This window comes from Tachypleus tridentatus, chromosome 5 (genome assembly GCF_004210375.1).
Source record: "Tachypleus tridentatus isolate NWPU-2018 chromosome 5, ASM421037v1, whole genome shotgun sequence".
NCBI classification, from domain to species: domain Eukaryota; kingdom Metazoa; phylum Arthropoda; class Merostomata; order Xiphosura; family Limulidae; genus Tachypleus; species Tachypleus tridentatus.
In genome coordinates this window covers 49,632,413-49,704,501 of record NC_134829.1, presented here as the reverse complement: position 1 = coordinate 49,704,501, position 72,089 = coordinate 49,632,413, and the positions used below count along the sequence as shown (strand labels likewise).

Below are 72,089 nucleotides of genomic sequence, written 5' to 3'. Positions count from 1 at the left end.
ACGCCCCCACGGCTGAACGGGCAAGCATGTTTGGCGCGACGGGGATGCGAACCCGCGACCCTCAGATTACGAGTCGCACGCCTTAACGCGCTTGGCCATGCCGGGCCCTTGGAGATGCTTTTTAAAATTCGAGAAAATATATAACGCACGTACGCACGTAACATTTCATCTCATTGCAAAAATATATACTATAGTCAAGTGTTGATTTGTTAGTAATACGTTAATCGAATATGTTAAAATATTATTATATTTCAGCACAAATGAAGACTTAAAATATATATATGTACATAATCATATGACCATGCGATGATGAATAATCACACCAAACATGTACATATATATATAATTTTTAATAAAACTAGAGATAAATCTAATAATCTATTAGATAGTTAGGAAGTTTTCTTTCACATTGTTGTTGATGTCACCAACCTAAATGTTTAAAGCAGGGGTGTGCAACAGGCGGCCCGCGGGCCACAACCCGGCCCGCCAAGCCATTTAGTGTGGCCCTAGTTGTTGTAATCTAACCATGTGGCCTGATCTGTAATCCAACGCAAATGGAATATTTTTAAAAGCATCGATCCTACGGGATTCCCAGGCTTCGACTCGACAAACTTCTAAAATTATCTTTGCTAGAGAGGAGCAGGCCGAATTCGATTGGTCGGCCTCCTTAGGGCATGAATAGGTGACGTGCACTAGCACTATTGTCTACGACTCAACGTCATGTCCTGAACCTCGCCTTCGCCCGCTGGCGACAATTTTCCCTAACCTCTGCTGTCCGTCATTCATTATTGGTGAAAATTTTATTACCTTTACAGTTACTACAAGAGATTGAAGGTAAATTGATTATTATTTAGCATATTGTTGTGACTTTACTGAATTTATTAAAATTTTTGCTTTCAGATGCATCTGATTCTATGTACAGTGTGACCTCGTTATTCGCGGGGGTTACGTTCTTTACCCTCCCGCGAATAGCGAAAAACCGCGAATATTGGATGCAGTTTTAAAACGTATATGTATGCGATTATATACTATATGAAATGCTTCCCAAACACTAATGATACTTATACTCATTGATGCAGTAATAATGTAGCAATATTGCATACTGTTATGTATTTCACTAAATTGTACCGTGCGTTACCGGGCTGTGCTTTGCCGTTTGCGTTGTTGGGGAAGCTGAGGCAGTCAGCCAATAGCAGTCCAATCTTGTTTGGTGAAGACGACAATTGATAAAAACGGCTTGATTGAGTAATTACAACAGAAATCTCCTCGAAAAGCCCTTTCAGTCTCTGTGACCTACAAAAACGCAGTTCGCGCATAACCCGCGAATATGCGGGGCCGCGAATGGCGAACCGCGAATAGGCGAGGTCACACTGTATTTTGCTATTCTCAAGTAATTTAAGTACCGGAAGGCTATGATCGGGATGCCAATTTAGAAACGTGTTTCTGTCCATGAGAGGTTCCATGTGTAAATAAGTTCTATGTTTTTTTCTACTTTGCTATTTTCGTGAGAATAATTTTTGTTTTGATTTCAGGGCTAGTAAAATGTCAGCAGTTAAGAAACGAAAAATTGATGATGAGGGAAGGTTATTCAACAGTGAATGGTGCACAAAATATCTTGTTGTCCCACATAATCAAGGTGTTGTCTGCCTCGTCTGTCAAACTACAATTGCAGTCATGAAAGAGTACAATATTAAGCGACATTACGCAACTAAGCACTCCTCCCAGTTTGATGAAATTGTTGGTCAGGCACGAAAGGACAAAATTGAACATTTAAAAACATCCATTGAAAAGCAACAAGGTGTTTTTACCACTTTCAAGAAAAATTCAGAACTGGTGACAAAACTGAGTTTTAAGCTTTGTGAATGTATGGCAGAAAAGGGAAAGCCTTTCAGTGATGGAGAATTTATTAAAATTGTTTAACAATATTCACAGAATATGCATGTCCAGAGAAAAAATATTTGGTGGAGCAAACTAGCCTTTCCCGCTTTACTGTCTCACGCAGGACAAAAGATCTTTCAGAGGACATCAAAGAAACTTTGAAAGAGAGATTGAATTCGTGTGAAGCTTTCAGTCTGGCTTTTGATGAAAGCACTGATATCAATGACACATCCCAACTTGTCATTTTCATCAGAGCTGTTACTGCAGGCTTTGATGTTTTCGAAGAGTTTTTAGATATGGCAAGCCTTTCCTCCACAACCACAGGACAGGATATTTGTGAACAAGTGCTTAAGGTTGTAGAAAAGTTTGAACTGAATCCTTATAAATTATGTGGTATTACAACAGATGGTGCTCCTTCCATGACAGGTAGGACAAATGGATTCACCAAGAAATTTCTAACTGCAATTGGAGCACAAGACGTAGTTGTAAGCCATTGCATTATTCACCAAGAGAGCTTGTGCACCAAAGTTCTGGATTTTGCAGAAGTCATGAAAAATGTCGTCCAATGCGTAAATTATATTCGAACACGAGGATTAAATCATCGACAATTTAAAACTTTTTAGATGAGCTGGACAGTGAGTATTCAGATGTTTTGTACTTCTCTGCTGTACGTTGGCTTAGTAGAGCTGCTACTTTGAAGAGATTCTGGAATCTGCGAGAGGAGATTAAGTTCTTCATGGAGAGCAAACGTCAGAATGTGGACTTCTTGAGCAATGAGAACTGGCTGAATGACTTAGCATTCCTCACAGACATTACACAGCATCTGTCTGATTTAAACTTAAAACTACAAGGGAAAAGTCAACTTGTGAATAAGTTGTTTGAGCATATTTGTGCTTTTGAGAAGAAATTGGAACTTTTCCAGGTTCAGTTGAGAAGAGCCATATTGACCCATTTTACATGTCTTGCAACCAGGAAACTGGAATTTCCTAATCTGGATTGCACCAAATATGGAACCAGTGTACAGAAGCTGCGTGATGAGTTTGCAAACAGATTTCCAGATTTCAGACAAACTGAAATTAGATTGAAATTGTTCGCTCAACCTTTTGATTTGGCAGTGGAAGACAGTCCTGATGATTGCCAAATGGAACTCATTGAACTGCAGGCTGACATGGACACTAAAAGGATATTCTCTGAAAACAGTTTGCTAGACTTTTACAAACTCTGTGTACGTGAAAAGTTTCCCAATTTGTCCCGTCATGCACAAAGAATTGCCTCCCTTTTTGGTAGCACCTACTGCTGTGAGCAATTTTTCTCCAAAATGAAGCTCATCAAAACCAAATGTAGAAGTCAGCTGACTGATGAACATTTGACCAGTCAGTTAAGAGTGGCAACCACTTCTGTCAAAGCTGATATTGACAAGCTCTGCAAGGACTCTAAATTTCAAGTGTCGCACTAAAATGATCACTCATGCAAAAATATAAAATATTATTGCTTGCATTTTGAGAATTTTTTTTAATTTATTGTGCATGTACACGAATAAGCTTGCTTTTTAAGTGGCCCCGCTTGATTGATGAAGTTGGTTATATGGCCCACCGACGAAAAATGTTGCACACCCCTGGTTTAAAGCATGTGCTATAAATATCATTTTATATTATTGTATTGGTTTCCATTGTTGGTCAGATAATATGAAGAATAAGAAATCCAGTCTATTTGTACAGCTAGCGTTCACTGATAGGCCTGATGTCACACATAAACTAAATCTAACAAAAATTCTAGTTACTTACTAATTTCATGTCCTTTTGTTTTGGAACCCACACTGTGTGCTAAGTACCTGTCTACCAATAACAGACAAGTTGACCAAATCAAACACTAATACTCATTAACCAAATAACAAATTCAATCAATTAGTAATTCACTCTAGCACTTAATAACTCAAGTTACATAATCTTTGTTTGTGTATAGCACTCATATTGTTTCCTAATCTTTCTAAAAGGCTTCAGACGTTAAGTCCACGCCCGTCACATTACGTATAAACCTTCTTTAAGCTAAACAACCATGGAAATTTCTAAAAAGACCTGGAATACAAACACAGGTTATAACCATGCGATTGTTCATTTCATTAAACTCGGTAAATAAATTAAAATATTAGTAAGTAAACTTTATTTCGGAATATTGGTCATTTCTTCCACCTAACTATAAACAGTCGTTGAACTTCAGAGTGCTTTGTTTATTTTATAAATTTATAGCGAAGCCACAATGAGCTATGTGACGTGTTCACCGTAAGGAATCGAAACCCAGATGTGAGGGATGTAGGTCCGTATGGTTATCACTATTTCATCATGGAACCATCAGAATAATAATGTAACTGTTATGTTTCATAAACTACAAAGAAAATAACAACTATTGAAAGATACTCGAAAGAACCGTTTTGAAGCAGTGACTATATATTACTCGCTTGTGTGTTCTACACAATTACCAAGAACTGCTATTATTGTTAACAATGAAAAATATAGGTTCGAATATAATACATTTATGTGTGTGTTTTTCTTATAGCAAAGCCACAAAGGGCTATCTGCTCAGCCCACCGAGGGGAATCGAACCCCTGATTTTAGCGTTGTAAATCCGGAGACATACCGCTGTACAAGCGGGGGGCTAATACATTTATATCTAGTGGTACTTTTAACTCGAAGACTGCCACAGAGAATACCGGCGTAAAATAAAAAATATTTCACATACAATACAATAAAACTAAAATCATGTAATACTAACTACACGTGAGAGTAACAAGTTAAGATAAATGCTTTTATATCCTCATAACTGATAACACACTCAACCGATCTAGAATAGGCAGTGAACGAAACCAGGATACTATCTTGAAAAAATTTAAATAAGCTACTTGACCGAAACTGACAGGGAGAGACGGTCACATGACCAAGAAATGAAACCCGGTCTTAACAATCATACCTACAGTGCTTCTCGTGAGTGGGAAACATGGTATGTCTAAGGATTTACAACTCTCGAATCTGGATTTCGATTCCACCTATGTTCACAGCAAATAGTTCAATGTGGCTATCCTCTAAAATATAACCAACCAGCAAACTTCTTTAGGGTTTATCTGAAAATGTCAGGCGGAACGAAAGATTTAAATATATTAGTATCTAATAATATTAACGAAAAATATTTGTAAATGATGTGGTTTACGCTGTGATTATAAACTACCGTATTTGACATCCAATCGCTATAAATTTATTAAAAGTTTTTTATTTTCTAATGTTGCTTATGGAACATAAATAAAACAAGCAACAAAATATGTAAATTAATATTTCTTTAAACAAAAATAATAACAAACAAACGGAAAGTAATTAAATTATTCCTTATATTAGTAGAAATAATTAAAATTGCTCATAACTGTTTAATAATGTAATTTTATATAATTAATCATATCTTTTTATGAAATGATTTATAAATCAAACTGACACGTAGTGAACCTGCAAATTAGGCCTTTTCTTAACTTTTATTAACACTGATATAAAACTAAATACCTGATGATCGTCGCTAGTGGAAGACGTCACTGAAAATGTTATCATTCGAGGCGTAAGATCGGCCATGTTGAGACAAGTTTTCTTCTTTCCTATGTAACCAGTACTTGGAAAGAGTGACTGGCTGTACCAACCTGTAGTTCAGTGTTAAGTGTGCTTAACCAACGAGGAAGTTTCTTACATTAAAGATATCGTCACTAGCGATGATTGGTTTCAGAAAACGTCAGGTACGGAAACAAGCGAATCACACACGAAGACACTTTGTAATACCTATTGTTAAGATAGTAGTAACGTTTGTTATGCTTCTTATAACAAGTGCGTTGTTTTATCCTAACAGCTGTACCAAACCTGGGGTTTTTGAGTTATTTTTAGTCTATCATTCAGTAACTTAAATTAATTTAGAAATGACTTATATCTCTAACTCACAGGGTATATTTTCAATCATCCCATTGGTGAAAATATAAACCTATAATATATATATAAAATCACTATATAATTGACCCGCTAAATAATATCTAATAATGAATTAGGCATAATGTCACGACAGAGTTAATATATCTAAATCAATTCAGGTTATGGTATGGTGAATAAAAAAGTACTAAAAAAATCCTCAGATTATAGAAATACTTCACCATTATAATAGGCTTAGCTGTTTATTGACCCAAGTTGTGCTGACGAGTTTTGTATAGGTGAAACTGCATGCCAAACAAATAATACGTTAAAACCTCTACGTCAGAGATTACGTTTTCAATTTCACCTTCAGTGAAAAATAAAAAAAAATCTTTCATATATATGTGTGTGTGTGTGTATCCAGCAATATTATTTTTAGAGAATAACGATGTTAACCATTCTATGCAAAGCATTTATTCAAATAAATAGTTTATAAATAGTTCTTAAGTTTGCTATGATCATATCTTCAATGTTTTATCTGCACCAACTGTACAAATTCTATCCTTCATTTTTCAAAGTACACTATAAGTACTGTTAACATTTATTTTAAAATAAACTTTGAAATTGTAGAGATTTAAAGGAAACTAACCTGCTATCTTGAACTTTATCTGAAATATAAAATGAAATGTGGAAACACAGCGTTATAAACACTGCGGTGGACATTCGAGGTGTCTGCCATTCCCTCACAATATACGAGGGCTATACGAGGGCTATATGATCTAGTTTTCCTTAATTTAGCAGAGAAAGACTAGAGGGAAGGCAGCTAGTCACCACCACTCACTGCCAACTCGTGGGCTACTCTTTTACCAACGAATAGTAAAATTGACCATCACATCATAACGCCGCCACTGCTAAAAGGGCGAGCGTGTTTGGTGGAAGATGGAATTAAGCCCGTGACCATCTGGCCACGTCATGCCTTTTACGTTAAAAACATATCAAATAAGCATATTTTTGTCTTTATAAAATATACTGTTCATTCGTCGAGTTACGTTTAATAAATATGAGCTTGTTGTACGTCAGATATTAGTGTGTATAAACTGAAAACTTTGGATGCACTAATATCGCGCTTCATTTCTTTCTTTCACATATTACAATTTCAGATGTCATTCTGCATCAGAAATAAAAGTATGTAGTTTTCATTTTGGTCGCTAGGGTACTGTAATATTCCCGTTACATCGTTATTTTCATAAATAAATTTTGGGTATTTGTATGTGAACAAATAATTTAAACATTAGTTCAAGCTATTGATATCATTTTTTTGTTTTTTACAACGTCATCTACTTCATCTTAGTATAAAATATATCCGTCCAGTAGGTGGAGCTATGAACGAAACTGCAATGTGTTGTTTTTTTCGCTAATCATCACTTTCGTTTTACAACTTTCAACATTTTTTACACGTAATGAGCTGTTTGACAGCTGATACCTAGGTAGTAGAGTTCTTTGTTTTATATTTAATCACGTATTCTGCTATAACAGCTGAGAACTGAAAAGTAAAAACGAATTCTCAGATAGTAGTTCAGAGTTGTATAGCAAACACAAATCTCACATACTTAAATCATTAGCTCCTTTTCTTAAATTTTATACAAAGCTGTTCAAGAACTTTCAAGTCGTCCCTAACTTTGGAGTGAAGACAGGTGTTACCACCACCCAATTCCTGGGCTACTCTTAATCAAACAAATGGTGAATTTGATCATCACATTATAACGCCCCGATGGCTGAAAAGGTGAGAATGTTCGGTAACTGAACCTGCAAGTTCCATCTAGAGCACCTTAATCACAAGGCTATGTTAGGCCTAACAGATATAGGGCTATAGTCGTATAGTAAGTATTCTAACAAGTTATGTTAGTGTAGTAAATGTAGATTTTGAGATAGTGAGTTACAAATCCCTAGCAACTACAGTACCAGAGAAATTAAGTGTTAGAGTACTAACCGTATAGAAGTACAGTTGTCGAAATAAAAATTAAATCTTATAAACCATCAGTTTTCGTTCCTGTCGATATACAAGATTGTAATTTTGATTTATCTACAACAACATTTTAGACTAACTGTAATGATTATCATAGAAATAATTAAATCATTTTAAAACATTTACTTACAGAATGGTTGAAACAGTTGTTATAAGTAATTACTCACACTATAGAAATAATTACTAAAGTTAAATAAGAATTGAAGTTGCTTTAATTTGCTTGGAATTTCGCGCAAAGCTACACGGAGACTATTGGTCATTGTCTGTTTGTTTTAGAATTTCGCGCAAAGCTAATCGAGGGCTATCTGCGCTAGTCGTCCCTAATTTAGCAGTGTAAGACTAGAGGGAAGGCAGCTACTCATCACTACTTACCGCCAACTGTTGGGATACTCTCTTACCAACGAATAGTAGGATTGACCGTCACATTATAACGCCCTCACGGCTGAAAAGGCGAGAACGTTTGGTGCGACGGGGATGCGAACCCGCGACCCTCAGATTACGAATCGCAAGCCTTAATCCACCTGGCAATGCCGAGCCGCTACTATCGGTCATAAATTAGCACTGAAAGCGAGATGGAAAGCAGTTAGTCATCACCATTCACCCCAAGTCTTGGAATACTCTGTTAACAACGAATAGTTGGATTGACCGTCACATTATAATACCCTCACGACTGAAACGGCAAGCATGTTTGATGGGACGGGAATTTGAACGTGTGACACACAGATTGCGAGTAAAGCGCTCTGACCACCTGTTCATGCAAGGGTCATAGTTGACGCTGGAAAGAGTAAATTGAAAGTTTGCATTTAACTGTCTCTACATGAAGAACTGACCACAGGAAATGCGTTTAGCCATGTTGGATCTTTTCGTACATTGAACTGTTTGATCGTTCTGTACTGTGGTTTGGGTCACTTGGAGTGACCAGAAGAGGCTATACTGAATGTAGCTGCTTCTCTCCACTTTGCCCCCCGCTAGTACAGCGGTATGTCTCCGGATTTACAACGCTAAAATCAGGGGTTCGATTCCCCTCGGAGGGCTGAGCAGATAGCCCTTTCTGGCTTTGCTATAAGAAAAACACACACTCACACATACATTCTCCACACTATGATACAGGTTGTGAATAAGGCTTAATGTTTAGTGGATCTATGCAGACATTTATGAGTCGCGAAATACAAAACAAAAGTATCCAGAAGTAATCGACTCCATGAAAGCGCTTGTCACTGATGTCTTTGATCACCACAACACAAATATAGTCTTGATAAATATCATGCTAATATTTCTTTATTACAATAGGCTGCGCTTAGGTGTTATCTAGCAGTAGGTGGTCTTAGAATGGATGTTGTTGTCTACTTAATTAAAACCTACACCTTAGCTATAGAGAGAAATCGTACCACAAATGTAAGCGTTGTGCGCCCGCAAAATCAGCGCTGATCCGTTCGGGAACCTGAGAATGAAAACTTTGATAGAAGAGTTAACTGGTGAGAGGAACTCAGATTTATGGATCATTCTTATTTTACTCAAATCTATGGATCATTCTTATTTTGATGTTTTATTGTTTGTTTTTTGAATTTCGCGCAAAGCTACTCGAGGGCTATCTGCGCTAACCGTCCCTAATTTAGCAGTGTAAGACTAGAGGGAAGGTAGCTAGTCATAACCACCTACCGCCAACTCTTGGGCTACTCTTTTACCCACAAATAGTGGGATTGACGTCACATTATAAAGCCTCTACGGCTGAAATAGCGAGCATGTTTGGTGCGACGGGGATTCGAACCTGAGACCCTCGGATTACGAGTCGAACGCCTTAACCCGCCCAGCCATGTCGGGCCTTAATATTTTATCAAATACTTTAATAAACGCTGAAGAAATATATCCGACATTTTAGTAAGATTCGTATTATTAGGTAAAAATATTATAAATATCGTTATGAGTACTTTATGACTTGTAGATAATGTATAATTCTGTAATGTATTATTTGTAGTCTAGACCTGAAGAATTTGGCGACGTTAAGCAGATATGCGCATGCGTATTCAAAAATAGGTCTGATATATGAGTTTTAATTATTTTTAGAATACCTATCTATGCAATTGATAACAAACTTTCTTACGTTAGCTAGTCATAACCACCTACCGCCAACTCTTGGGCTACTCTTTTACCCACAAATAGTGGGATTGACGTCACATTATAAATGTCGTTATGAGTACTTTATGACTTGTAGATAATGTATAATTCTGTAATGTATTATTTGTAGTCTAGACCTGAAGAATTTGGCGACGTTAAGCAGATATGCGCATGCGTATTCAAAAATAGGTCTGATATATGAGTTTTAATTATTTTTAGAATACCTATCTATTCAATTGATAACAAACTTTCTTACGTTGTTACCTCTCTATGACTCATAGGGAAACCCGCAGACTTACCAAACTTTCTTACATTGTTACCTCTCTTTGACTCATAGGGAAATCCGCAGGCTTATCAAACGTTCTTACGTTGTTACCTCTCATTGACTCATAGGGAAATCCGCAGGCTTACCAAACTTTCTTATATTGTTACCTCTCATTGACTCATAGGGAAATTCGCAGACTTACAAAACTTTCTTACATTGTTACCTCTCTTTGACTCATAGGGAAATCCACAGGCTTACCAAACTTTCTTACATTGTTACCTCTCTTTGACTCATAGGGAAATCCGCAGACTTACCAAACTTTCTTACATTGTTACCTCTCTTTGACTCATAGGGAAATTTGCAGGCTTACAAAACTTTCTTACATTGTTACCTCTCTTTGACTCATAGGGAAATCCACAGGCTTACCAAACTTTCTTACATTGTTACCTCTCTTTGACTCATAGGGAAATCCGCAGACTTACCAAACTTTCTTACATTGTTACCTCTCTTTGACTCATAGGGAAATCCGCAGGCTTATCAAACGTTCTTACATTGTTACCTCTCTTTGACTCATAGGGAAATCCGCAGACTTACCAAACTTTCTTACATTGTTACCTCTCTTTGACTCATAGGGAAATCCGCAGACTTACCAAACTTTCTTACGTTGTTACCTCTCATTGACTCATAGGGAAATCCGCAGGCTTACCAAACTTTCTTATATTGTTACCTCTCATTGACTCATATGGAAATCCGCAAGCTTACCAAACGTGCTTTTGTTGTTACCTTTCATTGATTCAGAGGTAAACCTGCAGACTTATCACGCGAAGATTTTGGTTTTATTACCAAATGTAGACATAGCGGAGATACGCTGTTGTATATTTCTATGTTTAAATACTGCAAACCCAAACCAATCTGATGTGGTTTAATCTTTTCCTAAATTTCTAAATTTGTTTTAATGCTATCAATATGATTAGATCAAGTGAGACTCATATGATGTGTGAATTTCCCACTGTCCCTCCGGAGGGGTGACAAGAGAATATTAATAAAAACGACATTCCGAAAGTTGCATGTTGCTTACATGGCTAACCCCCCTCCCCCCGGGGTACTTGCTCAGAAGTAAGATACTTCTAGTTAATATTTTCCACGTTAATTCTAGCACTTTCATTATCTAAAAAGCTAGTGAGTCAGCGAATAATACCTCTCTTTAGTTCCATCAGTGACGTTTGAAACTTGGAGCTATTGTGTCCTGTATTATTGAAAGTTCCATCAGTGACGTTTAAAACTTGGAGCTGTTGTGTCTTGTGTTGTTGAAAGTTCCATCAGTGACGTTTGAAACTTGGAGCTATTGTGCCCTGTATAATTGAAAGTTCCATCAGTGACGTTTAAAACTTGGAGCTATTGTGTCCTGTATTATTGAAAGTTCCATCAGTGACGTTTAAAACTTGGAGCTGTTGTGTCTTGTGTTGTTGAAAGTTCCATCAGTGACGTTTGAAACTTGGAGCTATTGCGTCCTGTATTATTGAAAGTTCCATCAGTGACGTTTAAAACTTGGAACTATTGTGTCCTGTATTATTGAAAGTTCCATCAGTGACGTTTGAAACTTGGAGCTGTTGTGGCTTGTGTTGTTGAAAGTTCCATCAGTGACGTTTGAAACTTGGAGCTGTTGTGTCTTGTGTTGTTGAAAGTTCCATCAGTGACGTTTGAAACTTAGAGCTATTGCGTCCTGTATTATTGAAAGTTCCATCAGTGACGTTTAAAACTTGGAGCTATTGTGTCCTGTATTATTGAAAGTTCCATCAGTGACGTTTAAAACTTGGAGCTATTGTACCCTGTATAATTGAAATTTCCATCAGTGACGTTTGAAACTTGGAACTATTGCGTCCTGTATTATTGAAAGTTCCTTCAGTGACGTTTGAATACTAGAGATCATATTAACATGAAATAGTATTAGTTAATTATATTCATTTATTAGAAATTTGGTGCCCCTGTAGTAAAGCTAAGTACTAACAACAATAAAAATTGATACCCTCTGGGAGATACAAACTTTGTGTAACTTTACCCTTTACAAAATACAATTAATAAAATGTTTTATTAGTAGATTTACATCTACTCACATTGTTATATAAGAAATAAACTAAATAACATTTAAAGGCAGGTTTTGGTTTAAAAATAAGACTATTTATTATTTCTTACTGAAAAGTTTTATCTTTTAAAGTGCACGTTTATAATAATTAAAGGCGATGCGACAGTCACAGCAAATACGTCATCAAATAAATTCTATTTGTTTAGTGTGTAAATAATTTAACCTTACCATAAAACATATGGTTTTAAAGTAAAGGATATAAAGTCTTGCTGCTATCCGTATCAAATAAACCTTTTCTCCTATCCTTAACGAGAGACGCCACATTATTTTGTGGATAGGCCAAACTGAAGCAAGTTTGCCAATTAAATTCTTACAACTATCCTCTGTACAGGGCCCAGTGTCGTTATGTAGCAGGTTTATAAAATAAATTCTTACAACTATCCTCTGTACAGGGCCCAGTGTCGTTATGTAGCAGGTTTATAAAATAAATTCTTACAACTATCCTCTGTTCAGGGCCCAGTGTCGTAATGTAGCAGGTTTATAAAATTAAATTCTTACAACTATCCTCTGTACAGGGCCCAGTGTCGTTATGTAGCAGGTTTATAAAATAAATTCTTACAACTATCCTCTGTTCAGGGCCCAGTGTCGTAATGTAGCAGGTTTATAAAATTAAATTATTACAACTATCCTCTGTACAGGGCCCAGTGTCGTTATGTAGCAGGTTTATAAAATAAATTCTTACAACTATCCTCTGTACAGGGCCCAGTGTCGTTATGTAGCAGGTTTATAAAATAAATTCTTACAACTATCCTCTGTACAGGGCCCAGTGTCGTTATGTAGCAGGTTTATAAAATAAATTCTTACAACTATCCTCTGTTCAGGGCCCAGTGTCGTAATGTAGCAGGTTTATAAAATTAAATTCTTACAACTATCCTCTGTACAGGGCCCAGTGTCGTTATGTAGTAGGTTTATAAAATAAATTCTTACAACTATCCTCTGTACAGGGCCCAGTGTCGTTATGTAGTAGGTTTATAAAATAAATTCTTACAACTATCCTCTGTTCAGGGCCCAGTGTCGTAATGTAGCAGGTTTATAAAATAAATTCTTACAACTATCCTCTGTTCAGGGCCCAGTGTCGTTATGTAGCAGGTTTACAAAATAAATTCTTACAACTATCCTCTGTACAGGATAAAAAAAAAGTTAACACTTAACTTATATTAAATGACAAGATTATTCAGGTAAAACGTCACATTCTATCTCGAGGTAAGTGGTTACCATAACAACAATCCATTATCATTATGTAAACATAAATTGTGACAAATGTCACGAACGACATAAGTTCGTATCAACTAGATCAACTTAAACGCATGTATTTTTCTAGTTTCAACTATAATTGAGACACAGTTTGTAGCTTACCAGGTTTTACTGTCTTAGTATTTAAAATATTTACTTTTCAAATATATTTTATTAATAAAACACACTTATTTTTTTTAACAGTTAATAGGTCCGTCTAGCTTAAAATACACAAATACTGGTACAAAGATTAGTATTGGATAAAAAAGCCCGCTAGTATTGGATATATTTGATGTATTATAATATGTTATACTTTGTTTCTGCTCACAAATTCTTAGGATTATAACTAAAACATTGTTTATACAAGCTATATAAACTAACTGTAGATAGATCATATTGGCAAAAAACAAATTTTAGTCACACACGTCAGTGATCCTATAGAAAGTCATATCTTATTTCTAGATGAGTGGTTACCATAACAACAGTCCCTTATCATTAAATAAATGTATAATGTGGCACATGTAAGGGACAACAGCATATACAAACAACCTTAAACTTTGTAGACAAACGTCCACAAGGTCAGAACGATAGATATAGTTATGTAAATATTTACTAAAACAATTACACACATTTTGCTTCTGTAAAATAACTATCACTAGATATATGGATCTGTGTTCATGGACGGACTTCGTTTTTTTTTTCTTTCAAGAACAAATTAGTTTTCTTACTGGACTAGAACCTTGCATTGTTTTAGAGATTCAGTCAGATGTGGAAACAGAAGATATGAGTATATTTAATGATAGAAACAGAAGAGTTAGTTGGTTGTACTAAAGCACATATTTACTTAATGGACTATCTGTGCTCTGGCCACCACCGATATTAAAACAGTTTCTGAGTCGTAAGGCCGCAGACATGCCGCTGTGTCACTGGAGAGCAGGAAACAGAAGAGATGACAGTGTTTAATGACACATGTTCATGTTGTGGTAACATGAACAACTACGTTCGGGTTGTGGTTTATAGTAGAACAGTATAATTACATTATTTGTTTCACAACAAGCATGGCAGGAATATAATATAATAGTTTATACTGTATAACAAATGGATGTATTGTTGTTGATGAGAGGAAGGGAAGATAGAAAAATAATTATTACAAGAAGCAACAGAAACACAAGATAACTTACAGTTCAGTTGTCTTTCCTGATCAAACACCTGTAGGCTTAGTTTAAACAACATTAGTGCTTTAATACAGTAAAGAAGTGGATCAAGTTATGTTACGAGAATTGAAACACAAATAAAAAAGTCTTTATCATAGCTTGAACGTTTATAGTAGTCTAAATCTTGTTCATGACAGCAGACAATAATCCCTAGCGTGACTCAGGATATAGAAATAGGTCATAGCCAATATCAAGTTCCAGTAATAAGAATATTCATTATTAATTTACTGAGATTTTATTATCAAGTGGACAGAAAAATAATCTTTGAGAATGTTGTCCGATTATTTCTATTTAACCACTATGCTACACAATGAGCTATCTGCGCTAGGCTACCACTGGTATCAAAACTCATATTTTAGCGTTATAAAACTGTTGGGAAGTGTTTAAAATATATTCGTATCTCAGTTTTGTGTAAAAATTACTTTAATTGTATTCTTTTTCCTTATAATTTGATTTGGAATGCACCCGATGACATAAAATTCCATTTTTGTTCTACACAGCACCTTATTGGTTAAGAAAAAATATACGTAAAAAGTTTGAATTTCAAACTTTAAACACTTTGATCATGTCTCACCTCCATTCTTCTAAAACTACTCATGTAAGGGAAAATAAATATGTGGATGGAACCGGTCAGGTAGAGTCAGAAGTTTACACACGGTTTGTCTCTTCATGTTTGAGTTCGAAAAGAGACCTCCTGGTGATGAAAGATAACAACTTCTGTCAATTTTAAAGTGAATTTCACATATCCAAGCTGCAGGTGGCGGGATTAAAACTCGAAATCAAACGTGGCAGGAACGTCATAAAGTGTTGTCCAATACTATTATTTGTGGATAAACAGTACCCCAAGATGCCGATGGGTGGCGTTTCGTAGCTGCTCTTTTGTTTGGTCGTCATTACAAAATCATGGAATATTAGCAGAGATATCCCTAAAATAGCTGTTAGGAATTTTTAAGAAATTTATTTTGTAAATTCGAAAATAAGTACAATGTATGACGTAGATATGTGACGTAGAATATTGATGAGTGTCAAGGACATAGGTAAGTGACAGTGTTATAAGGTAAGCAACCATGATCTAACTTTAAAGTATTAATAAATGGTAAAGTAAAAACAAAACGTACTATAAAGTGCTGTACATCACTCTTAGAAACTTGGTCAACTTCTGACATGTAGAATATAAGCAAGAAATATGTGGTTTATAATCAAACAGAGAAATCTATAATATGAAACTGTAAAACAGTATGTTTTTCATGATTAATTATCATATATTTAGATCACAAAGTGAGTCACCAAGAGCGAATAAGAGATAGACTAAGACCCTGTATCCAAGCTGTAATATCATGACCATATGTCATCCAGTATTTACCTTTGTAACATTTTCATAAACTAACTAAACATAACATTTTAAGAGGAAGAAATGAGACTTAACCATCGAGGTGTCCAAGAACTGAGGAACAGTATCATCGACCCAACATTTTACTGAGGAATATTATGTTTGACTTAATATTTACTGAGAAATAATTTCTTTGACCCAACATTTTTTTTACTTCTTTTGTAAATGCACAACTACTGTTACTATTTTAGGAGACGTTTCCTATATCCGAAGGTATATAATTTTCAAAGAATTACATAGTTTTAATAAATTTAAAACTTGACAGGATCTAACGGAAAATGAACCACATGGTTAGTATTAGCAACTCCTACAACTAAACCAAACAACTTGAAGTATTCCATCGTTTGCAAAGAGAAACTAAGAGACAACTTTATGATGATCAAAAGTCCAATGAATCTAGTGGTGATCATATACTGCAGAACCTTTGCAACATGAGAGGACAAAGACATATGTCGTTATAACATAAGTAATGAAGTTGGATTTATCAGTTTAAGAATATATGCGACAATAACATGTTTCTAGGTATTGAACACTTGCCAAGAATCAAGTCTTTATTAATATCTATCAAAAACCGTTTATCCTAGAAATAAAAATCAGCCTTAACCAACAGAGGATATGTTATTTCATGAGATTCTGGAATAGAATTTTTAAGTTGAAATTTTGACTGTTTTTGACAACCTTACGGAGGTCCTTGAATATTTATATTTAGTGTTTGTTTGTTTTAAATATTGCGTAAAACTGCACGAGATGTATCTGCGCTAGCAGTCCCTGTTTAGTAGTGTAAGAATAGAGAAAAGGCTACCCACCCACCGTCAAGTCAAGGACTAGTTTATTATCAACGACTAGTTGGATTAAAGATTACATTATAACGCTTCTACGGCTGAAAGAGCGAGCATGTTTGGTATTATATTCAGTGAGTAAAGTAAAATGGTAGACAGCCAATAAGGATAAGCTACGGGAAGTGACATAGATAACAAAAGCATTGATTTCTTTAACAACGTGTGACAAGTATAGGTTCTTCATATTTGTAGCTAGTAAGGAAGTAAGGTAGTTATGGAAGTATCGAAATTTCTCAAAAACAAACGATACATACGAGTTTTTAATATAAACAAAACTGTTTTCAACAACCCTTCTTATCTTGTCCAGTATATTTCTTAGTTATGGCTTTTGTACGTTAATAACAATAAAATTCTTCATTTGAAAAGTGACAACTGATGTACCCTGTGTCTTAAAGCATTTAAAAGTTAATTCGGAATCTCACAAAGAAATTTTATGGTGAAAGGATTTGCGGCAAGATGAAGATCAGAAAGATTGAGTAACCTCTTTATAAACATGTTCTGAACTTCTAGTATTCGAGATAACAGAAGTTGAGAACTAAGAAGGAAATGAAAGTCCCACAACGATAATATCCTAAGAATTTCACCAGCAGTTGTAAATGTGACTAGAGTTGATAAAAATAACACAAATGTTTCATATAAGAAACAAACCAAGAACACTTTCAGCTAAGTTATAGATAAATAATGGACTTGTAAGACAATGGCAAGTATAAGGAAATTAATAAGAATTTCAACTGATAAACATTATAATGGATCAGCCGGTGAAGTTTCAATAAAGATGTAGTTAATACAATTTGGAATAAAAAATTAAATTCACAATAATCAGAAGAGACACGAGCAAGTTCGTGAATAGAGTGACTTAGAAAATAATAACAGATTGAAGTTTGAACCAGACACGATGAAGCTGGTGAATAGAGTGACTTAGAAAATAATAACAGATTGAAGCTTGAACCAGACACGATGAAGCTGGTGAATAGAGTGACATAGAAAATAATAACAAATTGAAGTTTTAACCAGACACGATGAAGCTGGTGAATAGAGTGACTTAGAAAATAATAACAGATTGAAGCTTGAACCAGACACGATGAAGCTGGTGAATAGAGTGACATAGAAAATAATAACAAATTGAAGTTTTAACCAGACACGATGAAGCTGGTGAATAGAGTGACTTAGAAAATGATAACAGATTGAAGTTTGAACCAAGTTTCACAAATGATAAAATCGTGAGGAAGAAATCTAAATACTGTTTAAGATTCCTCTCTCTAGCTCCTAGGTTCCGTAAATTCTTCTAAAAAAGCTAAAAGCGAAAAATCGTATTGAGGAGCATCAGGAAAGCAGTAGACATTATGTACAACCTACAACCACAGTAGACATTATGTACAACCTACAACCACAGTAGACATTATGTACAACCTACAACCACAGTAGACATTATGTACAACCTACAACCACAGTAGACATTATGTACAACCTACAACCACTGTAGACATTATGTACAACCTACAACCACAGTAGACATTATGTACAACCTACAACCACTGTAGACATTATGTACAACCTACAACCACTGTAGATATTATGTACAACCTACAACCACAGTAGACATTATGTACAACCTACAACCACTGGTTTCTGTATTTGTTTAATGAAGACAATTTTCATTTGGTTTTTTAACGATTCTAATTCATACAGAAAAGTGTTCCAAGCTTGTACAGCGGTCAGTCTACGGATTTAAAACGCTAAATTCAGGGGTTCGATTTCCCTTTGTGAACTCAGCAAATAGCCCGATGTGGCTTTGTTATAAGAAAACACACACACGTACAGAATTGGAAGTTACTTGGGAACAACCTTTTAATAATTATGTGTATGTAAGGAAATCCAACCTTTTAATAACTGCAGTTGTATGTAAGGAAATCCAACCCTTTAATAACTACAGTTGTATGTAAGAAAATCCAACCCTTTAATAACTACAGTTGTATGTAAGGAAATCCAACCTTTTAATAATTAAAGTTGTATGTAAGGAAATCCAACCCTTTAATAACTACAGTTGTATGTAAGAAAATCCAACCCTTTAATAACTACAGTTGTATGTAAGGAAATCCAACCCTTTAATAATTATAGTTGTATGTAAGGAAATCCAACCTTTTAATAATTAAAGTTGTATGTAAGGAAATCCAACCTTTTAATAATTAAAGTTGTATGTAAGGAAATCCAACCCTTTAATAACTACAGTTGTATGTAAGAAAATCCAACCCTTTAATAACTACAGTTGTATGTAAGGAAATCCAACCCTTTAATAATTATAGTTGTATGTAAGAAAATCCAACCCTTTAATAACTGCAGTTGTATGTTAGAAAATCCAACCCTTTAATAACTACAGTTGTATGTAAGGAAATCCAAACTTTAATAACTACAGTTGTATGTAATAAACTCCAGTTGATATTTATATTCCTATTCTTGTCTTTCAAACTTAATTTTTACTCTCGTTCTGATTTGCTTTCGTTTGTTGTTTTTTTTTGATAAACCATCGTGAGAAACCTGGGTCGTAGATATATAACCAAGGAACAAAGATTCGCTGTTAACGAGATTGAACAGCATAACTAATTCTTTTGTTATTAACTGCTGTAAATCTTTAAAAATATACAGTTGATTTAAAACCTCTGTAGTCAATGAACAAATTCAAGATACGTCACTCTAAACATTATTGAAATAATTACTTTTCTGTTTGTTTGGAATTTAGCACAAAGCTACACAAAGAGTTACCTTGCTCTGCCCACCACGGGTATTGAAACCTGGTTTCTGGCGGTGTGAGTCCACACATGTGGTACTGGAAAGACTGCTTTTCTGACCTCGAATTTCAGTAGACTAGAAAATGCTTTTTTCATGAAGAAACTTATACTTTTTGAAAAGTACACAGGGGGCGTAATTTTTAATTTATTTGTAAATTTTAATTATTATATATATCGAACAAATATTTGCCTTCAATGTATTAAGAACACTTCAAGGATAAGTTGACAAGAATTTCACAATTATTTCGATCTTTAGACAAAAAAAAAACCAACTCTCTGAGGTTTGTAGGCTTCTGTTCAGCAAATCGCACGTGAGCACGATGTCGAAACCTTAGCTTCCAAAGTTGTATTGAATTATGATAACATTTCTTTGTAGGTAAGCGCGTAAGGCGTGCGACTCGTAATCCGAGGGTCGCGGGTTCGAGCCCGCGTCGCGCTAAACGTGCTCGCCCTCCCAGCCGTGGGGGCGTATAATGTGTCGGTCAATCCCACTATTCGTTGGTAAAAGAGTAGCCCAAGAGTTGGCGGTGGGTGGTGATGACTAGCTGCCTTCCCTCTAGTCTTACACTGCTAAATTAGGGACGGCTAGCACAGATAGCCCTCGAGTAGCTTTGTGCGAAATTCCAAAACAATCTTTGTAGGTATACATAGATGACTGTTCATAGTCTATAGAGTAGTAATGGCGACAGCCTTGCTAACGACATGAAGACTAAAATAAATTATTACTTCCAGTTGTGTGTGTTACGAAGTAAGGGTCAACATAAATATCTCTTGCGAGCTGACACTCAGGGGACATGGGAGGTCTGAAAGAAAATGTTTTTTTTATAAAGAAACTCATACTTTTTAAAAGTACACAGGGGCTTAATTTTAATTTTTTATTTATATTTTAATTCTTTTATATGTCGAAGAAATTTTGCCTTCAGTCTACGTCAAGGATGAGTTGGCAAGAATCTCATAATTATTTCGATTTTGAGATTGTTTGTTTGTTTGCTTTAAATTTCGCGCAAAGCTACACGAAGACTATCTGCGCTAGCCGTCCCTAATTTAGCAGTGTAAGACTAGAGGTAAGGCAGCTAGTCATCACCACCTACCGCCGACGCTTGGGCTACTCTTTTACAAACAAATAGTGGCATTGACCATCACAATATAAAGCCTCCACGGCTGAAAGGAGAGCATGTTTGGTACAATGAGGATTCGAACACGTGGCCCTCGGATTACTAGTCGAACGCCTTAATCCACCTGACCATGCCAGGCCTCGATTTTTAGACAAAAAACATTTAAGTATTTTTAATTTTTTGTCAGAAAATGTCGAAGAGATTTTGCTTTGAGTGTATTAAAAATACTTCGAGGATGAGTTGACAAGAATCTCACAATATTTTAGATCTTTAGAGAAAAAAAATCTATTTTTTTTTTCAGTTTATTACAATATATCACCAATGATAACATGATTTTCCAGAGTTTCACCTTCAGTTCGTATGATTAAATAACCACAGTAAATCTAACGTAAAATCGCTGCAGCAGTAACAAGAAGAGCACTTTGCTGTTTTGTTTAACTTTAGTGTGACTAGTTATGCAAATGAATGTACAACATTTGAAATGTTTTAAATTTTAAACATTTGATTTTTAGAGTTTAAATAAGTCTTTTAGTCCTCATAGATCATAAAACAAACTAGTGATAGCCGTTTATATACATATATGTTCTCAACTATGCTATAAGTAATTGCTTACTGAGCTATCTAAAAATTGCCTTAGCGCTTGGCTTCTTCATAAAATAGGAAAATCGACTTACAGAAGAACCTGAACCTTAGAATTTTCTAGAAGTCCCAATAATAACCTGAAGACAACAACATCGTAACTTGGGAGATTAACGTGAGTCCCAACACCAGGAACACCACTGTCACTTGGGATATTCGTGTGAGTTCCGACACCAGGAACATCACTGTCACTTGGGATATTCGTGTGAGTCCCAACACCAGGAACACCACTGTCACTTGGGAGATTCCTGTGAGTTCCAACACCAGGAACACCACTGTCACTTGGGAGATTCATATGAGTTCCAACACCAGGAACACCACTGTCACTTGGGAGATTCCTGTGAGTCCCAACACCAGGAACACCACTGTCACTTGGGAGATTCATGTGAGTCCCAACACTAGGAACACCACTGTCACTTGGGAGATTCCTGTGAGTCCCAACACCAGGAACACCACTGTCACTTGGGAGATTCATGTGAGTTCCAACACCAGGAACACCACTGTCACTTGGGAGATTCCTGTGAGTCCCAACACCAGGAACACCACTGTCACTTGGGAGATTCATGTGAGTTCCAACACCATGAACACCACTGTCACTTGGGAGATTCATGTGAGTCCCAACACTAGGAACACCACTGTCACTTGGGAGATTCATGTGAGTCTCAACACCAGGAATACCACTGTCACTTGGGAAATTGATGTGAGTTCCAACACCAGGAACACCACTGTCACTTGGGAGATTTATGTAAGTACCAACACCAGGAACACCACTGTCACTTGGGAGATCCATGTGAGTCCCAACACCAAGAACAGCACTGTCTGCCACGTTAATGAAACCAAATCAGTAACAACGAATTTACTGAAGTTATTTATTGACAAATAATATCACCAATAAACCGATCAGAATAAAAGTGGGCAGCTGTGTATCATGAAAATTAATAAAAATATTATAGTTATCAACAATAGGCTCTCTGTCGTTTTCTTTTTTTTTAGTTAACACGCGTATACCTGTGCCGTTATATCACGAGTAACAGAGATCTTAAAGGAAGTTATCTGTTCTTATTTTCTGGAGAATATCATGATATAATTCTCCATATAATGTGTTATCTCATAATAACACATACTTCATATTTTGTCAATTTAATTAATGTGCGGACAGTGGACTACTCGTCATCAGCTAACTTTGTAATGTTCCTCACACCTTCTGTAAAAACCAAAATACTAGCCATTAATAACGTGAGGCTCACAACAAAGGAGTCACATGAAATGTGATATTGTCAAACTTTCATTTTCCTATTAACACAATGAGTGAAACCACAGAATACAGGGAGCAGTGAGTCAACTGACAGCTTTCTTCTGTTTGTAAAGAAGTCTTAACCTCAGATCCAGACACAGAAAATAGGAAGTTTATGAAAATGTTCACAGTAAGCTATTGACAAACACAACAACACAATCACTTACTGAAAATCCAGTGGAATAATTTTGTTAAACCTATAATCAGACCTTGGTAACAGTAAAAAAAGGTTGATTTAAACCATCAACAACAAGGATTAACTGGGATGGTTCAGAGTTGGGACAAAGATGACAGTAATATCCAGAAGTACAAGTAGTAAGTTAATGTTAAAAAACGAACTAAGCTATAAACTTTAATCTGGTTATACAGATGTGAATTACAAAATATTCGTATCTTGCTACGAAATAAATATCCATAGTTTATTATAAAACATGTCTTTCTTTTGTTTTTGTTTTGATTTGTGACAATGAACAAAAATGTTATTTTAACATAGATATTTTAAAAACAACTTGGAAGAACTTTCAAAGAACTCTAAATAACTCGATGAATGTTTTGTGTTTCCAAATAAAGTTTTATTATTTATAAGTTTAACCGTTTATTGTTTACATAATGTATAATCATTAATGATTATCAACTTTTTAGAATATTTTTGCATAATTTAGATCGGTGTATTTCATCTTCGTTAAACTTTATATGTGTCTCATATGTTATTTGTTATTCTTTCAGTTGGGTTGGCTAAATAACTGTCTTAAAGTTGGTAATGTGGTGCCAACGATAAACCATAATAAAATATAAACAAATGATAATTCACGACTATGTATGTAATTGTGAATAATACGATAAAAGTTTTAACATAACATTGTCTAATCTAAATTTATAATTATTAGTTTTTGATAGCTCTTCTGTTGATGGCGCCCTCCGGCTTAAATGTTTAAAATATTCATATCAGTAAGGACAATAAATTCCTCGCTTCTAAGTTTTCATGTTAAGGCTTTACACTATAACATTTTCAATGTCTCAATTCAACATAAAATTGATACAAAATATTTATTGTGGTAAAATAAAACTTTTGAAGTAATTCACAGCAAAATTTCTCAAACCTTTTTCTGTCTTAGAAACAACTAAGCCGAACGTAGCTATGAACTCTAAATTATTAATTTCTGTGATATTTCTAAATAAGAAACTTCTGCAAAGGAAAAGTTATTTAAAACACAAAACAAACATAAAATCACGTCTTTTGTGTGTACAGCACGCAAGTTTTAAATTATATATGTTTAAACCTAGATATGTAATTAACCAAGAAAATATATACGCTCATTTTATTCTCCTGTTATTTTTAACTGCGTGAAGTCTTAAGAAAAAAAAATAAGTATTTGAAACTCTCACGATTATTATACTTAAGCACAAAATATTGAAAATATTATTTTCCCATTGAGGTTTAGAAAACTGTATTTTAAAGAAATCTCTTAAATACTAGTCAGTTCCCCTATTCGTTGGTAAAAGAGTAGCCCAACAGTTGGCGGTGGGTGGTGATGACTAGCTGCCTTCTCTCTAGTCTTACACTGCTAAATTAGGGACGGCTAACACAGATATGCCTTGAGAAGCTTTGCGCAAAATTAAAAACAAAACAGTCCTTCAAATATTAAATAAATTATTATTAAACAAACTTTCAAGTTTCAAATCGAAACACTTTTTTCACTAATTCTTAGCTCACCAGAGGGATTACTATATTTGAGAATGTTCGATTTAGGTCACATTCGAAAAAATGTGTGTATAAAAAAGTTCCATAAACTACAAAAAGTTCAGATATAACATAAAAGTAACAAAGACTAGTGAGGTCATCAGTTCGGCCTGAGAACCGTGAGGACTTGGACTTGTTTTTCTTGTGATCTCTAAATTATGAAACTGAAAACAATCTCAATAAGTGTTACCAATTAGTTAAATATCAGTTGTCATGTGTTCACATATTTCTGGAATTTTTCCATCATAAGCTTGGTTCTTAATGTGCGTTATTCAGACTACTTCGATTTGTACAACAGATTGACATATTTAACACATTTTTTTTTATACAGACCCATAGATCAAGGACCAATTAAAGGCTGAGTTAGTTAACCTGTTCAATGCCGTAGACGAGATAACTCGACCAAGCCGATCGGTAACATAGTGCCACGGACGAGTTAATTCGTTCTCAATAATACCTAACTTCAACGCTAGATGTCAGCACCTTACATGCATTTGACCTACTTAAAATTGTTTCACTTTCGATCCAAAATGGCGTCACAAAAAAGTTACAAAATGAAAAACCCGGCATAGGCACTGCCGTAGCAGCTGAAATACTTGGCAGTCAACAGGTTAATCTCAGTGTTAGTCCTTTTTTTTACATTTCACTATGTGTACGTTTTCTCTAAATTACAGCTTAATGCATTAGTACAATCCAAGTCACTGTTGTCAGACATGGCAAATGAGAGAGTTAAATCAGGAAACGATACAGCAAATCAAGTACAATAACAATAAACCATTGTTAACGGAACTTTATTTAAACAATAATTAGCCTACGTGGATTTTCTGACCGAAAATACAATGTAAGCATAATTTTACCTTCTAACTACGTTTTCCTTACAGTATAATAATGCCATACATAATTCAAATATACTTTAATGTACCAAACTTTAATTAAAATCACAATACATAAACAAGTTCATAGAGCTTTTTATATATAAGACGATGATCACGTGGTCGTGAAGGGAAGAAATCATTCCTTTTTGGAAAACATTGTTTTCAATAGCAGCCCGTCCTAAGATCAAGTTATGTTTTTCCTTATATGTTTGATAAAGTCTTAACTCAAAAGAAAAATCATGTTTTAAAGACAAATTATTTTAGAAGATCTTTCTATTTCACTTTTACTGTAATTATTTTTTTACTGAGACAACAACTGGACTCTCACGTAAACCTTAAGCTTTAATATGTTCGTAAGCTTTTTCAATCTCTTCTTTCTCACGAGTAATTTCTTTGATCAATTCAGTTATACGATCTTGTAATTCACTTTTACTGTCTTCTTCAATATCCTGAGATGCAAAGATCTTGTTCGCCACATCAAGAGCTGTGGCCACAGTTTCAAGCTTGATACAAACAGGAGGTAAAGAGCTAGTTGTAATATTAGGGCCTGAGGATCGTAGCTTAGAAACCTCTCTACCTTCATCCAAATTTGGGGAGATCGGACTTGAAGGTGACTTAAGGTCAACCTGGTCACAAGCTGCTTTCGTTGGTGAACTCATAAAAGCCTTTCTTAAAACTTCGTCAGCACTCTCAAACGTTACTTCTTCAAGACTGGCTAAGTTCTGTAAAAATTCCACTGCTTTCCCTAACGGTCCTACAAGTGAGTTATCACCATTTAAACCATTCTCAACAATATCTATAAACTCTTCTGCTTCTTTCACCAGTTTCTCACGGTTTTCGTCACATCGTTCGTAGGTTTCCATGTTTTTTAAAAGCTGGTCTGTTTGTTGTTTGTCTTTTTCCAGAATCCTTTTGACTTCTTTACATTTTGTTTTATCGATGCCTGATCCTGCAGTGTTTGATCCTAGAGCAATGGGTTCGCCAGCAACTTTTAATATAGAGTCATCGTCACCTTCAGTTAAATCTAAGGAGACGTCATTAGTAACAGGGGCTGTGTTCCCTCCGACATTAGACACATGTCTACGTATTTTACGAATCTTACTAAGAGAAGCAGCAGTTTTTGAGATTTTCACATTAATCTTAATATCTAACTTTTTGAGAGACTTAAAAGATTCTTCTCGTGACGAAATCAAAACTGAAAAATTTTCGATGAGTTGCGCACGCGCTGTTTCATCTTCCACGATGTGCTTCCTCAGCTGATCGTGAAATGTTTTCATATCTTTAAGTATGTTTTGACAATCAGAACAGCTTTCTTGGAGGTTTTCATTTTTGAAATGTTCCTGTAAAAAGTCAGATTAAACGATTGTTACTTTACCTAGTTGATTCCAATACCATTAGCTACCTTATTTCAAGTTAATTATCTTAACTATAGCATAAAACAGAATTTAACGGTCTATACAGTTCTGTCATTGTGGCTAATACCATTGTAGTGAACTACGAATTGAGGTTTGGCGGTTCGTGTTCTTTGAAAACAAAATAAAATGAAAAATAAAACGGTAGATACTTTGAAGCCATTGAAGCGTTATAATTGTGACTGTCAAGTCTCACTGTTCTTTCTGACTAAAGTTTGCAACAAATGGCAAAAGGTATTGTTAACTAGTTCGCTACTCTATAGTCTATCACCTCAAACTTATAGATGGCTGGTGCAGAAAGCCTTCGAATAGAAATTCGTAAAATTTAACAACAGCAGACATGTATGTATTACCACATTAGCTGTAGGAACCTTTTCTAAACATAAAACAGATAACATCACGCTGTTAATGTGTGATGACTGTTCTTAACCGTATGAGTGTAATTAAACTGTCTCATTGTTCCAAAACGTACGTTGTATTGTGTAAAATGTTTGATATCCTTTTACCAGACTGTTTGACTCAATGTTACTTTCTAGGCCTACTTAAATAAAGACATGAATTTGTTTTAGGGAGATAAATAGAGTTGATTTTTTAAAATTCGATAAAATGAATCGTCTCACATTGCACATTTGTATTATATATTTGGTTGTAATTTTGCTCCTTATTGGAATAATTCAGTACAATCTCATATTGATTTTATAATAATAAATAAAATTAATGTCACCCATATAAATTATTATAATTAAAGTTTCATTATATTCATGTAATTACACGAGAACATATTATATGATCATTAATTATGTCAAGTAAAGACAAATTAACACACATATTACAAGTGTAAGTTTATCTAGTAATTTATCAAATCTTTAGATTATGTGCTACTTCATATTATTGTTGATGCTATCAACTTAACCTTAATGTTGTAGGTCCTGTCCTTATAAACGTTATTTTATTGTTTTTATTAATGGTCAGGGAATGAGAAAAATAATAGAAAGTCCAGTCTCTTTGTGTAGCTTGCGTTCACTGATAGGCCTAATAATGCCTTATTATAATCATCTCTAAGAACTGCGACACATTTATTATCATGTGGCAGGATGTAGTAGCAAGTCATATACACTCATTATAAGCTTTTTCATCTCTAAGAACTGCGACACATTTAATATCATGTGGCAGGGATGTAGTAGTAAGTCATATACACTCATTACAAGATTTTTCATCTCTAAGAACTGCGAATCATTTATTATCATATGGCAGGGATGCAGTAGTAAGTCATATACACTCATTATAAGCTTTTGCATCTCTAAGAACTGCGACACATTTATTATCATATGGCAGGGATGTAGTAGTAAGTCATATACACTCATTGTAAGCTTTTTCATCTCTAAGAACTGCGACACATTTATTATCATATGGCAGGATGTAGTAGTAAGTCATATACACTCATTATAAGCTTTTTCATCTCTAAGAACTGCGACACATTTATTATCATATGGCAGGATGTAGTAGTAAGTCATATACACTCATTATAAGCTTTTGCATCTCTAAGAACTGCGACACATTTATTATCATATGGCAGGGATGTAGTAGTAAGTCATATACACTCATTGTAAGCTTTTCATCTCTAAGAACTGCGACACATTTATTACCATATGGCAGGATGTAGTAGTAAGTCATATACACTCATTGTAAGCTTTTTCATCTCTAAGAACTGCGACACATTTATTACCATATGGCAGGATGTAGTAGTAAGTCATATACACTCATTATAAGCTTTTTCATCTCTATGAACTGCGACACTTCTATAAAACTATTTAAACGTGAAATCAAGAAGAAATACATTAGCAGGAGTAAAGCTGAAAGCTTATAATAATATACAATAATTAAACAGTCCAGTATAAGTTGCATGCGCGGGGGGAAGTTTTAAGATTAAGAGTAGGAAAATAGGGAAGACTTTAACATTTATGTACGGGATGGAGGTGTAGCTGTATGTGTCTGAAGAATGGATCTGTCATCACTCACGGCCCCATATCAAACAACACTCTCTATTGTTTGTGTTTTTTTAATTTGGCGCAAAGCTACACGAGGGCTATCTGCGCTAGCCATTCCTAATTTAGCAGTGTAACACTAGTCATCTCCACCCATCGCCAACTCTTGGTCTACGCTTTTACAAACGAATAGTGGAATTGACCGTTACATTATAATACCCCCACGGTTTAAAAGGCGAGCATGTTTGGTTGACAGGGATTCAAACCCGTGACCCTCATATTACAAGTCGAGCGCCCTAACAACCTGGCCATGCCGGGTCAACACTGTTTATGTTCTAAAGTTTTGTGTCTAGAGTTCATCATTTATTTATAAACATTTAAAATATCAGTACCGTCACCCTGCTGATTGCACCCGACACCCACGTTTTTGTACCCTCGCTAAATCTTATGCCCATTACTACTGGAGTCAAATGGTCTATCAGTTTTGATAACACCATTCACCTCAAAATATCTTTGGTACTAGAGGTGTTTGGTTGGTATCTTACGTTACGGAAAAAGTTTAACCCATTTATGTTTAACCTCTAAGTCATTGTGACGTCCCACACGGCCACCAAATTTTTTCAGAGCTCTACATATCTGTTCTACTGTGTGATAAACCTATAACGGTCATTTAATTGTTCTAAATATACAGCACAGCTTTGATCTTTCATGAACTTTGTGTGTTCAAACACAAAATACCACAACATATCACTTCCTATCCGCAGCACGTGGTTTTCTTCTTAATAAAGTTAAATGACTATTTGAATCTTACAAAAAGTAGCTGGGATTTTGTTTTATGTAATGAAAATGTAGCGATGTTAAACCACTTAAATGCTTAACAAGATACAGGTGCAAATAAAGTAATTTACAACAACTGAGGAATTTTATTAATGACATAATTTCTCACTAATTTCGAAACTTTAATATAACTAGTGTTGGGTACACGTGGCAATAGTTTAAGGTAACAAGAGCTGAAGTCAACAGTTGTCAATACACTAAACAGGTAATTATTACCTTAAACAAGTTTCTAAATAATTATAGTGTAGACGTGAAAGTTTTTAAAAGGTTAAATTAAAACGTAAGTACTTGATCACAAGCAACATCTGTTAAACTTTCAAAAATAGGAATAATTTTTGTGTTTAAAATTCAAACTACGTTTGTTAAAAATTAGACTAGGTTTATGGGCTCTATCCAAGAGTGTTGCAGTGTTGAACATTATAGTAACTCTGGTGTCAATAATGTCTTGCAGTGTTGACCATTATATTAACCCTGGTGTCAACTAGGTCTTGCAGTGTTGAACATTATATTAGCCCTGGTGTCAACCAAGCCTTGCAATGTTGAACATTATATTAACCCTGATGTCGACCAAGTCTTGCATTGTTGAACATGATATTAACCCTGGTGTCAACCAAGTCTTGCAGTGTTGACCATTATATTAACCCTGGTGTCGACCAAGTCTTGCAATGTTGACCATTATATTAACCCTGGTGTCAATAAAGTCTTGCAGTGTTGACCTTTATATTAACCCTGGTGTCAACCAAGTCTTGCAGTGTTGAACATTATATTAGCCCTGGTGTCAACCAAGTCTTGCAGTGTTGACCATTATATTAACTCTGGTGTCAACTAGATCTTTCAGTGTTGAACATTATATTAACCCTGATGTCGACCAAGTCTTGCAATGTTGAACATTATATTAGCCCTGGTGTCAACAGAAACATTCTTATACAAGAGTCGAATCTCTAAGAACTAAAATTAAACAAATACTGTTTCAAGGGGAGAGGTGCAATCGAAATAATTTTTCAAGGTGATGGTTTACATTTAAACTAATTATAGATAATTAAATATTCTTATTTATAGGAATTGATAGTTACCTACTGTTGTTTTAACAAATGATTTATACGTTTCAATCATTATTCTGTTTTATCCGTTTTGAAGGAAACGGACATGGATTCAATAGCGTGTTTCAGATAATACTGAAAACAATTTTTCTCGTAAGAAAATACGAAAGGACCGAAGAGTTATTGTAATACTTGAAAGTATAATAATCCTAATACTGTAGTCTTATGACGAATACAATTGGAAGAATTATTATTTGATATTCAGATAACGTGCGAGCTGAGCCTTATATTGAATATGTATAATACTAACAGAAAACTAACGAGCTGTGTTTAACAGCGTACAAGCACCAATCAGATAGTGAGTATTTTCAACACTGATATAAAACTAAATACCTGATGATCGTCGCTTGTGGAACGTGACACTGAAAATGTTATCATTCGAGGCGTAAGATCGGCCATGTTGAGACAAGTTTCCTCTTTCTCTGTGTAGCCAGTATTTAGAGAGAGTGACTGGCTGTACCTACCTGTAGTTTGGCTTTAAGTGTGATCCCAGAAGTAAACCAGGAAATTTCTTAACTTAAAGATATCTTCGCTAACGGTGATTGGTTTTAGTCAAACATAAGGTAAGGAAACTAACGAATCACAGACAAAGAAACTATACGAAGATTATTGTTAAGATAACGATAGTGTTTTTATGTTTCTTATAAACAAATGTTGAATCCTAGAAATCTGAAGTGATTTAGAGATGTGTGTCTCAGACGGAATTATTGATCGTTGAACTAATGTCTTAGCTCCGTGCAAGTTAAGACACTTCTGGGACATTGTTTGTGACAAGCTATTACTTGGCAGGTGAAATGGTGCTTTGTCATGTCCTTACAGACCAATTAGAGAGAGCAGATAGAATACCAAGTTAGAATGTTACAATAGAACAAAGTGAGCAGCTAAATCAAACAACACTAGAAAGTTATTCGTGTGGCTACATTAACAGGGTAGCAATATACTGGGCTACATTAATATGGTAACAATATATTGGGCTACATTAATAGGGTAACAATATATTGGGCTACATTAATAAGGTAACAACATATTGGATAATAAGATACATATTCTTTATCAATAAAATAAAACGGTGCAGTGTACCACGTTGAAACAAGCTAAGCCAGTGAACATTTTGGAGGTTCACGAGGGACAGTAGGTAAGTAGATATATGGTCTGAATGACTCATCATGCAATGGACCATGTCCAAACCATCTGAACCAAGCGACAACAGAGAAAGGCCTGGGACACTTTTATATTAAATACACAGTGTTATAGCACACAATTAGCACGTGAAACTATTTCATTTTTATGAAGACCTTCGTGTATAAATTACACGAGTCTTCTGGTGGGAAAACGGTAAGTTAAAGATCTTACAACGTCAAAATTCAGGGCTCGGTTCCTAGCGATAGACATAGCAGATAACCCAATGTGGCTTTTCTCCAAACAAAACAAACAAAATTACACAACTTCCTATAAACAGTGTTAACATTTGTATCCTGACTGGAAAACAATGTTGAGAGACATTTTTATTTTATCTATTTCCTCTACTAGGGGACGTTGTAAATAAAGACTACTATATCCACCAATCTTTCATTTCATAAAAATGTTTGCATATGGTAAAAGATTAGAAACAGTAAGAAAAAATACCAAGTGGATGATTTAATCACAAATATAAACTTAAGCACTTCAACGAATACCAAGTGGATGGTCTAATCACAAATATAAACTTAAGCACTTCAACGAATCCCAAGTGGATGGTCTAATCACAAATATAAACTTAAGCACTTCAACGAATACCAAGTGGATGGTCTAATCACAAATATAAACTTAAGCACTTCAACGAATACCAAGTAGATGGTCTAATCACAAATATTAACCCCAGAACCTTAACGAATACCAAGTGGATGGTCTAATCACAAATATAAACTTAAGCACTTCAACGAATACCAAGTGGATGGTCTAATCACATATATAAACTTAAGCACTTCAACGAATACCAAGTGGATGGTCCAATCACAAATATAAACTTAAGCACTTCAACGAATACCAAGTGGATGGTCTAATCACATATATAAACTTAAGCACTTCAACGAATCCCAAGTGGATGGTTTAATCACAAATATAAACTTAAGCACTTCAACGAATACCAAGTGGATGGTCTAATCACAAATATTAACCCCAGAACCTTAACGAATACCAAGTGGATGGTCTAATCACAAATATAAACTTAAGCACTTCAACGAATCCCAAGTGGATGGTCTAATCACAAATATAAACTTAAGCACTTCAACGAATCCCAAGTGGATGGTCTAATCACATATATAAACTTAAGCACTTCAACGAATACCAAGTGGATGGTTTAATCACAAATATAAACTTAAGCACTTCAACGAATACCAAGTGGATGGTCTAATCACAAATATTAACCCCAGAACCTTAACGAATACCAAGTGGATGGTCTAATCACAAATATAAACTTAAGCACTTCAACGAATACCAAGTGGATGGTCTAATCACATATATAAACTTAAGCACTTCAACGAATACCAAGTGGATGGTCCAATCACAAATATAAACTTAAGCACTACAACGAATACCAAGTGGATGGTCTAATCACAAATATAAACTTAAGCACTTCAAAGAATACCAAGTGGATGGTCTAATCACAAATATTAACCCCAGAACCTTATCGAATACCAAGTGGATGGTCTAATCACAAATATTAGCCCCAGAACCTTAACGAATACCAAGTGGATGGTCTAATCACATATATAAACTTCAACGAATAACAAGTAGATGGTCTAATCACAAATATAAACATAAGCACTTCAGCAAATACCAAGTGGATGGTCTAATCACATATATAAACTTAAGCATTTCAACGAATACCAAGTAGATGGTCTAATCACAAATATTAACCCCAGAACCTTAACGAATACCAAGTTGATGGTCTAATCACAAATATAAACATAAGCTCTTCAGCAAATACCAAGTGGATGGTCTAGTCACAAATATAAACATAAGCACTACAACGAATACCAAGTGGATGGTCTAATCACAAATATAAACGTAAGCACTTCAACGAATACCAAGTGGATGGTCTAATCACAAATATAAACTTAAGCATTTCAACGAATACCAAGTGGATGGTCTAATCACATATATAAACTTAAGCACTTCAACGAATACCAAGTGGATGGTCTAATCACAAATATAAACATAAGCACTTCAGCAAATACCAAGTGGATGGTCTAATCACATATATAAACTTAAGCACTTCAACGAATCCCAAGTGGATTGTTTAATCACAAATATAAACTTAAGCACTTCAACGAATACCAAGTGGATGGTCTAATCACAAATATAAACTTAAGCACTTCAACGAATCCCAAGTGGATGGTCTAATCACATATATAAACTTAAGCACTTCAACGAATACCAAGTGGATGGTTTAATCACAAATATAAACTTAAGCACTTCAACGAATACCAAGTGGATGGTCTAATCACAAATATAAACTTAAGCACTTCAACGAATCCCAAGTGGATGGTCTAATCACAAATATAAACTTAAGCACTTCAACGAATCCCAAGTGGATGGTCTAATCACATATATAAACTTAAGCACTTCAACGAATACCAAGTGGATGGTTTAATCACAAATATAAACTTAAGCACTTCAACGAATACCAAGTGGATGGTCTAATCACAAATATTAACCCCAGAACCTTAACGAATACCAAGTGGATGGTCTAATCACAAATATAAACTTAAGCACTTCAACGAATACCAAGTGGATGGTCTAATCACATATATAAACTTAAGCACTTCAACGAATACCAAGTGGATGGTCCAATCACAAATATAAACTTAAGCACTACAACGAATACCAAGTGGATGGTCTAATCACAAATATAAACTTAAGCACTTCAAAGAATACCAAGTGGATGGTCTAATCACAAATATTAACCCCAGAACCTTATCGAATACCAAGTGGATGGTCTAATCACAAATATTAGCCCCAGAACCTTAACGAATACCAAGTGGATGGTCTAATCACATATATAAACTTCAACGAATAACAAGTAGATGGTCTAATCACAAATATAAACATAAGCACTTCAGCAAATACCAAGTGGATGGTCTAATCACATATATAAACTTAAGCATTTCAACGAATACCAAGTAGATGGTCTAATCACAAATATTAACCCCAGAACCTTAACGAATACCAAGTTGATGGTCTAATCACAAATATAAACATAAGCTCTTCAGCAAATACCAAGTGGATGGTCTAGTCACAAATATAAACATAAGCACTACAACGAATACCAAGTGGATGGTCTAATCACAAATATAAACTTAAGCATTTCAACGAATACCAAGTGGATGGTCTAATCACATATATAAACTTAAGCACTTCAACGAATACCAAGTGGATGGTTTAATCACAAATATAAACTTAAGCACTTCAACGAATACCAAGTGGATGGTCTAATCACAAATATTAGCCCCAGAACCTTAACGAATACCAAGTGGATGGTCTAATCACATATATAAACTTCAACGAATAACAAGTAGATGGTCTAATCACAAATATAAACATAAGCACTTCAGCAAATACCAAGTGGATGGTCTAATCACATATATAAACTTAAGCATTTCAACGAATACCAAGTAGATGGTCTAATCACAAATATTAACCCCAGAACCTTAACGAATACCAAGTTGATGGTCTAATCACAAATATAAACATAAGCTCTTCAGCAAATACCAAGTGGATGGTCTAGTCACAAATATAAACATAAGCACTACAACGAATACCAAGTGGATGGTCTAATCACAAATATAAACGTAAGCACTTCAACGAATACCAAGTGGATGGTCTAATCACAAATATAAACTTAAGCATTTCAACGAATACCAAGTGGATGGTCTAATCACATATATAAACTTAAGCACTTCAACGAATACCAAGTGGATGGTTTAATCACAAATATAAACTTAAGCACTTCAACGAATACCAAGTGGATGGTCTAATCACAAATATTAACCCCAGAACCTTAACGAATACCAAGTGGATGGTCTAATCACAAATATAAACTTAAGCACTTCAACGAATACCAAGTGGATGGTCTAATCACATATATAAACTTAAGCACTTCAACGAATACCAAGTGGATGGTCCAATCACAAATATAAACTTAAGCACTACAACGAATACCAAGTGGATGGTTTAATCACAAATATAAACTTAAGCACTTCAAAGAATACCAAGTGGATGGTCTAATCACAAATATTAACCCCAGAACCTTATCGAATACCAAGTGGATGGTCTAATCACAAATATTAGCCCCAGAACCTTAACGAATACCAAGTGGATGGTCTAATCACATATATAAACTTCAACGAATAACAAGTAGATGGTCTAATCACAAATATAAACATAAGCACTTCAGCAAATACCAAGTGGATGGTCTAATCACATATATAAACTTAAGCATTTCAACGAATACTAAGTAGATGGTCTAATCACAAATATTAACCCCAGAACCTTAACGAATACCAAGTTGATGGTCTAATCACAAATATAAACATAAGCTCTTCAGCAAATACCAAGTGGATGGTCTAGTCACAAATATAAACATAAGCACTACAACGAATACCAAGTGGATGGTCTAATCACAAATATAAACGTAAGCACTTCAACGAATACCAAGTGGATGGTCTAATCACAAATATAAACTTAAGCATTTCAACGAATACCAAGTGGATGGTCTAATCACATATATAAACTTAAGCACTTCAACGAATACCAAGTAGATGGTCTAATCACAAATATTAACCCCAGAACCTTAACGAATACCAAGTGGATGGTCTAATCACATATATAAACTTAAGCACTTCAACGAATACCAAGTGGATGGTCCAATCACAAATATAAACTTAAGCACTTCAACGAATACCAAGTGGATGGTCTAATCACATATATAAACTTAAGCACTTCAACGAATCCCAAGTGGATTGTTTAATCACAAATATAAACTTAAGCACTTCAACGAATACCAAGTGGATGGTCTAATCACAAATATTAACCCCAGAACCTTAACGAATACCAAGTGGATGGTCTAATCACAAATATAAACTTAAGCACTTCAACGAATCCCAAGTGGATGGTCTAATCACAAATATAAACTTAAGCACTTCAACGAATCCCAAGTGGATGGTCTAATCACATATATAAACTTAAGCACTTCAACGAATACCAAGTGGATGGTTTAATCACAAATATAAACTTAAGCACTTCAACGAATACCAAGTGGATGGTCTAATCACAAATATTAACCCCAGAACCTTAACGAATACCAAGTGGATGGTCTAATCACAAATATAAACTTAAGCACTTCAACGAATACCAAGTGGATGGTCTAATCACATATATAAACTTAAGCACTTCAACGAATACCAAGTGGATGGTCCAATCACAAATATAAACTTAAGCACTACAACGAATACCAAGTGGATGGTCTAATCACAAATATAAACTTAAGCACTTCAAAGAATACCAAGTGGATGGTCTAATCACAAATATTAACCCCAGAACCTTATCGAATACCAAGTGGATGGTCTAATCACAAATATTAGCCCCAGAACCTTAACGAATACCAAGTGGATGGTCTAATCACATATATAAACTTCAACGAATAACAAGTAGATGGTCTAATCACAAATATAAACATAAGCACTTCAGCAAATACCAAGTGGATGGTCTAATCACATATATAAACTTAAGCATTTCAACGAATACCAAGTAGATGGTCTAATCACAAATATTAACCCCAGAACCTTAACGAATACCAAGTTGATGGTCTAATCACAAATATAAACATAAGCTCTTCAGCAAATACCAAGTGGATGGTCTAGTCACAAATATAAACATAAGCACTACAACGAATACCAAGTGGATGGTCTAATCACAAATATAAACGTAAGCACTTCAACGAATACCAAGTGGATGGTCTAATCACAAATATAAACTTAAGCATTTCAACGAATACCAAGTGGATGGTCTAATCACATATATAAACTTAAGCACTTCAACGAATACCAAGTGGATGGTCTAATCACAAATATAAACATAAGCACTTCAGCAAATACCAAGTGGATGGTCTAATCACATATATAAACTTAAGCATTTCAACGAATACCAAGTAGATGGTCTAATCACAAATATTAACCCCAGAACCTTAACGAATACCAAGTTGATGGTCTAATCACAAATATAAACATAAGCACTTCAGCAAATACCAAGTGGATGGTCTAATCACAAATATAAACATAAGCACTACAACGAATCCCAAGTGGATGGTCTAATCACAAATATAAACTTAAGCACTTCAACGAATACCAAGTGGATGGTCTAATCTCAAATATAAACATAAGCACTTCAGCAAATACCAAGTGGATGGTCTAATCACAAATATAAACATAAGCACTACAACGAATCTTATGTGGATGGTCTAATCACAAATATAAACTTAAGCACTTCAACGAATACTTACTGCTATTCCAGATATAGTATCAGTGTAGCATGAGTAAAAATAAGTTATGGATGTCCTTCAATAGATGGCAGCCCTTCAAACCTTATCGTCTTTATAAATACAGTTATGGATGTCCTTCACTAGATAGCAGCCCTTCAAACCTTATCGTCTTTATAAATACTCGTAACTCTGATGTGTATGTGTTTTTCTTATAGAAAAGCCACATCAGGCTATCTGCTAAGTCCACCGAGGAGAATCGAAACCCTAATTTTAGCGTTGTAAATCCGTAGAGTTAGTGATGTACTAGCGGGAGGCAACTCTGACGTGAGTTTAAAATGTTTTGTTCAGATAACGCAAGTGATATTAATAGCTAAACTATAACAGATATACTTGATATTAATACGTACCTGTAACAAGTATTGGATTGTTGTTCCTCGAAACAACAACCCTCGAGTTTCTGGATATTATATAGATCTGTATTACAGATGGTTCATACAAAAACCTCTGTTAATTCACGCCATGAAATATTTATTGAGAACGTGACAAGATTATAATGTATTTTTTTAGAGCAGATTGCTCTAAAATTTTGTTTCCTCCTCACAAAACGTCTAAACAAAATTCCTCATTGCTGTGAATCTAGCTTTAAAAATCATTCACAACATAACAAATATTGTTATAGCAGGTGATAGTTGTTTTGACCGCAACTGTGTTTGTTGTGTCCAAGCCAGCTTTATGTGATCAGAATACTAGTATCGTATATTCTACTACTTGTTGGAAATACGTATGAGAAGTGTTTTGAAACGTATTGTGTTTGCTGCAGCTAATAGAAATATACCAATATAATTAGTATCTTGAAGCAAGATAAAAATCTATCACTATGAGAACGAAGCAATAAGGATTTATCTGTTTGGACTTCCTTGTATTTACATATTAACGAGATTCCTGTGACAGTCTTGACCGTTTTAAAACTATAACACTTCTTCCCCGCTCAAAAACGGAAGTCCTCTCCGTTTTGACACTGACCATAAAGTACGGATGAAGGAAAGACTCAGTCACTTATTATTAATGTTAGTTCTTTTCTTTATTTCTAAGTTTTGAGCTCACTTTAATTGAATATTTCTAGTGCAACTTAACGTACAGTTATTAGACATAGTAATTAAATGACTTTAGTTGGTTAGTTCTAGTGCAATCTAACGTACAGTTATTAGACATGGTAAATAAGTGACTTTAGTTGGTTAGTTCTAGTGCAATCTAACGTACAGTTATTAGACATGGTAAATAAGTGACTTTAGTTGGTTAGTTCTAGTGCAATCTAACGTACAGTTATTAGACATGGTAAATAAGTGACTTTAGTCGGTTAGTTCTAGTGCAATCTAACGTACAGTTATTAGACATGGTAAATAAGTGACTTTAGTTGGTTAGTTCTAGTGCAATCTAACGTACAGTTATTAGACATGGTAAATAAGTGACTTTAGTTGGTTAGTTTTAGTGCAATCTAACGTACAGTTATTAGACATGGTAAATAAGTGACTTTAGTTGGTTAGTTCTAGTGCAATCTAACGTACAGTTATTAGACATGGTAAATAAGTGACTTTAGTTGGTTAGTTCTAGTGCAATCTAACGTACAGTTATTAGACATGGTAAATAAGTGACTTTACTTGGTTAGTTTTAGTAATATCTAACGTACACTTACTTATTAGGCATGGTAAATAAGTGACTTTACTTGGTTATTATTAGTAATATCTAACGTACCTTTAATAGACATGGCAAATAAATAGCTTTAATTGGTTAGTTCTGGTAATATCTAACGTATAGTTGTCAGACATGGTAAATAAGTGACTTTAGTTGGTTAGTTCTAGTGCAATCTAACGTACGGTTATTAGACATGGTAAATAAGTGACTTTAGTCGGTTAGTTCTAGTGCAATCTAACGTACGGTTATTAGACATGGTAAATAAGTGACTTTAGTCGGTTAGTTCTAGTGCAATCTAACGTACAGTTATTAGACATGGTAAATAAGTGACTTTAGTTGGTTAGTTCTAGTGCAATCTAACGTACAGTTATTAGACATGGTAAATAAGTGACTTTAGTTGGTTAGTTTTAGTGCAATCTAACGTACAGTTATTAGACATGGTAAATAAGTGACTTTAGTTGGTTAGTTCTAGTGCAATCTAACGTACGGTTATTAGACATGGTAAATAAGTGACTTTAGTCGGTTAGTTCTAGTGCAATCTAACGTACAGTTATTAGACATGGTAAATAAGTGACTTTAGTTGGTTAGTTCTAGTGCAATCTAACGTACAGTTATTAGACATGGTAAATAAGTGACTTTAGTTGGTTAGTTTTAGTGCAATCTAACGTACAGTTATTAGACATGGTAAATAAGTGACTTTAGTTGGTTAGTTCTAGTGCAATCTAACGTACAGTTATTAGACATGGTAAATAAGTGACTTTACTTGGTTAGTTCTAGTGCAATCTAACGTACAGTTATTAGACATGGTAAATAAGTGACTTTACTTGGTTAGTTTTAGTAATATCTAACGTACACTTACTTATTAGACATGGTAAATAAGTGACTTTAGTTGGTTAGTTTTAGTGCAATCTAACGTACGGTTATAAGACATGGTAAATAAGTGACTTTAGTTGGTTAGTTCTAGTGCAATCTAACGTACAGTTATTAGACATGGTAAATAAGTGACTTTAGTTGGTTAGTTCTAGTGCAATCTAACGTAGAGTTATTAGACATGGTAAATAAGTGACTTTAGTTGGTTAGGTTTAGTGCAATCTAACGTACAGTTATTAGACATGGTAAATAAGTGACTTTAGTTGGTTAGTTCTAGTGCAATCTAACGTACAGTTATTAGACATGGTAAATAAGTGACTTTAGTTGGTCAGTTCTAGTGCAATCTAACGTACAGTTATTAGACATGGTAAATAAGTGACTTTAGTTGGTTAGTTCTAGTGCAATCTAACGTACAGTTATTAGACATGGTAAATAAGTGACTTTACTTGGTTATTATTAGTAATATCTAACGTACCTTTAATAGACATGGCAAATAAATAGCTTTAATTGGTTAGTTCTGGTAATATCTAACTAATAGTTGTCAGACATGGTAAATAAGTGACTTTACTTGGTTATTATTAGTAATATCTAACGTACCTTTAATAGACATGGCAAATAAATAGCTTTAATTGGTTAGTTCTGGTAATATCTAACGTATAGTTGTCAGACATGGTAAATAAGTGACTTTAGTTGGTTAGCTCTAGTAAGATCTAATGTACAGTTATCAGACATGGTAAATAAGAGAGCTAAATATGGTAAACGATACACATAACCAACTGTAATAACAATAGGCTATTGTAAAGTGATATTTATTCCAACAATAATTAGTCTACAATACCTTCTGACTTGGAAAATAATTAAATATAATCTTACACAAAATATTCTAATTCTCACTTTTTATCTATAACCACGTTCTCCTCACAGTGTAATATCGTGATATGGAATTAATATACAGTTTATTTTTCAAACTTCGATTAGAATAAAAAAAACACGTTTATATAACCGGAAATAAATTGTATGGAGAATAGAATTTGTTTGGTCTTTCTTTTTTTACTAAAGTCCAGGTCGCTTGAAATGTGGCGGAAATCTCGTAACCCTAAAGGTAAGAAATATTTTATTTTTCAAAGACAGCGTTTCCTGTCACAATCCTCTAAGTAGCCAAGAAATGTTTTTTTCTGAAGATTTTAAGAAGTCGTAATTCAAAAGAAAATTCATGTTTGAAAATTAAATTATTTTAGCCAATATATATATACACTGTAACTTTCTTTTGCTACTAAGATGTAATGGTACATCTGGACACTGTCATCAAGCTATAATATGTTCATGGACCTTTACAGTCTCTTCGTTTTCAAGAGTAATTTCTTGGATCAGTTTATCTATACGACCTTGAAACTAATTATTACTTTCGTCGTCAACATTGTCAGATGCAAAAAATCTTGCTGACTAGGTCAAACTGTCAAAGGTAACTCCTCCAAGATGGGCTAAAGTAACACTGTCAAAGGTTACTTCTCCAAGATGGGCTACATTGACACTGTCAAAGGACACTCCTCCAAGATGGGCTAAATTAACACTGTCAAAGGTAACTCCTCCTAGATGGGCTAAATTAACACTGTCAAGGTTACTTCTCCAAGATGGGCTACATTGACACTGTCAAAGGTAACTCCTCCAAGATGGGCTAAATTAACACTGTCAAGGTTACTTCTCCAAGATGGGCTACATTGACACTGTCAAAGGTAACTCCTCCAAGATGGGCTAAATTAACACTGTCAAAGGTAACTCCTCCTAGATGGGCTAAATTAACACTGTCAAAGGTTACTTCTCCAAGATGGGCTACATTGACACTGTCAAAGGTAACTCCTCCAAGATGGGCTAAATTAACACTGTCAAAGGTTACTTCTCCAAGATGGGCTACATTGACACTGTCAAAGGTAACTCCTCCAAGATGGGCTAAATTAACACTGTCAAAGGTTACTTCTCCAAGATGGGCTAAATTAACACTGTCAAAGGTTACTTCTCCAAGATAGGCTAAATTAACACTGTCAAAGGTTACTTCTCCAAGATGGGCTAAATTATCACTGTCAAAGGTTACTTCTCCAAGATGGGCTAAATTATCACTGTCAAAGGTTACTCCTTGAAGATGGGCTAAATTAACACTGTCAAAGGCTACTTCTCCAAGATGGGTTAAACTCTGTCAAATTTATACTGCTTAGAGGAGTTTGTTCTGGGATTCTTTTCTGTCCAAATTCACGGCCAGTGTTTATATAACTGAATCCTTGGAATCTTAAAGAAAAAAGAATCATTCAGTTTTCAATCTCATTATTTCCCGTAACAATCCTTCTTTTGATAAAACTATAATTTTTTCCCTGTAGATTTGTTAAGATTGTAACTCAGAAAAACACATCCTTGTTTGAAAAATTAATTATTTTTTAGAATCTTTTGATTTCTTTTTGATAAAACTCATTTTTTTCTTTGCTGGAGCTACAACTGGGTCCTCACCAGAACTTTGAGAGGTCAGTTTTGTAGGTGACTTAAGATCAACCTCATCACATTGTGTCTTTTCTTCACACGTGCTATCTACTGGTGAATTTATGAACGTTTTTTTTAACACTTTGTCAGCACTGTCAAAGGTCACTTCTTCTAGAAGGGCTAAGTTCTGTGTGAATTCAACTGCTTTCTCTTCAGTTGACTTATCAACATTCATAGCAATCTCCAGAATGTCTATAAACTCTTTTATTTCTTTAAGAAGTTCCTCGCGTTTTTCCTCACAACTTTTCAGGTTTTCCATATTTTCTAAAAGAGCGCCACCTTGCTGTTTATCTTTTTCCAGAGTCGATTTTAATTTTTGACAGTTTTTTTTATTGATGATTAAGTCCACCATATTTGCTCCTCCGGCACCTATTTTGCCAGCAGTTGCTAAAGCAGCGCCACCTGCAGTTAAACCTAACGAGGCACCACCAGTAACAGGGGCTAAAGTTATTCCGACGACAGCCATAGTGCCACCTATCTTACTTGCAGACGTACTAACCTTTGAGATTCTATCACCCAACTGGCCGTTTTCAAATGTGTCTCCATCTTCTTGAAGTACTTAATGTTTTTTTCTCGTGTAGGAATCCAAAGTGAAACATTTTCCATAAAATGCGCACGAGCTGTTTCATCTTCTAGGAGATATTTCTTCAGTTCATCATGAATTTGTTTCATGTCTTTAAGTACGTTTTGACAATCAGAACAGCTTTCTTGAAGAATTTCGTTTTTGAAATGTTCCTGTAAAGAGACAATTTAAACGCGTGTTACTTCAACAGTCTTTTATTTCCAAAGTATTTCAGGTTATTAAAACTAGACTTATCTAGTTTGTTCCAATGTCACTAACTACCTTATTTTTACAAATTATTTATCTTGACAATAAACTTGAATAACATCTAAAAATGGTTGATACTGTTATAGTAGGAAGCGGTTAATTCAGAAGTTTGGCGGTTCTGTGGCGTTGATTAGCTGCTTTTCCTCTATTCTGTTTGTTTGTTTTAGAACTTCGCGCAAAGCTATACGAGAGCTATCTGCGCTTGCTGTCCATAATTTTACAGTGTACGACTAGAGCTAGTCATCACCACACACCGCCAACTCTTGAGCTACTCTTTTACCAACGCATAGTGGGATTGATCATCACCATTTTTCTACTTGTTTCTCTAATATAGAAGTCGTGGCAGTTATCACATTGTACTTTATAAATAATGTTGGTGTGGTCTTTGTCAGTGTAGAAAAATGGAAACCAGATTCAAAGAACATAAAAAGTCACCTTCACACGTTTTCGAACACTGCAAGTCAAATAAACACAACATAACCATAGAAAACACTCAAATACTAAATAAAGAAACAAACATAAACAAACGCAAAATTAAAGAAGCCTTACTTATACAACAACTTAAACCCAAAATAAACCAATATAAAGGAACGCCTTTATATCTATATTAATATAATAAAATAAATAAAATTATATATTCAAACATCTAATACCGCCCTCTACATTTCGACACACAGTTACACAACCCCTTTCAAACATGTGGTCAGCTTCCGGTCAGTTACCTCTTTCTTTGTGAACCTGACGATGACCGAAGAAGGTCGAAACGTTGTTCGCTCTTCTATGTAAAATATTTTCTCAACACAAACGAGCCGTTTTTGCATATATATTTCTCAACAAGTGGGTTTCTCGACATCACTGAAAAGCCTATTTTGTTATCCGGTTTCTGGCGTTCTAAGGTCACAGATATACTACGATATCGCTGGGGGGCAAACAAGGAAAGATAAGTTGTAACTATAACATATATTGAATATAAAGCACACCAAGAATATGTTTGATACTTTTAATTATGATTTTAATATGATATAATACGTGTAATCTAACTAGCTTAGTCAATAAGGAGGGGTCATTGAAATAGGCCTTAATTTCTTAAGAGAGAAACTGAATTTCACTGTTTTCATGCGATAAATATAGAAATACGTCCATAAGATTTCCATTCAGTATTCTGTACGCTGTTATCAGTTAACGTATATTTTAAATAAAGCACCGAGTTGCAAATACGTTGATAGTATTTTAATCTATAGTATTGTAACTACAAATTAACGTACGATTGCTTCCAATAACATGTTGTGGCCTCTCAATGACGTCACACTCAGTCATAGTAGATCCCTCATAGCTTAATCACCAGTGAGGACTGCGACATCTTTGCCTGTATATTGATTAACATATTTCCGTACATCAGGGAAAGCTGCCAACAAAACACTCGTGTTGTCACACCAACCATTCACTAGCCGCACGATATAATGACATATTGATGTCTATAAACCATCTTCTGTGTATTTCCAAAGGGGATTGTAGAGCACGTTCCTAAATGGATACATGTCATTCTACAAGTTGAAGATTTATTTTTTAAATCATCCATCATTAGGAGTTTGTGCGACTACGGGTGTTTTCCTTGGGAAAATACATTACATCGCCAATATCCGGTACAATTCGTCCTTATAAAATACCAATAAATCATTTAGCCTTATCTGATATATGACGACTTATGTCACAGTTTGTGTCAAGCATATACCTAGCAAGACTGCCTGGACCACAAGATCTTATGTTTTTCTTAACTCTTCTAAAAACAAATTAAAATAACTACGTAACTATCAGCAACTAGTGTGGTCGAAATAGTGTTATGAACTCTTTTTTGCGGAGAAAAAATACCAGTGGGCCGAAACAATAATGTAATGTTTGAACTTCAATAGGCCTAATATTATCGTTTATGACAAGAATCATTTAGAACTGTTATCTGACACTCAGATAACGTGCAAGTTGGACTTTATGTTGAGTATGCTTAAAGTTGTTATTAAACTACATACCTGATGATCGTCGCTAGTGGAACGTGACACTGAAAATGTTATCATTCGAGACGTAAGATCGGCCATGTTGAGACAAGGTTTCTTTTTCTCTTTGTAACCAGTACTTGAAGAGAGTGACTGGCTGTACCAACCTGCAGCTTGATGTTAAGTGTGCTCCAAGAACCAACCAGGAAGATTTTCACATTAAAGATATCGTCGCTAACGATGATTGGATTATGTGAGCACAAAGTAAGAAAACATCAAATTATAGTCAAAGACACTATATGAATCTTATTGTTAAGATAATAATACAGTTTTCACGATGCCCATGGATTTGAGCTGTAGAACAATACCAGTCTTTCCGTCTACAGCAGTGAAAACGTTTAAAGTTCAACCAGATTCAACTTTTTAATTGTCCTCCAACCTACTTTTTAATAAACAAATTGTCCCTTATTTATTGCTATTTGACGTATATCTAGAGTATAGAGAGTCTGAACCAACTTCATTTACATTTAAATATATTTACAGTTTCGTAAACACTTTTGTAGTACTTTGAGGTGGGCCCGGCATGGCCAGGTGGGTTAAGACGTTCGACTCGTAATCTGAGGGTCGCAGGTTCGAATCTCCGTCGCACCAAATATCCTCACCCTTTCAGACGTGAGGGCGTAATAATGTGATGGTAAATCCCACTATTCCTCGATAAAAGATTAGCTCAAGAGTTGGCAGTGGGTGGTGATAGGTAGCTGCCTTCCCTCTAGTCTTACGCTGCTAAATTAGGGACGGCTAGTGCAGATAGCCCTCGTGTAGCTTTGCGCGAAATTAAAAAAAAGCAAAAAACTTTGAGGCGTATCTTATCCCATTCCTTCACAATAAGAACAACAGGTGTGACCACTGAATATGTTTAGTAGCACATCGCGACTCCAACCCTCAACCTTGTGAGCAAGAAACCACAATGTCAACCACTAGGCTACACTTTGTATATAAGCCCATAAAGAAGACCCGGGATCGAATCCCGATAATTACAAAATCAGAAATAATCCTTTCCAATACTTCTCTGAAAAATGTTGTATCTAGTTACAAACATAAGTACCCGTCCACAGGGACGGAAAACGTTCAGGTTAATCTATCATCTTATAAAAAATGTTGTATCTAGTTACAAACATAAGTATCCGTCCACAGGGACGGAAAAAGTTCAGGTTAATCTATCACCTTATAAAAAATGTTGTATCTAGTTACAAACATAAGTACCCGCCCACAGGGACGGAAAAAGTTCAGGTTAATCTATTACCTTATAAAAAATGTTGTATCTAGTTACAAACATAAGTACCACAGGGACGGAAAAAGTTCAGGTTAATCTATCATCTTGTATTATTTCATCGACTTCACAAATAATAGTTGTGTTTCACTCTGGGTTTCACTCAGAGCTCATGTACTGAGCTACTTGTACCACCTACTGTGGAAAGTATTTATTCAAATCTATAAAAAAGTAAAGTTTGTGATATAAAGGTATCACAACAGATTTTTATTTGTATTTTTCTTATATCGAAAATAAAATATATAATATTAAAAATGTATTATTTGGTTTACTATCGATAACTGTCATGTGTATCTTTAATGCACTAATAATAAGTTAATATAAGTGTCATGTTACTTCATGTTGCTATCGAAAATTGTCATGTATGTCTTTAATATAGATCTATACACTAATAATAAGTTAATAAAAGTGGGAGCGTTATAATGTAATCTTCAATCCCACTATTCGTTGATAAAAAACTAGCCCCAGACTTGACGGTGGGTTGGTAGTCTTTCCTCTATTCTTACACTATTATACAAGGACTGCTAGCGCAGTTTTGCGCGATATTTGAAACAAACAAAGACTGAATATAAATCTTCAAGAACATTCGTAAGGTTACCAATAACAGTCAAAACTTCAACTAGAAAGTTCTATTCCAGATTCTCATGGAATAACATATCCTCTGTTGGTTAAGGCTGATCTTTATTTCTAGGATAAACGGTTTTTGATAAATATTGATAAAGACTTCATTTTTGGCAAGTGTTCAATACCTAGAAACATGTTATTGTCGCATATATTCTTAAACTGATAAATCCAACTTCATTACTTATGTTATAACGTCATATGTCTTTGTCTGCTCGTGTTGTTAAGACTCTGTAGTATATGATCATTACTGGATTCATCGGACTTTTCATGATTATGAAGTTGTCTCTTACTTTCTCTAAATACTGGATGACATATGGTCATGATATTACAGCTTGGATACAGGGTCTTAGTCTATCTCTTATTCGTTCTTGGTGACTCACTTTGTGATCTAAATATATGATAATTAATCATGAGAAACATACTGTTCTACAGATTCATATCATAGATTTCTCTGTTGGATTATAAACCACATATTTCTTGCTTATAATCTACATGTCATAAGTTGACCAAGTTTCTAAGAGTGATGTACAGCACTTTATAGTACGTTTTGTTTTTACTTTACCATTTATTAATACTTTAAAGTTAGATCATGGTTGCTTACCTTATAACACTGTCACTTACCTATGTCCTTGACACTCATCAATATTCTACGTCACATATCTACGTCATACATTGTATTTATTTTCGAATTTACAAAATAAATTTCTTAAACATTCCTAAAAGCTATTTTAGGGATGTCTCTGCTAATATTCCATGATTTTGTAATGACGACCTAACAAAAGAGCAGCTACGAAACGCCACCCATCGGCATCTTGGGGTACTGTTTATCCACAAATAATAGTATTGGACAACACATTATGATGTTCCTGCCACGTTTGACTTCGAGTTTTAATCCCGCCACCTGCAGTTTGGATATGTGAAATTCACTTTAAAATTGACAGAAGTTGTTATCTTTCATCACCAGGAGGTCTCTTTTCGAACTCAAACATGAAGAGACAAACCGTGTGTAAACTTTTGACTCTACCTGACCGGTTCCATCCACATATTTATTTTCCCTTACATGAGCAGTTTTAGAAGAATGGAGGTGAGACATGATCAAAGTGTTTAAAGGTTGAAATTCAAACTTTTTACGTATATTTTTTCTTAACCAATAAGGTGCTGTGTAGAACAAAAATGGAATTTTATGCCATCGGGTGCATTCCAAATCAAATTATACGGAAAAAGAATACAATTAAAGTAATTTTTACACAAAACTGAGATACGAATATATTTTAAACACTTCCCAACAGTTTTATAACGCTAAAATATCAGTTTTGATACCAGTGGTGGCCTAGCGCAGATAGCTCATTGTGTAGCATAGTGGTTAAATAGAAATAATCGGACAACATTCTCAAAGATTATTTTTTTGTCCACTTGATAATAAAATCTTAGGAAATTAATATTGAATATTCTTATTACTGGAACTTGATATTGGCTACGACCTATTCCTATATCCTGAGTCACGTTAGGGATTATTGTCTGATGTCATGAACAAGATTTAGACTGCTATAAACGTTCAAGCTATGATAAAGACTTTTTTTATTTGTGTTTCAATTCTCGTAAGATAACTTGATCCACTTCTTTACTGTATTAAAGCACTATTGTTGTTTAAACTAAGCCTACAGGTGTTTGATCAGGAAAGACAACTGAACTATAAGTTATCTTGTGTTTCTGTTGCTTTATGTAATAATTATTTTTTCTATCTTCCCTTCCTCTTATCAACAACAATACATCCATTTGTTATACACTATAAACTATTATATTATATTCCTGCCATGCTTGTTGTGAAACAAATAATGTAATTATACTGTTCTACTATAAACCACAACCCTAATTATGTCGTCAAATAACAACGTAGTTGGTACATAAAACTTAAATCGTTATGAGAAATTATATGAAAAGTTGTTGAACTTAGCTCTAGAATAGTAGAATGAGGTTATGGTAATGTTCTCTTTACGGTCTGCTGTATAATGAAACTAGAAACAGTTTGCAAGGAAAAAAATGTTAAATGTTGTTTCCATAACATAAACATGCGTCATCAAAAACTTTTATCTCTTCTACATCCACAACATAAACATGTGTCATCAAAAACTTTTATCTCTTCTATATCCACAACATAAACATGTGTCATATAAACCTTGTATCTCTTCTATATCCACAACATAAACATGTGTCATATAAACCTTGTATCTCTTCTATATCCACAACATAAACATGTGTCATATAAAACTTTTATCTCTTCTATATCCACAACATAAACATGTGTCATATAAAACTTTTATCTCTTCTATATCCATAACATAAACATGTATCATCAAAAACTTTTATCCCTTCTATATCCACAACATAAACATGTGTCATATAAAACTTGTATCTCTTCTATATCCACAACATAAACATGTGTCATATAAAACTTTTATCTCTTCTATATCCACAACATAAACATGTGTCATCAAAAACTTTTATCTCTTCTATATCCACAACATAAACATGTGTCATATAAAACTTGTATCTCTTCTATATCCACAACATAAACATGTGTCATATAAATCTTGTATCTCTTCTATATTCACAACATAAACATATTGTCATATAAAACTTGTATCTCTTCTATATCCACAACATAAACATGTGTCATATAAAAACTTGTATCTCTTCTGTATCCACAACATAAACATGTGTCATATAAAACTTGTATCTCTTCTATATCCACAACATAAACATGTGTCATATAAAACTTGTATTCTCTTCTATATCCACAACATAAACGTATTGTCATATAAAACTTGTATCTCTTCTATATCACACATAAACATGTGTCATATAAAACTTTTATCTCTTCTATATCCACAACATAAACATATTGTCATATAAAACTTGTATCTTTCTGTATCCACAACATAAACATGTGTCATATAAAACTTTTATCTCTTCTATATCCACAACATAAACATGTGTCATATAAAACTTGTATCTCTTCTATATCCACAACATAAACATGTGTCATATAAAACTTGTATCTCTTCTATATCCACAACATAAACATGTGTCATATAAAACTTGTATCTCTTCTATATCCACAACATAAACATGTGTCATATAAAACTTTTATCTCTTCTATATCCACAACATAAACATGTGTCATATAAAACTTGTATCTCTTCTATATCCACAACATAAACATGTGTCATATAAAACTTGTATCTCTTCTATATCCACAACATAAACATGTGTCATATAAAGGCTTGTATCTCTTCTATATCCACAACATAAACATGGTGTCATATTTCTTGTATCTCTTCTGTATCCACAACATAAACATGTGTCATATAAAACTTGTATCTCTTCTGTATCCACAACATAAACATGTGATCATATAAAACTTGTATCTCTTCTGTATCCACAACATAAACATGTGTCATGTATAAAACTTGTATCTCTTTCTGTATCCACAACATGAAACATGTGTCGTATAAAGGCTTTGTATCTCTTCTGTATCCACAACATAAAGCGTGTGTCATATAAAGACTTGTATCTCTTCTGTATCCACAACATAAACGTATTGTCATATAAAACTTTTTATCTCTTCTATATCACACAAACATAAATCTCTTCTGTATCCACAACATGGAACATAGTGTCATATAAAGGCTTGTGTCTCTTCTGTATCCACACAACATAAACATGTGTCTGATATATACAAAAGGCTTGTATCTCTTCTATATCCACAACATAAACATAGTGTCATATAAAACTTTGTCTCTCTTCTATATCCACAACATAAACATGTGTCATATAAAACTTGTATCTCTTCTATATCCACAACATAAACATGTGTCATATAAAACTTGTATCTCTTCTATATTCACAACATAAACATGTGTCATATAAAACTTGTATCTCTTCTATATCCACAACATAAACATGTGTCATATCTTGTATCTCTTCTATATCCACAATTGTCATATCTCTCTTCTATATCCACAACATAAACATGTGTCATATAAAACTTGTATCTCTTCTGTATCCACAACATAAACGTGTGTCATATAAAACTTGTATCTCTTCTATATCCACAACATAAACATGTGTCATATAAAACTTGTATCTCTTCTATATCCACAACATAAACATGTGTCATATAAAACTTGTATCTCTTCTATATCCACAACATAAACATGTGTCATAAAACTTGTATCTTCTTCTATATCCACAACATAAAACATGTGTCATATAAAACTTGTCTCTTTCTATATCCACAACAAACGTATGTGTCATATAAAACTTGTATCTCTTCTATATCCACAACATAAACATGTGTGTCATATAAAACTTGTATCTCTTCTATATTCACAACATAAACACAACATAAAACTTGTATCTGTCTATATATAAAACTTGTCATATAAATCTCTTCTATATCCACAACATAAACATGTGATCATATAAAACTTGTATCTCTTCTATATCCACAACATAAACGTGTGTCATATAAAACTTGTATCTCTTCTATATCCACAACATAAACATGTGTCATATAAAGGCTTGTATCTCTTCTATATTCATCCACAACATAAACTTGTATCTCTTCTATATCCACAACAAAACTTGTAAACATCTAAAACTTGTATCTTCTATATCCACAACATAAAACGTGTCATTGTCATATAAAACTTAAACATGTGTTATCTGTCTTCTATACAACATAAACATGTGTCATATAAAACTTGTATCTCTTTCTATATCCACAACATAAACATGTGTCATATAAAACTTGTATCTCTTCTATATCCACAACATAAACATGTGTCATATAAAAGCTTGTATCTCTTCTATATCCACAACATAAACATGTGTCATATAAAACTTGTATCTCTTCTATATCCACAACATAAACATAACTTGTCATATAAAACATGTAAAATTGTATCTCTTCTATATCCACAACATAAACATGTGTCATATAAAACTTGTATCTCTTCTATATCCACAACATAAACATGTGTCATATAAAACTTGTATCTCTTCTATATCCACAACATAAACATGTGTCATATAAAACTTGTTTATCTTCTATATCCACAACTTGTCATCTCTTATCTCTTCTATATCCACAACATATTGATGTGTCATATAAAACTTGTATCTCTTCTATATTCACAACATAGCATAAACATGTGTCATATAAAACTTGTATCTCTTCTGTATCCATAACATAAACATGTGTCATATAAAAACTTGTGTCTCTTCTGTATCCACAACATAAACATGTGATCATATAAAACTTGTATCTCTTCTATATCCACAACATAAACATGTGTCATATAAAACTTGTATCTCTTCTGTATCCACAACATAAACATGATGTCATATAAAACTTGTATCTCTTCTATATCCACAACATAAGCATGTGTCATATAAAACTTGTATCTCTTCTATATCCACAACATAAACATGTGTCGTATAAAACTTGTATCTCTTCTATATCCACAAACATAAACATGTGTCATATAAAACTTGTATCTCTTCTATATCCACAACATAAACATGTCATCAAAAACTTTTATCTCTTCTATATCTACAACATAAACATGTGTCGTATAAAACTTGTATCTCTTCTATATCCACAACATAAACATGTGTCATATAAAACTTGTATCTCTTTCTATATTCACAACTAAACATTGTCATATCTCTTCTATATCCACAACATAAACATGTGTCATATAAAACTTGTATCTCTTCTATATCCACAACATAAACATGTGTCATATAAAACTTGTATCTCTTCTATATCCACAACATAAACATGTGTCATCAAAATTATCTCTTCTATATCCACAACATAAACATGTGTCATATAAAACTTGTATCTCCTCTATATCCATAACATAAACATGTGTCATATAAAACTTGTATCTCTTCTATATCCACAACATAAACATGTGTCATCAATAACTTTTATCTCTTCTATATCCACAACATAAACATGTGTCATATAAAAGTGTATCTCTTCTATATCCACAACATAAACATGTGTCATATAAATTTTGTATCTCTTCTATATTCACAACATAAACATGTTCATATAAAACTTGTATCTCTTCTATATCCACAACATAAACATGTGTCATCTATATCCACAACAAAACTTGTATCTCTTCTATATCCACAACATAAACATGTGTGTATATAAAACTTGTGTCTCTTCTATATCCACAACATAAACATGTGTCATATAAAACTTGTATCTCTTCTATATCCACAACATAAACATGTGTCATATAAAACTTGTATCTCTTCTATATCCACAACATAAACATGTGTCATATAAAACTTGTATCTCTTCTATATTCACAACATAAACATGTGTCATATAAAACTTGTATTCTTCTATATCCACAACATAAACATGTGTCATATAAAACTTGTATCTCTTCTATATTCACAACATAAACATGTGTCATATAAAACTTGTATCTCCTCTATATCCATAACATAAACATGTGTCATATAAAACTTGTATCTCTTCTATATCCACAACATAAACATGTCATATAAATCTTGTCTATATCACAAATAAACATGTGTCTTTGTATCTCTTCTATATCCACAACATAAACATGTGTCATATAAAACTTGTATCTCTTCTATATCCACAACATAAACATGTGTCATATAAAACTTGTATCTCTTCTATATCCACAACATAAACATGTGTCATATAAAACTTGTATCTCTTCTATATCCACAACATAAACATGTGTCATATAAAACTTCTTCTATATCTCTTCTATATCCACAACATAAACATAAAACTTGTATCTCTTCTATATCAAAAAACATGTTTATCTCTTCTATATCCACAACATAAACTTGTATGTCATATAAACAATAACTTGTATCTCTTCTATATCCAACATAAACATGTGTCATATAAAACTTGTATCTCTTCTATATCCACAACATAAACATGTGTCATCAATAACTTTATCTCTTCTATATCCACAACATAAACATGTGTCATCAATTAACTTTTATCTCTTCTATATCCACAACATCATATAAAACTTGTATCTCTTCTATATCCACAACATAAACATGTGTCATATAAAACTTGTATCTCTTCTATATCCACAACATAAACATTGTCATATCTCTTCTATATCCACAACATAAACATGTGTCATCAAAAAAACTTTTATCTCTTCTATATCCACAACATAAACATGTGTCATATAAAACTTTATCTCTTCTATAATAACATAAACATGTATCATCTTTATCCTTCTATATCCACAACATAAACATGTGTCATATAAAACTTGTATCTCTTCTATATCCACAACATAAACATGTGTCATATAAAACTTTTATCTCTTCTATATCCACAACATAAACATGTGTCATCGTAAAACTTGTATCTCTTCTATATCCACAACATAAAACATAAACATCTCTTCTGTATCCACAACATAAACATCATATAAAACTTGTATCTCTTCTATATCCACAACATAAACATGTGTCATATAAAACTTGTATCTCTTCTATATCCACAACATAAACATGTGTCATATAAAACTTGTATCTCTTCTATATCCACAACATAAACATGTGTCATATAAAACTTGTATCTCTTCTATATCCACAACATAAACATGTGTCATATAAAACTTGTATCTCTTCTATATCCACAACATAAACATGTGTCATATAAAACTTGTATCTCTTCTATATCCACAACATAAACATGTGTCATATAAAGCTTGTATCTCTTCTATATCCACAACATAAACATGTGTCATATAAAACTTTTATCTCTTCTATATCCACAACATAAACAAGTGTCATATAAAACTTGTATCTCTTCTATATCCACAACATAAACATGTGTCATATAAAACTTGTATCTCTTCTATATCCACAACATAAACATGTGTCATATAAAACTTTTATCTCTTCTATATCCACAACATAAACATGTGTTTATCTCTTCTATATCCACAACATAAACATGTGTCATATAAAACTTGTATCTCTTCTATATCCACAACATAAACATGTGTCATATAAAACTTGTATCTCTTCTATATTCACAACTAAAACATGTGTCATATAAAACTTGTATCTCTTCTATATCCACAACATAAACATGTGTCATCAAAAACTTTTATCTCTTCTATATCCACAACATAAACATGTGTCATATAAAACTTTTATCTCTTCTATATCCACAACATAAACAAGTGTCATATAAAACTTGTATCTCTTCTATATCCACAACATAAACATGTGTCATATAAAACTTGTATCTCTTCTATATCCACAACATAAACATGTGTCATCAAAAACTTTTATCTCTTCTATATCTACAACATAAACATGTGTCATATAAAACTTGTATCTCTTCTATATCCACAACATAAACATGTGTCATATAAAACTTGTATCTCTTCTATATCCACAACATAAACATGTGTCATATAAAACTTGTATCTCTTCTATATTCACAACATAAACATGTGTCATATAAAACTTGTATCTCCTCTATATCCATAACATAAACATGTGTCATATAAAACTTGTATCTCTTCTATATCCACAACATAAACATGTGTCATATAAAACTTGTATCTCTTCTATATTCACAACATAAACATGTGTCATATAAAACTTGTATCTCCTCTATATCCATAACATAAACATGTGTCATATAAAACTTTTATCTCTTCTATATCCACAACATAAACTTGTCATCAAAAACTTTTATCTCTTCTATATCCACAACATAAACATGTGTCATATAAAACTTGTATCTCTTCTATATTCACAACATAAACATGTGTCATATAAAACTTTTATCTCTTCTATATCCATAACATAAACATGTGTCATATAAAACTTGTATCTCTTCTATATCCACAACATAAACATGTGTCATATAAAACTTGTATCTCTTCTATATCCACAACATAAACATGTGTCATATAAAACTTGTATCTCTTCTATATCCACAACATAAACATGTGTCATATAAAACTTGTATCTCTTCTATATCCACAACATAAACATGTGTCATCAAAAACTTTTATCTCTTCTATATCCACAACATAAACATGTGTCATATAATTTTGTATCTCTTCTATATCCACAACATAAACATGTGTCATATAAAACTTTTATCTCTTCTATATCCACAACATAAACAAGTGTCATATAAAACTTGTATCTCTTCTATATCCACAACATAAACATGTGTCATATAAAACTTGTATCTCTTCTATATCCACAACATAAACATGTGTCATATAAAACTTTTATCTCTTCTATATCCACAACATAAACATGTGTCATAAAACACTTTCATATCTTTTCTTTCCACAACATGAACATGTATTATTAAATACTTTCATATCCTCTGTTTCCACAACATGAACATGTGTGATTAAACAATTTTATCTCTTGTTTCCACGTCACAAACATGTGTCATTAAACACTATCATCTCTTCTGTTTCCACAACATGAACATGTGTCATTAAACACTTTCATATCTTCTATTTTCTGCTCTCCAGTGACACAGCGGCATGTCTGCGGCCTTACGACTCAAAAAATGTGTTTTAATACCAGTGGTGGGCAGAGCACAGATAGTCCATTAAGTAAATATGTGCTTTAGTACAACCAACTAACTCTTCTGTTTCCATCATTAAATATACTCATATCTTCTGTTTCCACATCTCACTGTACTCTAAAACAATGCAAGGTTCTAGTCCAGTAAGAAAACTAATTTGTTCTTTAAAGAAAAAAACGAAGTCCGTCCATGAACACAGATCCATATATCTTGTTATAGTTATTTTACCGAAGCAAAATGTGTGTAATTGTTTTAGTAAATATTTACATAACTATATCTATCGTTCTGACCTTGTGGACGTTTGTCTACAAAGTTTAAGGTTGTTTGTATATGCTGTTGTTCCTTACATGTGCCACATTATACATAAGGGATTGTTGTTATAGTAACCACTCATCTAGAAATAAGATATGACTTTCTATAGGGTCACTCACGTGTGTGACTAAATTTTTTTTTTCCAATATGATCTATCTACAGTTTGTTTATATAGCTTGTATAAACAATGTTTTAGTAATAATTCTGTGTATTAATTATATTTGAAACTCAAATTATGGTCAGTATAGAATAATGCATGCGTGTAAGTCGATCTGTTTGACCCAATAACGAACTCCTCTTATGTGTTAATTGTATACGTAATAATTATGTTACAGCTACAGAAGGTGTTTAGTTCTTTAAACAAATATTCGAGGTGTTACACGTGCATGCACACTTTAGAAAATGGTATTATGTTCGAATATCATGTCGTTCCTGACACATGTCATAATTTATGTTTAGCTGATGATAACGGATTGTTGTTATGGTAACCACTTACCTAGAGGTAGGATATTCGTTCTGTCTGAATGACCTTTACATTGAATATAAGTTAACTGTTAACCTTTATTCATTCAGAGTCCACTGAACAACGCTGGGCCCTGTACAGAGGATAGTAGTAAGAAAGTATTTGATAACTTTGAAACATAACAACAGGGGGCCCTGCACAGAGAACACTTGTAAGAGTTTATTTGATAAACTTATTACATAACAACACTGAGCTCCGCCCGGAGACAAGCAGTAATAGTTTGTATGACATACTTGTTACAGTTTGGTCCGTACCAAATATTTCACGATTAGGGATAGCATGTACAAATAGTAGACATCTGACCAATTATTTTATTGATTTGCTTGCTGTGTTATGTTTATGAGTTTGGTGACCTTTATCACAGAAACAAAGCAAGCTATATGACCCCAGGATATACGAAAAAATAACAACAAGAACTCATTTTTTAGAGTCAATCAAAGAATATGGAACATCAAAATTGTTGCACAAAAAGCTCAGATAGTACACACAACATTAAACATTAAACAGGTAGCCATGAGATAAATTATTTGTACCACATATTGTATCACTCTAATCTGATTTAATCATATTAATAGCATTGAAAAGAAACTTCGGAAAATATCAAACTATTCAAGATTGGTTTTACAGTTGTTACCTACAAAGCTAAACAAATGATTATTTATTCTTTGTTCAATACAGTAATCAAAACCCGAATTTTAGCATTGTGACCCTGCAGACCGAGCCACTGAGGGACGTTTGTTATAAATTGAAAAGCTACGTCTCCTTAAAATATCCTTTACATTTCTGAATTGTGGCTCAGCATGGCCAGGTGGTTAAGGCACTCGACTCGTAATCTGAGGGTAGACGGTTCGAATCCCCGTCACACCAAACATGCTCGTCCTTTTATCCGTGGGGGCGTTATAATGTCACAGTCAATCCCACTATTTGTTGGTAAAAAAGTAGCCCAAGAGTTGGCGGTGAGTGGTGATGATTAGCTGCATTCCCACTGCAACATTAGGGACGGCTAGCGCAAAATAGCCCTCGAGTAGCTTTGCGCGTAGTTCAAAATAAAACAAACCAGGTCTGATATATGATTCAGAAACGGTTTGTTTTGTTTTGAATATCCTTATAGGTACTCAGCGATTTGTGGGTATTAAACAGTTTTATATTATTTGTAGCTTAGATCGAGTGGATTTAGCGACACTGACATTGGTAGAGTTTTTGTATAATAATGTAAACCTTCTGCCAGATACACTTCTTCAATGTTCCTTAAATTATTTCAGAAAACAGTCTAAGTAAGAATGGTCTATGATCTATTCAGTAACCTTGATACTATATATGATACGTTTCAAAACGTTTATATATAACTTGTAGATATGTTAAAATCTTGAAAATCAACAGGTGGCAAAACTAATCTTTGTTTTAAAAGCTGTAGAAACTAATCTTTGTTTTAAAAGCTGTATTCATATACGGTTATGACCCACTCTCAAACACCATATTTACTGTATAATACAAACTTACTATCTCAGACTCCATATTTACTGTATAATACAAACTTACTATCTCAGACACCGTATTTACTGTATAATACAAACTTACTATCTCAGACTCCATATTTACTGTATAATACAAACTTACTATCTCAGACACCGTATTTACTGTATAATACAAACTTACTATCTCAGAAACCGTATTTACTGTATAATACAAACTTACTATATCAGAAACCGTATTTACTGTATAATACAAACTTACTATCTCAGACACTGTATTTACTGTATAATACAAACTTACAATATCAGACTCCGTATTTACTGTATAATACAAATTTACTATCTCAGACACTGTATTTACTATATAATACAAACTTACTATCTCAGACACTGTATTTACTATATAATACAAATTTACTATCTCAGACACTGTATTTACTGTATAATACAAACTTACTATATCAGACTTTGTATTTACTGTATAATACAAACTTACTATATCAGACACTGTATTTACTATATAATACAAACTTACAATATCAGACACAGTATTTACTATATAATACAAACTTACTATCTCAGACACTGTATTTACTATATAATACAAACTTACAATATCAGACACTGTATTTACTATATAATACAAACTTACTATCTCAGACACTGTATTTACTGTATAATACAAACCTACAACATCAGACACTGTATTTACTGTATAATACAAACCTACAACATCAGACACTGTATTTACTACAGGTTATAAACCTACAATATCAGACACTGTATTTACTACAGGTTATAAACCTACTATATCATACTATATCAGACACTGTATTTACTATAGGTTATAAACCTACAATCTATATTTACTACACTATATATATATAACCCTCGTTCGGTCTCACATTGCCTAATGGTTAGGAGCATACACCGCGTACATTAGGGGCTGTGGTTCGAATCTTGTCATCATGCATGTCCTTTCTTTTAGTAGTGAGAACATGGTAATACGGTAGTCTATTTCACTAACAGTAAAGAACATCAAAATTAGGGATCGTCTGTGCATTTAACTTCCGGTATTTCAACAAAGTGTGAATAAATCAAGACTTTTAATTACTGTACAGCTGTAGTCTACTATCTCGGAATTCAAATTTACTTTTGATCTCTACCTACTGTCTCAAAACAAATATGCAATCCACTTGATTAAATCAAAGTCAATAAACTTAATAACCTTGTATTATACAACATTAAAGCTCAGGCATTATTATCTTAGAATAAACAATTACAGGTTATTAGTTTGGGCAAATGTCTCTCCTATCAGGGAAACCGGCTAGGGTAACATCTTGGTAAGAATTGCAACACTCCTGGTGACTTACCTGTAAGTTCGGAGGACTGTAACACTAAAAACAGAGTTTCTGTAGACGGTAAGAAAACGATACAGCTAGCTCATTACTTAGATTTGTGCCAACCAAGAAGCAAGTAAAACAAGGCTTTGTCACAAATCGTGAGCTAGAGCTAATTTCAATATGTTTCATCTTAATGTCAACATAAGGTGCTACTTAGAAAATAAAACACATTATGTAGATGTCTAGTTTAGATAGAATACATCGTAGAGTTTTGTTCGCGAAAACATGAAAAGAAGAAGAAATGAGTGAACAACTTTAAAAGTTGTAAAACTAAAGTCGTGATTGGCCAGAAAAAAGTAATACCGCTTTCGTGATTGGCCAGAAAAAAGTAATTCCGCTTTCGTGCATAGTTCTATTTATTGGACTTATATGTTTTGTACTTAGAGTAATCAGATAATATTGTAAACAACAGAGATTTTTCCTATACAAATCACTGAAGGGGTTTGGTGTAATTTACTGTCATCTAGTGATGAAATTTAAAACTATCTATTACTTGAAAATTTTAGTCAAAAACAAATAAACTTCCACGTCACAGCAGAGAAGAGACACATATGTTTAGGAGAAGACTCAGAAATATGAGTAGATAGCAACAAGACAAGGTGACAAGAACGTACTTAAGCAAATAAGATACATAGTGTGATAAAAATGTTTTGTGATTGATATATATGTGCATTTGAATATCTCACGTACGATAAGCTAACGACGAATAAATAATACATTTTGTAAATAAAAAAAATCCGTTTATTCACGTTTATTAACATGTCATTAAATTAGGTCAACAGACTTTGACCCTGCACGTAACAGAATAAAAACAAATAATATTGCTGGTTTAGCAATTTAATGTTTACGTGGTTAATCAACAGTCTAGTTAAAACACATTTCCTCTCATAATAACTCAGTACAGTATACACTAGTATTTAAGCTATTATAACGATATAAGCTTATCACAAAATGTGAACATTAGACATCTATGCTATAAAGGGGTGGGAATCGTCTTTTTTCTACTGTATCGAACCGTAACAAACCATTTGTTCATCAGTGCAGTGATACCCCCGTTGCGCATGGTATCAAACGTCTCTTTCATTCCACTCCGTCTTCAAGTATTTTGTCACTGACTTCCTTACTCATCTGACTTAGTATTAGCAGAGGTAATCAATAAAACCGACTTTACTCACAAATTCCAACAGTTCGTTGGACTGGCGATATCTTGAGATTTGATCTTTGGGAAATCCACCAGAATAGCTTAACCAACTTTCATCAATTCAACATATCATAACAACCTATGGTACCAGACAGAAGAACCTTGCAATTGTTAGGGTATTTTAGATTCTTCGACATATTTCCTCTTCAAGTATCCGTCTCCTACGTAATACATACAAACTTGTTAACACTTCTCTTCAAGTATCCGTCTTCTACGTAATACATACAAACTTGTTAACACTTCTCTTCAAGTATCCGTCTTCTACGTAAGATATAAAACTCCTTATCCTCTTGTCTTACAAGTAATAGTAGGATTGACCGGCACGTTATAACGCCATTACGGCTGAAAGAATGATAATGTTTGGTGCCACAGGGATTCGAATCTACGATCCTCAGTTACGAGTCGAGCGCCTTAACTACCTGGCTATCCCGGGGTACGCTGAAGTGTTATTACAAAAACGCCTGAAAACTATTTATGTCAAAGTTAATCATAACAGTTTTCAGGATTTCAGGTTCAGAGAGTTGATGAGGTAATGTGTAAATACAACTTCGGACTTTCCAACAACATGAACACTGACTTTGGAAAACTAAACTAAAATAAGTGAATATTAACTTTGTCACGTTCTACTTCTTCTGAATAATTGCTATTTTGAATGTGATGGAAAATATGAACATGGAAGCCCCAGGGTTTATCAAACTCTATATTTATTTATTTTTGCTCAAAGGTTCTACGATATTTTGAAATAGTAACATCGGTTGAGCAGTTGCTTCTCTGGAATGGATGCCAAAGGCTATATGGAAGGGGTCACTGTTTTAGCTGTTCGCACCACTTTACAGTAGTGTGTTTTCTGTAAGTTAGTCAGTAGACCTCAAAATAAGAGTTTAGTAGGGTATACTAAAGTTTTTTCTAGACTAAATGAAACCAAAATTGAGAGCAACAAATATTTCTATTTTTGCCTTTGAAGTTTATGTGCCATGAACATTGTAGCCTATAAAATGCATAATTCTTCTCGTGATTCATGGCATGCGCACATTTTACAGAGGTCACTACAGAATAAATTTCAACGTTAAGCATCTTTAACTGATGTCGTTTTAGTGCCTAAGACGGTTAGCTCAGTTAGCACTCGTGTAGCTTTTCGCAAAATTTAAAAAACAAACAAAATTTTGTAAAGTGAAAGAATTAAACTCGAACTTTGATATGTCCTACTTTCGACTGTATAATTATTATTTTTAATATAATTATGAATGTGACATCCTCAGAGTTTATTAAAATCTGTATTTGTTTTTGACCAGTCTCAATATTAGACCTAGACCTTTTTTTAGATATTTAGGACCTATTATTTAGGACCAATGTCCTTCGTTGATCATTACCAAATTTACTTACTTTTGTTTCATTGGTCAAAATATATAAACTAATAACCTGTTGTATACAAAATTAAATTAATGTAATAAACTGTAGAAAAAACTAATCCTATACGTATGACAATGAATGGTTTTTTGGTGTTGCTTTTTAATTTCGCGCAAAGCTACTCGAGGGCTATCTGCGCTAGCCGTTCCTAATTTAGCAGTGTGAGACTAGAGGGAAAGCAGCTAGTCATAACCACCCACCGCCAACTCTTGGGCTACTCTTTTACCAACGAATAGTGGGATTGACCGTCACGTTAAAAAAGGCGAGCATGTTTGCTATGACAGGGATGCGAACCCGCAACCCTCAGATTACCTTAACCCACTGGCCATGCTGAGCCTTGACAGTGAATGCCAAAAAGTATAAATTAAATATTTTAAGAGAATGTGGTGAGCGCTAAAAACATTTATTTACGAGTTTTATATCTAGTGGTGCCATCTAGTGAAAGTTGTATAACTTTATATAAAGAAATCGATCAAAAAACTAACGTGGGTCATTATAATTTGCTACTAGATTAATTAAAATATTTTCAAATAAAACAAATCTGGTCTGCATCAGTGTACCAGTTACATAGGTAATAAAATATTCAAAGCTGTGTTTCTTCATGTCACAAATCGTATAGAAATTATAAATTTGTCAATTGTACAAACCCGCTAGCGTGTGTGTATTTCTTATAGCAAAGCCACATCGGGCTATCTGCTGAGCCCACCGAGGGAAATAGAACCCCTGATTTTATCGTTGTAAATCCGTAGACTTACAGCTGTACCAGCGATGGGGGCAACCGTTTGTGGAAATAATGTATTTACTACATCAATCCTAATACAAAGTATTGAACAAAGAAACAAAGGGCAACAGAGTTTCGAGTTATTGTTTAGCACAAAGTTATACGACAAGATACGTGTGTGACGTCCTCACCGGGGATGTCGAACTTTGGTATTTAACGTTAGTTGTGCTGAGACTTACTGTAGAGCCACGCAGAGAAGACGAGAAAAGGTGAACTTAATAGAATTATCGACTGGATGGAGTTCAGTGCCTAACTTTAAACATAGAACATTATCACGTGAAGAGACTTTAAGATACTTGACCAAAACTGTATTACAAAATAACAGTCTTACACTTTAAAAAATGTAGAACACGCCAACTCTGTTTTAGTATTAATGATTTTTAAACATTTCCGTTTTCAGCTCTGTTTTTAATGTCTGCTTCAATCCAACTAGCAATATGCTTCAAGACGGTGTTCATTAACGTCACGTCCTCGGCGGGACAGCGATAAGTCTTTGGATTTACAAGGCCAAAATTGGGAGTTCGATTCCCTTCAGTAGACGCAGAAGATAGTCCGATGTGGCTTTATTATAAGAAAACTCACACTCGCAGCATTACCCAGTGTAATAGAAAATCCACAATCGACACTTTGTTTTATTTTATTACTAGCCACAAATACCTTACCTGTCCTTACCTGGAGGGTCAACTGCGAGTTTATAGATTTAAAATTCTAAAAGCTGAGGTTCGATTTTCTGCGGTGGACAGTGCACAGGTAGCACTTTGTATGATTTTGTAAATACACACGAAAAAACAACAACATAAACATTTTATCTATTAAAATTTAGATACCGTTGTAAACATAAACCACATAAACACAACAACACGAACAATTTGTACGTTAAAATCTAGACACGCCTGTAAACATAACCAACAGAAACACAACAATAAGACAAACAATTTATTTACTAAAATCTAGATACGGCTGTAAACATAACCCAAAAAAACACAACAATAACAACACGAACAATTTACATATTAAAATGTAGATACTGCTGTAAACGTAACTCCTGTAAAACAACATCTTATAAAGAATGTATTATCATATTTTGTGTATACCTTTATGTAGTAGGTTTGTCATGTATGATATATTAGAGAACTCAAAAGCACAAACACAGGGTGTTCGGAAAGTCACTGTGCAGTTTTGTCTGTTAATAAATATATAAGTGCATAGTGACTTTCCGAACACCCTGTACGAGGTCTGTTAAAAAAATACGCGGACTGTTTGAATTGCGCGGCTCCAGTTGGTTCCAGGGGAATCCACTTGGTGTCGCTAGGTTCGCACAGATCAGCTGATTACGACGCCATTTCTCGATTGCAGATATCTTCATTTGTGTATCAGCTACGCGGTTTTAAGTGAAGTGCGATTTTTTCGTTTAGCGGATTTCAGAATTGAATGACCTGAAGGAGCAACGACTAGGTCGCGGCTTTGAATCCCCGTCACACCAAACATGTTCGCCCTTTTAGCCGTGGGGGCGTTATAATGTGACAGTCAATCCCACTATTCGTTGGTAAAAGAGTAGCCCAAGAGTTGGCGGTGGATGGTGATGACTAACTGCCTTCCATCTAGTCTTACACTACTAAATTAAGGACGGCTAGCGCAGATAGCCCTCGAGTAGCTTTGCGCAAAATTCAAAAACAGACCAAACCTTCTGGTCAACAGTTTAAACAGCTAGGGTTTCTTACATTGTCGCTTATCAAACGACGCATATAGATTGGTTCAGATTGGAAATGCGAATTCTAATAACATTTTAAACTTCTTGTTGTCAACTTTATTTGACACTGTTAATCATTTATTACACTTTAACCCGACATCTGATTATAATGTATACTAACATATGTAGAAATGTAATCAAATAATATATTGACGAATAAAAAAAAAAAAGAGACTCTTCCGAACTCGTCAAACAGTGACATCTTGTGAGAATTTCGGTAATTATTAAAATGGTGTTCTTGTAATTATAGTGCTAAACAATTCAAAAGTTTTTCCTTTCATTTAAATACATTTTTCATACTGCACATTTGGGATTAATATGTCAAGTGTAATTAGTGTTAATTATAGTTATATATGTATTTATATTTATTACATGTTTGTAGTTGATACGGCTACATAACATTTACGTAAATGTGTAAACCCATCTCTCGGAAGATGCATTACACTGCTGGAAGGCCCGGCATAGCCAGGTGGGTTAAGGCGTTCGATTCGTAATCAAAGGGTTGCGGGTTCGATTCCCCGTCGCAACAAACATGCTTGCCCTTTCAGCCGTGGGGGCGTTATAATATGACAGTCAATCCCGTTATTCGTTGGCAAAAGACTAGCCCAAGAGTTGGCGGTGGGTGGTGATAACTATCTGCCTTCTATCTAGTCTTACACTACTAAATTAGGGACGGGTAGCGCAGATCGCCCTCGAGTAGCTTTTCGCGAAATTCAAAAGCAAACAAACAAACAAACACTGCTAGAAACCGGATTTCGATATTCGTGGGGGGTTGGGGCAGAGCACAGATACTCCATTGTATAGCTTTGTGCTTAACTATAAACTAACTAACACAACATCCTAATAATTTCTTTTTTGTAAGAAATACGTAAAAAATGAAAAACCGTAAGTTAGTCGGTTTGTATAGTAGGTTAAATGTTAAATTCCGCATTGTAATCTTTTATAAACAAATAACTAAAGAATGGATTATTAATTACAAATCCACACAATGAGATAATCTTTACTCTGCCAACTTCAGGTATCTAAACTCTATTTTTAGTGTCAAAAGCCCTTTTACCTACCACCCGGGGCCGTAATTGGTAATGATAGAGCTTTTAGTGAAATATCTGTTGATACATTTACTTGCTATATTAAAATGATTTTGGAGCCTCACTACGTAGTTACTCTCTAGGTCATCACGTCCCATCATTCTATACCTGACAATAGCCTTATAGTGTAGCTTCCATTGCTAAAACTTCGTCGTGTGGTTGTCATGCTTAAATCAAGCTACTTCTTTCTGCAGATTTTTCGTATATCATCTAGTAAACGAGGACTGCAATTTTTCAGCAACCGTATCAACAGCCATATCGCATAGGAACGTCTTCGTAGCAAAAACAATATTAATACCGGTTTCTTCTCCGGCTGCTTGGAGTATAAGACGGTTAAACTAATATGTCGTAGAAGTAACTTCTGTACATGTGTTATGGTATGCCTCTTTTTCTAGATGATGCATTTTCCTTACAAGGTTTGATTGCTACTTGTTTTAGATTCCTTTCTAGATAAACCTGATGGCCCAAATTTCTCTATATTATTTTGTTTCCCAATGTCATTAATATTGATAAATATCTTCTTCTTTAACTTCTAAATTTTACCATCTGGACACATCTTTATGATCTGAGTGTGTGAATATTTTGTGATAGAAAAGGCTATTGCATACCCTTCCTAAAAACGATCAATTTTCGGTAGCATCAAACTACCTACGAATGCCAAACAATGTTAACTTGTAGTTTTGATACATTCCGTTCCACCACTACTTAATATTAACTTTGTTTGGCACATGGTTTGCTGATTTTTACATCAGAAGTCGTTTTAATATAAAGTCCTCAGCTCTCTGTACATTTAGAGCGTTTTATTGTTTCTTACAGATATTTACGCAAAGGTCTTAAGGCAATTGGCCCTAATCATCCCTAATTTTGAACCAATAGAAAGAAAGATAGGTAGTGAGGCGACAGCACACACCACCAACTATTGAGATACTCTATGAAATAGTTGAATTTGACTGTCACTCTCATAAAGTAGCCAACGGCCCCTAAAAGCAAAGGATAGTTTTTGTGGCAGCGGGACACGAGCTAAGGATCCTTAGATTTACGGTCCGGCCCACTACCTACTGGGCCACTCACGTCAGCCTGACCCAACGTTTTCTTGTTTAGCTTGTGACCAGAAATCTGCTGTATGCACTACGTTCACGAGCACTTGGTATCTGAGTTACCGCTTACCATTGTTTCACTGATTTCATTCGTACGTCTGGATTAATAACACATGTACATGGACTGCGTAACTGTAAGTTTACCCGCCTATATCGCATGAGAATTATGATTCGTAACTGGCGTCCGTTACGGAAATGTGACGAAACGATCGAACTATGGAAGTTAAGCCTTTCCTTGTCCCAACCAAACAAGTGTAGTATAAATATTCTAAAACAACTGTTTTATCTTTAAACTAGTTAGTTTCTAAGATCGTAGCTGTTTTTTTTTAGTTGTTGTTTTTTCACATACATTCAAGCACGTGCCCCCAATGGCTCAGCGGCATGTCTGCGGACTTACAACGCTAAAAATCGGGTTTCGATACCAGTGGTGGGCAGAGCACAGATAGCCCATTGTGTAGCTTTGTGCTTAATACAAAACAACTTCAAACACGTGCTTGTATTAATTTTGACCCGTTAGGGAAATGTCCTTTGATTGGGTAAAATAATATTGTGTATAATCATCAGGGAAATTCGTTGTTTCAAATTTTTAAAGATCATGATTGGCATAGTAAACAAGGTACCCTGAAACCCTCAATCCCCCTTCCACAATTTCACATTTGTTCCGCCACCTAAGTATTTTTTTATGCCCACGTATAGACTTTCAAGATAGACACTTAACGTTTGTTTTACACCCTCAGTCATACACAGGTTTCACAATATCTTCAGTGTTGGTTGTTTATAAACGCTGGTATTGCTTATCCAAATATAAATGGTGATGCTTAGTGTTAAATAAACAGGTTCGCTTCCAGGCTTGATACATGTAACAAGGTTTTATCTAAATCATTTTCCTAAACATACATGTTCAACACTCTTTCATAGTTTAAATTATAATTTGAAATTTGATTCCAAACTCATTGATATAAATTCATAAAATAGTAGTTCAATAAACGTTTGAATGCAAGTAATCAAACGCGATGACGTGGCTTTTGGCACGTGACCCGTCGTAAAATGATTAAAAATAAATTGTTGTAATTTTCCTAATACGCTGTTTTCTAGAGTCATGTTGTTACTGCTGGTTTTGTTTTTTTAATCAATTAAACAAACAGTTTCTATTTAACAAAAACGTGTGATTGTAATTTGTGATGGTGCTCAGAACATATGTGATCTTCAGCAATGTCTAACGAGCCGATGTTAGATCATGTACGCCATCGTGGTACACAAGAAAGGAAGTGGTGAAGCAGTCAGCGACAGAGTGTCACGTCTGTTAGAGTTTACTCACATGTTTCATCAGCTTTAAAATGTTGTAGTAAGTGTCACGTCTATTGGAGTTTATTTCACATGTTTCATTAGCTTTTAAAATGTTGTAGTGAGTGTCACGTCTGTTAGAGTTTACTTCACATGTTTCATTAGCTTTTAAAATGTTGTAGTGAGTGTCACGTCTGTTAGAGTTTACTTCACATGTTTCATTAGTTTTAAAATATTGTAGTGAGTGTCATGTCTATTGGAGTTTATTTCACATGTTTCATCAGCTTTTAAAATGTTGTAGTGAGTGTCACGTCTATTGAGTTTACTTCACATGTTTCATTAGTTTTAAAATGTTGTAGTGAGTGTCTGTTAGAGTTTATTTCACATGTTTCATTAGCTTTTAAAATGTTGTAGTGAGTGTCACGTCTGTTAGAGTTTACTTCACATGTTTCATCAGCTTTTAAAATGTTGTAGTGAGTGTCACGTCTGTTAGAGTTTATTTCACATGTTTCATCAGCTTTTAAAATGTTGTAGTGAGTGTCACGTTTGTTGGGGTCATATGTTTCATTAGTTTTAACATGTTGTAGTCACAGTACTAAGTCTGTTGGGGTTTACTCTCATGTTTCATTAGTTTTAAACATGTTGTAGTCACAGTACTAAATCTTGGGGGTACTTCACATGTTTCATTAGTTTTAACATGTTGTAGTCACAGTACTAAGTCTGTTGGGGTTTACTTCACATGTTTCATTAGTTTTAACATGTTGTAGTCACAGTACTAAGTCTGTTGGGGTTACTTCACATGTTTCATTAGTTTTAACATGTTGTAGTCACAGTACTAAGTCTGTTGGGGTTTACTTCTCATGTTTCATTAGTTTTAACATGTTGTAGTCACAGTACTAAATCTGTTGGGGTTACTTCACATGTTTCATTAGTTTTAACATGTTGTAGTCACAGTACTAAGTCTGTTGGGGTTTACTTCTCATGTTTCATTAGTTTTTAACATGTTGTAGTCAGTACTAAATCTGTTGGGGTTACTTCACATGTTTCATTAGTTTTAACATGTTGTAGTCACAGTACTAAGTCTGTTGGGGTTTACTTCACATGTTTCATTAGTTTTAACATGTTGTAGTCACAGTACTAAGTCTGTTGGGGTTTACTTCACATGTTTCATTAGTTTTAACATGTTGTAGTCACAGTACTAAGTCTGTTGGGGTTTACTTCACATGTTTCATTAGTTTTAACATGTTGTAGTCACAGTACTAAGTCTGTTGGGGTTTACTTCACATGTTTCATTAGTTTTAACATGTTGTAGTCACAGTACTAAGTCTGTTGGGGTTTACTTCACATGTTTCATTAGTTTTAACATGTTGTAGTCACAGTACTAAGTCTGTTGGGGTTTACTTCACATGTTTCATTAGTTTTAACATGTTGTAGTCACAGTACTAAGTCTGTTGGGGTTTACTTCACATGTTTCATTAGTTTTAACATGTTGTAGTCACAGTACTAAGTCTGTTGGGGTTTACTTCACATGTTTCATTAGTTTTAACATGTTGTAGTCACAGTACTAAGTCTGTTGGGGTTTACTTCACATGTTTCATTAGTTTTAACATGTTGTAGTCACAGTACTAAGTCTGTTGGGGTTTACTTCACATGTTTCATTAGTTTTAACATGTTGTAGTCACAGTACTAAGTCTGTTGGGGTTTACTTCACATGTTTCATTAGTTTTTAACATGTTGTAGTCACAGTACTAAGTCTGTTGGGGTTTACTTCACATGTTTCATTAGTTTTTAACATGTTGTAGTCACAGTACTAAGTCTGTTGGGGTTTACTTCACATGTTTCATTAGTTTTTAACATGTTGTAGTCACAGTACTAAGTCTGTTGGGGGTTACTTCACATGTTTCATT

The 72,089-nt window shown here is 34.1% G+C and overlaps 3 protein-coding genes across 5 annotated transcripts in view; all 3 read right to left on the bottom strand.

Annotated features, from left to right (window-relative positions):
- Positions 1-5,669, bottom strand: part of LOC143251132 (uncharacterized) — a 43,033-nt gene extending 37,364 nt beyond the window's left edge. The window contains exons 1-2 of one of the 3 annotated variants that reach the window (XM_076502511.1): positions 5,421-5,669; positions 3,663-3,713 (exon numbers count right to left, since the gene is read on the bottom strand). In XM_076502511.1, coding sequence (XP_076358626.1) covers positions 3,663-3,671 — 9 coding nt within the window. In that variant the 5' untranslated portion in view covers positions 3,672-3,713; positions 5,421-5,669. Of the gene's footprint in view, positions 1-3,662; positions 3,714-4,842; positions 4,994-5,420 lie in introns of all 3 variants that reach the window. The other 2 variants (XM_076502512.1, XM_076502509.1) reach the window with 2 other exon arrangements.
- Positions 5,670-25,382: 19,713 nt separating this feature from the next.
- On the bottom strand, positions 25,383-31,301 carry LOC143251131 (uncharacterized). The gene is made up of 2 exons (XM_076502508.1): positions 31,150-31,301; positions 25,383-26,822 (listed from the first exon to the last, which is right to left on the bottom strand). The coding sequence occupies exons 1-2, from the start codon at positions 31,213-31,215 to the stop codon at positions 25,818-25,820; spliced, it is 1,071 nt and encodes a 356-aa protein (XP_076358623.1). The 5' UTR covers positions 31,216-31,301; the 3' UTR covers positions 25,383-25,817.
- A 10,449-nt stretch (positions 31,302-41,750) lies between these two features.
- LOC143251130 (uncharacterized) lies at positions 41,751-46,429 on the bottom strand. Its single transcript, XM_076502507.1, has 2 exons — positions 46,277-46,429; positions 41,751-44,158 (listed from the first exon to the last, which is right to left on the bottom strand). Exon 2 carries the CDS (start codon positions 43,887-43,889, stop codon positions 43,317-43,319), a length of 573 nt encoding a protein of 190 aa, XP_076358622.1. The 5' UTR covers positions 43,890-44,158; positions 46,277-46,429; the 3' UTR covers positions 41,751-43,316.
- Positions 46,430-72,089: the final 25,660 nt, after the last annotated feature.

Coding starts and splice junctions, on each gene's coding strand:
- LOC143251131 (XM_076502508.1), bottom strand. CDS start 31,215: ATGGCCGATCTTACGCCTCGAATGATAACATTTTCAGTGTCACGTTCC. Junction 26,823..31,149: donor CCACAAGCGACGATCATCAG/GTATTTAGTTTT, acceptor GACTTTTTACAG/GAACATTTCAAAAATGAAAA.
- LOC143251130 (XM_076502507.1), bottom strand. CDS start 43,889: ATGGCTGTCGTCGGAATAACTTTAGCCCCTGTTACTGGTGGTGCCTCG.